A 72,089-nucleotide genomic window follows, 5' to 3' on the forward strand; every position below is an offset into this window, starting at 1 on the left:
ATGTGGAGAGCCCTGCAAATGAGAGGCTGTGCATTCATGATGATCATGGTCTGATGGTCTGTTAACACCCATATTCTGAATTCTGAACTAACCTTACAATAGCAGGCCTATTTTTCCCAGAGTCAAGCTTGTGCCAGCAACCATCATTCTTACTCACTAACCTAGTACCTCACTTCTCGAAACATCTATCTTATGTGATACAGGATATGTCTAGGATTTGCTCACAAGCTTCGATCATGCATATGTTGTAGGTGTCTATGAAAAGGCACTCTGGAAAAAATTCCAATGTTTATAGAAGAGAAAAGGTATTACTCATACATCCCTACATTTGTTTCTTTTTTTCAATATTTACTTATTTATTTTGGCTTCACTGGGTCTTAGTTGCAGCACGCAGGATCTTCATTGCAGCATAGGGATCTTTAGTTGCGGCATGCGGACTTCTTAGTTGTGGCATGCAGACTTAGATGCAGCATGCGGGTTTCTTAGTTATGGTATGCATGCAGGATCTATTTCCCCAACTGGGGATCGAACCCGGGCCCCCTGCATTGGGAGCACAGAGTGTTACCCACTCTACCACCAGGGAAGTTCCCCTACATTTGTTTCTTGAATAGTAAATGTTTCTTTTTCTCTCTCTCTCTTTTTTCTCTTTCTAGCCTACTTTGAATGGTAAATATTTCTTGAATGGTTTTTATATGCCATGTTGGTGACAAAACACATCCAGGCTTACAATTAACCTCGGGGAGAATAGGATAAACTAACAGACATTATGATGCTCAATTATATGCACTAACTAGGGAAAACTCAGGGTAATGTAAGTACAAAAAAAGATTCCCTAATAAAATCCTGAGAGATCAGGGCGTGTTACCTAGAGAAGAAGACATTTAGGTCAATGTGGACAAATAGCAACTATTTGATGAACACAGAGAGGAGAGAAAAGAATGTACCAGATTGGGGGGTGGGAGGCAGAATGTACAAAGGCCTAGAAGGAAGAGGGAACATTAAACAACTGGGGGAATCCCTGGCGGTACAGTGGTTAAGACTTCATGCTTTCACAGCCAAGGGTGCGGGTTCAAACCCTGGTCAGGGAACTAAGATCCTGCAAGCCACATGGCACAGCCAAAAAATAATAACAACAACTGGGAAGCTAAATGGAGTAATCTACTATGTCTACAGTATAGGAAGGGGTCACAGACAATGGGCACAAAGGATGAAATCAGAGGAGTAAGCAGGAGACACATCATGAAGAACCTCCCAAGCCATATTAATGAGTTTGGATATTGAATGCAATGGGAGTTGGAGCCTCAGACTAACTTCTTGGGTTTCTTTGGTTGCTGTTTGGGGAATATATTGGAGAAGGGTAGGACTAGAGGTAGGGAGACTAGATAAGAGACACACAGGTTCAGAGGTAAGGAGGGGCCCCTGACATCTGTCTGCAGAGCTCTACAGAAGGCTCAAGAGATAAGATCAGTAACAAGGAAATGAAGCAGAGATTCTGAAGCCCAGAGGGATCTGATTAGTTCATTCCATGAAGAGATCAGGCAAAGTCAGAATGGAAAGGGAGAAAGACCAACAATGAAGATGGTGAAGAAAAGGGAGAAGTTGGTGAAACAAGGCAACAGACACTAGCTGTTTTTTCAGGGCAATATGCACTTCTCCAGGCCACAGAAACCTTCCAAGAGGACAAAGAGGGATGAAGAGGGAGCCTAATCAATTTTTTAAAATACCACCTGTCATCACTACCAAAGGGTAATTTGAAGCATTTAGTAAAGTATACACACAAACACACTGCACTTTGGATGTAATACCAAAGCTGATGAAAATATGTTAATCTACTATGGATTAGTCTGTCATGGAACACATAGGCAAATACAAAGTATTGAATAGCCAAGGCTGAGGAAAGTTTCAGTTCCAAATATCCAAATATTTGAACCTTGCATCTTAATGGAAAGTGGAAAAAATCAAATCCAAGCAAATTCAGCATGTGGATGGACACATGTGATTTGTTAAGGTGCGCCTGATTTTCCACAGTAGAAGTTGTCTGTGAACTGAATTTAGGGCTATTGTCCAAATATTAAATACATCTTATTGGCATAAAAAACTTTGCTCATTTATTAACCCTTTGGTATTATGAATTCTCTCTAATCACACCCTCCCGCGCAGACTGGTCAGACCAACATATGTCGTGTGTGTGTGTGTGTATGTGCATGCACGCGCCCTGTTCTGTTTGTCTTTATAGAGCAGAGAATATATGCCTTGGAATAGTTCTTGTGATGGCAGGGAGGTAAGTAGTAACTTCCAAATCCAACATTCTATAACTCTAAATTAGTCACTATCTCCTTTGGTAACATAATAAAACCAAAATTTTTGTTCTATTGCCTTAAAATATTATGAAATATTTCAGTAAGGTTTGAGAGTTAAATCTCATCCATTTTGGCTTAGTACCACATAGACAAAAACCATACATTAGGTGTTTAACTGAGGAAACCACCATGAATTTGGATAATATTTTGAAGTTTCCTTAGGTGCCTTATCTTTCCAAACCTACAGTAAGAACCAAACATCACATCTGTACTGGGTTGAATAGGGTCCCCCAAAATTAATGCCCATCCAGAACCTCAGAATGTGACCTTATTTGGAAATAGGGACTTCACTTTGTCAAGTTAAAGTGAGGTCATACTGTAGTAGGGTAACCCCTAATCCAATGATGATGTCCTTACAAGAAGAAGGAAATTTGGACACAAACATAGAGAAAGGAGAATGCCATGTGAAGACATGCAGAACACCATGTGACAACGGGGACAGAGATGAAATGATAGGTCTATAAACCAAGGAATGACAAGGTTGCCGGCAACCCCCAGGAGCTAGGAAGACACAAGGAAACAAGCACCCTTAAACCCTTCAGAGAGAGCAATGTCCCTATTAACACCTTGACTTCAAACTCCTAGCCTCCAAAACCAGAATAAGACATAAATTTTTTTTTTTTTTTTTTTTCTGTACGCGGGCCTCTCACTGCTGTGGCCTCTCCCATTGCGGAGCACAGGCTCCGGACGCGCAGGCTCAGCGGCCATGGCTCACGGGCCCAGCCGCTCCGCGGCATGTGGGATCTTCCCGGACCGGGGCACGAACCCGTGCCCCCTGCCTCGGCAGGCAGACTCTCAACCACTGCGCCACCAGGGAAGCCCCAAGACATAAATTTTTGAGACAATAAATTTCTGTTGTTTTAACCACCCAGTTTGTGGTAATTTGTTACAGAAGCCCTAGGAAACTAACACACAGTCTTTTTACTATTGCACTGGATCCATCAAATAACAATTCTCTAGAGATTTCCTGAAGTACCCACTGTCCCGACTTTGAGAACTAACCTTTCAGAGTCTGCTGAGTGGAAAATAAGGTGGAGAGAAGAACCTCAGTCACGGTAAGTCCATCCAAATAAAACTCTGACTCAATGTGCATTTTATTACTCCCTCCACACTCAAACAAAATAATTGCGGCTCTTCATTGGAATCTCTGAAAAGTGATCCAAAAAGAGTGCCTCATCCTAAAACCTGAAAATGTCACAGAAAGTCCCCATCACAAGAGATTTGTATTAATTTTCTACTGCCACAAAACAAATTACCACAAATGTAGTAGCTTAAAACACCACCTATTTATTATATAATGGTTCTGTAGATCAGAAACCTGATGGGCTCAGCTCTGCTTGAAGTCTTGGAAGACTGGAATCAAGGTGTCAGCAGGGCTGTGTTCCTTTCTGGGGATTCTAGGGGAGACTTGGGTCTAGGCTCATTCAGTTATTGGCTGAATTTAGTTCCATACAGTTTTCTTGTTTTCTTGGTGGCGGTCAGCGGGGGACCACCCTTAGTTTGCAGAGGCCTTTCTCTAGTCCTTGCACATAGCCCCCTACATGTTAGAACCAGCAGTGGTAAGACAAATCCTTCTCACACTGCCCGTCTCTTCTGTCTCCTATTCATCTGCAGCATCTCTCTGACTGGCTCTTCTGCCTTCCTCTTCTGCTGGCTTTTATGGGCTCATGTGATTACACTGGACCCACCCTGATACCCCCATGATAATCTCCCTATTTTAAAGTCAGCTGATTAGTAATCTGAACTGCACCTGCAAAAAATCCTTCACAGCAGTACCTAGATTCATGTTTCATTAATAAACAGAGGACAGGAATCTTGGGAGACACCTTTAGAATTCTGCCTACCACAACATAATAAAATAACTCAGACAGCATGAACAGATTCTGGCACGATGAAAGCTGTGCTGTCTATCTTGTGGTTGGTCAGGTCGGTGAATTTGAATGCCCTTGGGAATCCTGGGTTCCAGTAGCATTAATGCCAATCACACCATAGACAGCTCCAGAATTCCCTGTTAAACACTCCAGGGCCCTATCTCAGTCCTTCTGACACACTGGAGCTTCACATAATCTAACTACCAGCTATAAAAATGCAATAAACTAAGAAAATAACCAAACAAAAAAGGGCGGGAGTAATTTTCTGCAAACCTAATATGATATAGTTAGGCAGTATGCTCTCATTCCTGGATCACAAGGGCCTAGGGTTCTGCTCTGGGCCTAGGGTTCTGCTTTTCTTTCTGATACACCAGGAAATCACCACCCAGGTGCTAAGAGAAGAAAACCCGATATGTGCGCTCAGGTTGTTATTACTTAACTGCAATTATGCTTTCAAGAGAGTGTTGCTTTAAGAACCGCCCATTTAATTTCTTAGACTTTGAAAACCTTCAGGTAGAGTAATTCCCTGACACAGAACACCCAGGAAGCAAACTGAAATAAAAAGCCTGTTACTGAGTGGCAAAAAGAAAGCATTAAATGCTTGATTAGAAGCTCTGTGTCGCTAATAGTGAATGCAAAAAAAAAAGCCAGGTGAATGCTCCTCTCTTACATCCCATCTTCCTAACCTGACTTTCTCTTCTCTGTCATTGTGGAATGTGCAAATTCCCATTCTACATTGGATAACCCAAACTGGCTTTGAAATTTTGTTTTCCTTACTGAAAAAAAGGCAATTCATTCAATTGGTCTGTTGAGTATTTTTCTCGCTGAAATCTCTTCCTTAAAAGATTGCTTTATAATGCTCCAGCTTCATTAATGTAAAGACTTTGAGCCTGACATACCTGGGTTCTGCCACTTTCTACCATTATGACCTTAAGAAAGTCATGGGGACTTCCGGAGCCTCAGATTTCTCAACGATGATATGGGAATAAAAACATGCATTTCTTGGATAGTTCAGAGAATTAAAACACAGAAAATTATTTGGTACCTATTTGATGCTCAAATGTTACATCTCTCTTCCCTGTTCTCCTGCATCCTTGTTTATGCTCTAATTAATCTCTGGCTTGTGCTTGCAGGAGTACTGCAAATAGATCATAAGTCCTCTAAAAGCAAGAACAATACCAATGGGATTCCATGAAGAGATTCTTTGATTGGCATTGAGGAGATTTAAGCCCAGGAGTGCAAACGCGACCTTGATTAAGCCAACTGCCCTCTCTATGTTACAATTTCCGCAGGTATAAAAGGCTATTTAACCAAATGGATTGCCCAGCTCTACAATGTCACGTTAACACCTATTTTTTTACCTCTTTAAAGACCCTCCTGAGCAGGCAGTGGGCATTCAATTAATGCTTGCTTACTGTTGCCGAATGAAAGTACTCAATATGTTAGGCTTAGTGGCAATAGATAGTGGGTAGTAATGGGAATAGATCCAAGGCAAATCACTCTTAATTTTAACTAAATATTTCTAAGAGAATCTGAAAACAAAACAAAATTTCGCTGTGGGAGTTAGAAGATAATGAATTGTAGCTAATGCACAATTTTCTCACAAACTGGGTTTGGATACAGCCCTGTATCTCCAGCTTCTTTTTGCTCCCAGTGATGTCATTGATCATTTCTCACTTCAGACATGAATTGCTATTCACCACAGAGAATTACACATAGAAAGAAACGATGAAGAATTCCTAAAGGTTATGAAATCTTATACAAAGTTTTTATAGATTGTGATCTCACATGAACTTCTGAGATAGTAAGGAGGAGACCTGGCGCATTTTCTTGGGAGTTATTTTTTACTGAATTTTAATTTACGTAAAATTAAATGCTCATTTTTTCAGTGTATATTTTGATGTGTTTTGACACTGTATACACTTTTGTAACTACCATTCCAATCAAGATCTAGAATATTTCCCATCACCCCAAAGTTCCCAGCGCACCTCTCCAGTGAACCCTCCCCCTAAGGCAACTACTGCTCCAATTTCTATTACATTAGCTTAGTTTTGTCAGTTTCAGAAATTCATTTACAGACTATACAATAAGCAACTTTTGTGTGTGGTTTCTTTTGCTCAACATAATGTTTTGAGATATATCCATGTTATTGTACACATCAGGAGTTCATTCCTTTTTATTACTGATTAATATCTTATTGTATGAAAATATCACAATTTGTATGTCCATTCACGTGTTGGTAGACATCTGAGTTGTTTCAAGTTTTAGGCTTTTATGAATAAAGCTGTGAGGAAAATTCTTGCCCATTTTGGACATATTTTGTATTTCTCATTGGTGAATGACCAGGACTAAAATTGCTAGGTCATAGGGTGGATATATGTCCCAACGCATTTTTGTTCTTTTATTCCTCAGAATGAAGTTCACAAAACATTTTTCCTTCTTCTGGCCTCCATCCCATTACAAGAAAGTTCATATTAATCTCCAAAAATAAGTAATACGTATTTAGTGTTCACTATGTGCTAGGACCAGGGATAAGCTTTCTGTATGCATTACCTCATTTAATCTTAACAAAACCCTTTAATGATCATCATTTACAAGGCCCTAGGAGGTTAATAAGGCTGTTAATAAGGCTGTTGATCTTATGTAAGAGTTGAGAGCCAATAGAAAATAAATCCAGGACCAGCATTCTCTCCCATTTTACTGTATTACCACCTGCTTTCTTCCACAAAGTATTTTCTTCTCAGCAAGAAGAACTATGGAGGGTTTTGGAGATCAAGATGGTGAAGTAGGAGGATACTGGGCCCACCTCCCCTCGTGTACACACCAAAACTACCCACAGAGAGATTCTCACTGAAATAGACCTGGGAACTGGCTAAACAGCTCTTCTACAACCAAGGCTGTAAAGAAAGATATACACAGATTCTGCTAGGAAGCAAGGAGAAAGAAACTGGTTGGGAGACAGAGAAGTGCAGGAGGATATCACAGGATCGGAGCTCTTCCCTGGGGAGCGAGGGGTTTGAGCCACATATTAGGCACCCCAGCCTTGGAGTCTGACACCAGGAAGATGAGACCCCTTATCTGGTTTGAAAACCAGTGGGGCTTACCAAAGGACTGTGCTCCTGAAGAGCACACGCACTGACTTACAGTCACAGTGTGGTGGCAGCAGACTGAAATCTGCCTGGGGCTCTGGCCAGCTTGCCAGAACCACCCCAGGACACATCCCAGGCTCCTGCCCCAGCCCCTCTTGCTCCAGCACTGCTCCCCACTAAGGTGGAGATTTCCGTTGCCAACAAGAGTGCGCAGAACTGGAGGAAACAAAGACAGCCCGAACCCCAGCCCTGACTCTGACCAGGACAGACACAAGCATTGCCAGCTCACATGTCCCTGCACACAACCTGAAGCTAGCTCCAGGGCAGAGACCACCTTTGCTGGAGAACCTGTTCCCATACACACTTGGGAAGGGGTACGGCCAGCCCAGTGATGTGGCACCAACCCCTCCAGCCCTGACCCAGCCTCTAACCAAGGCACACACACTGGGGAAAAAGTGAAACCAGCACAGAAGTGCAGCCCCAAGCCCTCAGGCTCTGCCACATACCCAGAAGAAACCCAACTCCCTCAAGGCTCCTGCTCCAGCCCCTCAGCCCCCAACCCCACCCCAACAGGGTGGTGGCAGCCACTGAACATAGGAGAAGCCCCAGCTTGCTCCTGGCTCTGGCTGTGGCCCCTCCATCTCCAGCCCTATCTCCCACCAAGATGGTGGCTGCAGCACTCCCTGGGGGAAGACACAGTCCATGCTCACTTCAGATCCAGCTCTCCCACCAAAGCCACTGGGTACATGCAGACTACATGGGACACTAGTTCACTGTTGGTGGGATGTAAATTGGTACAACCACTACGGAAAACAGTATGAAGGTTCCTCAAAATGTTAAAAATAGAACTACATATTATCCAGAACTCCACTCCTGGGTAGATATCCAAAGAAAACAAAAATACTAATTTGAAAAGATATATACACCCCTATGTTCATAGTAGCATTATTTACAATAGCCCAGATATGGAAACAATCTAAGTGTCCATCAACAGATGAATGGATAAAGAAGATGTGGTATAAAAGGGGAAATATGGGGGGGAGGGATAAACTAGGAGCTTGGGATTAACATACACACACTACCATATATAAGATAGATAACCAACAAGGACCTACTATATAGCACAGGGAACTGTACTCAATATTCTCTAATAACCTATATGGGAAATGAATCTGAAAAAGAATGAATATATGTATATGTATAACTAAATCACTATGGTGTATACCTGAAACAAACACAACATTGTAAATCAACTATACTCCAATAAAATTTTTTTAAAAAAGAAGGTGTGGTATATATATAATGGAATGTTGGAATATAATGGAATATTACTCAGCCATAATTTTGCCATTTGCAGTAACATAGATGGACCTAGAGGATATTATGCTTAGTGAAGTAAGTCAGAGAAATACAATACTATATATTATCACTTCTATGTGGAATCTAAAAAATAAAACAAACAAATGAATAAAACAAAAATAAAAAACAGACTCATAGACACAGAGAACAAATCAGTGGTTAGCAATGGGGAGAAGGGTGGGGAAGGGGCAAGATAGGGAAAAGGGATTAAGAGGTACAAACTACTAGGTATAAAATAAATAAGATAGAAGGATGTAATGTACAGAACGGAATATAACCAACATTTTTGTAATAACATTAAATGGAGTATAATTTATAAAAATATTGAATCACTGTATTATACTCCTGAAACTAATATAACATTGTAAATCAACTATACTTTAATTAAAAAAAAAACAAAAAAAACTACTGATTCTTTGAGGCAAAACAATTAGTGCCTTCTCACCAAGTGGGAATGTTTCATCTCCCAGAGCCTCCAAACTGAAAGGCACCAAGGTCCACAAGAAGTTGACCCACAAAGAGCCATTTACTCCCCCAGATATTATGGTTACCAAGTGAGAGAGTATTGATAGCTCAGTGGGATACCCAATTCCTCTAACAAGAGTAAAATTTACAATGAAATACTCTGGTTCTAAATCAAGAGCATCATCTCTGTGGGACAGATTAGTACTAATACCCAATCTTTAGAGTGTATCAGAATCACCTGGAGAACTTGCTAAACTACATGTATGTGGGCCCCTCCATCAGAATATCTAACTCAGTAGGTCTGGGGTGGAGCCTGAGATCTTGCATTTTTAATAAGCTCCTAAGTGATGTTGATGTTGCTGGTCCTCAGACCTTTGTGTAGCACTGGGCCGGACTATCCACATCACTGTATTAAATCTCTGGTGAGAAACTGAGTTTTAGTTAGAGAAAATGACTAAGAAGGTTATCTAGCCAATTAACAGTAGGCCTGGAGCTGCAAGGTAATCTTTGAAGTCTTGACTCTACATCACTGGTATATAGAATTAGAGTTTCAAGGACCAGTTAAATTGCAAAGTTAAATGAGAATGATCTAGACTTGTCTCTGCATTTTGAGATAAACAGCTAGATGATGATGATGATGATGAAGATACATAGGTAGTGATGAAATAAAATTCATATTTTATTAGCAAGACAAGACAAATTTAAACATAAAATTTTTCTCTGCCTGTTTGGGTCTCCTCCCTCCCCTTTACTGTGTATTGTGAATCTGCATTAACCAGAACTCCTTAGAAGGTAACATTCCTTCTTAATCTTGTAAGGAATCAGGTTGACCCACTACTTGCTTTGTACATGAGGATCTGGATTGTGTAAAGTATCAATATGTCATCTGACATATAACCCTTTGTCTCAAAAACTTATATAACTGTACTTTGACCTCTAATAGGTGGAACAGTCCTCAGAGCTTTCTGGAAGACTGTCTCCTAGGTTATAATCCTCAGGTTGGCTCAAATAAAATTTTCCATATCTTTCTTAGATCAACCACTGATTTTTTTTTTCACTTATAGTAGATAGATGATAGACGGACAGATACATATAGAATGTTATAATTTCAGAATGTGTGCCTTTGAAATAAATCAAAAATCGTTTTCAGAAAAAGTCACTACCCTGCTCTAATTTTTATGCTTTTACCACAAAACAGGGAAACCTCTAAGGGGATTCAGCGTTCTATGGGACCATACATCAATATTCCTTTCTGAAATGCTTTTTCAGTAGCCACATAGACCCAGCTCTACATGAACCCTTAATCTGATTTCCAGATTGAATATTTAATTTCTTTACCAAAGCAAAAGTTGGCAATTGCTTGATTAATTTAACCTCATTCTTTGTCATTAGAACAAATCTAAACGTCTCAGCTGACAACACCACTTTAGAAACATCCTGATTCTGATAAATGGCTTCCTTAAATGCCTTAAAAGTATTATTAGCGTAGATGCTTGTTTGATTCTGAACTCCTGCTCTCCTGAGAGCCATGGGGTGGGAACTGAATTCAGATTGGGAGGGGATTGCCGTGCCCTCAGGCAGAGTTTTAGATTAGTATGCAGAACCTGTATGCGTGACTGTGTGAATTTTTTAAGTCTTTTTTTTTTTCCCTACTTTTCCATTTTCAGGTTCCAAAAGGGGAGCTCAATTATTCACTGTTTAAAAATGGCCATTGAGGGCTTCCCTGGTGGCGCAGTGGTTGAGAGTCCGCCTGCCGATGCAGGGGACACGGGTTCGTGCCCCGGTCCGGGACAGTTCCGCATGCCGCAGAGTGTGGCCTCTGAGCCGTGGCCTCTTGGCCTGCACGTCCGGAGCCTGTGCTCCACAAAGGGAAAAGCCGCAGCATTGAGAGGCCCGCGTACCGCAAAAAAAAAAAAAAAAAAGGCCATTGATTATCTTGAAAATACAGGCCAAGTAAAGGTAAAGATACTGATGCTCCGCTGCTTAAGTAGTCAGTTTTTGTTAATAGATATAATTATTTTTCACACCTTACTAAAGAACATGAAGAGCAGTAAAGAAACAGTATTATTGGTAATTTTTAATCAGGTTTCTATAAGACCCAGTCAGAAAGTAATTATTCAAACAAATGAAGACAGCATAATCCATCACTGTACTAAATATCTATTAAATTAATAACGTCTCATTTTAAGATAAAGTATATAAGTGATATACAATTCAAGTAAAGCTTTTTTTTTTTTTTTTTTTTGTGGTACGCCTGCCTCTCACTGTTGTGGCCTCCCCCGTTGCGGAGCACGGGCTCCGGACGCGCAGGCTCAGCAGCCATGGCTCACGGGCCTAGTCACTCCACGGCATGCGGTATCTTCCCGGACCGGGGCACAAACCCGTGTCCCCTGCATCGGCAGGCAGACTCTCAACCACTGCGCCACCAGGGAAGCCCCAAGTAAAGCATCTTTGTTATGCACTTTACCACTTCATAAAAAGCAAATTACAAGTAATTCTATTTAATGATTACATGTTATGTATAAAATAATGCACCATTACTACTTCTAATATCTTTATCATTACAAAGATATTAGAAATATTTTTAATCATTACAAATTATTATTGTTAACATTAATAATATTATTATTAACTATAACTATAGCTCATTTTATAAAGCACCTTTTTCTGTGTAAAGCGTTTTGCAGCATTACTGAAGTTAGTCCACAAAACACTAGAGTTAGATATTCTTCATTTCTTATTGAAGAAACTGAAACCAAGCAGGACCCTGAGTCCCAAAGGGCAGATTTGAACAGTTCCTAATCAGGGAAGGGAGGGGATGCAGAGACAAGGGAGGAGCAGTCAAGAAACAATAGTGCAGCTTTGGCGGGGGGGTGGGGCGGCAGGTCCTGGTTCCACCTCAAGGGATACACATAACAATATCTTTGAGCTCTTTACAAAACTAAAACCCCAAAAATGGAGGATGTTAGCATTCTTCATTCCAAATTAAAGGATCCAGAGAAGCTCTTCAAGAGACCACCTGAGGCCAAATTAAAGGAACCACAGAAACTCATCAGGCCACCTGAGGCCAGATTAAAGGAGTGCTGGCCCTACACACACCTTGATCCTTATCAGCAACCCCACCCTTGAACTATTGTTATAAAACTCTTCATCAAATCCCCCTGGGTTGGGACACACAGTTTTGAGAGGCACGAGCCCACTGTGTCCCCTTTTGCCTGGCAAAGCAATAAAGCTATTCTTTTCTACTTCACCCAAAACTCTGACATTTGATTTGGCACTGGTACACAGAGGCTGAGTTTTCGGCATCAAAACTGAGGCTAAGAGAGTTTAAAGGCCAAAGCATCAATCAGCTAGTAACTAGAAGACCTGCCTAGGCAATCAATTTGTGTCTGCCTGTCTCCAAAGCCCATGATTCTGGTCCCTCCCACACTACCACCAGCTATAAGGGTCAAAGATAACACACTTGATATAATAGGGTTCACTGCTCAATACAATGATAGAGGTGTTTCTCTACATGTGCTAGCCCAAAATGGCATTTGAGAGCAGAACAATTTTGCATTCAGTGTCCTCTACAATCAGTTTCTTATTTTCCTTTTTCATTTACTAGAAGTAGTATGTTCCTATTTCTATATCCTAATTCCTGTTTCTCTTATTTTACTGGAAGAGAAAAGTATACTTTTGCTTTGTCTAGGGTAACTTATTTACTACTAAAATACCATTCAACCTCTTGTTCTCTCAAGAGTCTATCAAAATAGATTTTGTCCACAATAGCCAGAGCTAATACAATTATCGTAGGACTAGCAATGGGATGCACTAAAGGAAAGAAACTCATGACCTCCACCTTGTGCAAACATCCTTCTTAACCACTTCTAAAGTCAGTCCCTATTCCTTCACCTCTTCCCTTCCATAAGAAATGTTTCTGATTATTTCATCAATACAGGTCACTCTGGTACAATAGAAAGAAGACAGCCTCTGGAATCAGATAGACCTGGGTTGCAATGCTGGTTCTATGTTTTAATACTTTTGACTACACCATTAACTTCTCTGACCTCAAAGTTCATGTCTGTAAACTGCTATGAAGAGATGTTTTGAGGATTTAAGGGGCAATTATGTAAGAACCTGGTACGTCAGAAATGGAAGCTAAATTTTTGGTGGTGAGCATGCTATAGGGTATACAGAAGTCAAAATATAATGCTGTACACATGAAGCTTATATAATGTTATAAACCAAATAATTATGATGTGTTCATTTTCCCTCTCCATCTTCTGGAGATGTAATGGAAAAAAAGGCACATGCTTAACATCAATAATATCTCGAAGAACAGTAGGGGAGGGAGACGTCTATGCAAATCAGTATAAAAATTATGCTAAATAGGCCAGTAACTCATGTGCCTCTGTTTCTTTCCTTTATTCAGAAAGTATTTATTGGTTGTCTACTATACTCCAGGTACAAAGGATGACAGTAATCCAAACATTTAAAGAAGAAAGTTCCAGAAAGTAGGGGCAGAGATAGGTAGGAGGACCCAGAGAGGGAAATATTTGATAAATTCAAAGATCAGGAATCAAATTAACACAATTGCAGTATGGTGAACCTGGGGAGTGGTAAGAAATGGCACTGAAGCCAGGCAAATCCTAGGCTATGGGAAATCTAATACAGTCCCTTCACTCACACTCAACTTGTCATTTTCTTAAATTAACACGACTTTACTTTTTACAGAACTACATGATATGAATCTTGCTTTACTTCCAGATGATCCTGCATCTATTGGCTACTTGTTACAGAGGTTATTTGCTTTTTTTTTCCTACTGTTGCTACAGAGATTCTGACTTAAGTGCGTATCATAAACAAAATGTATGACTAAAGCATTTTAGACTTTTCAGATGACCAAATCTGGCAGGGTTGCAGAATGGTTAGAAGCATAGCTTTCAGAATAGCAGCAGCCAAGTTTAGATCCCCAGCTGAGGCATGTACTGGCTCTGGGGCAGACAGCAAGCCCCTTCACTTTTCTAACCCTGTCTCCCCTTCTATAATGGAAGCAGATGGTTCTAAGAATTAAATTCTGCTCCAGTGCACCTAGCACCGCACCTAACACATAAGGGCCTAACACAAGACACTGATATTATTAACATGTAGTATCACATTTCAAATTAACATATCACTTGACTCTTTCTCTCCAAAACCAGAAGGTAAAGAACAGACTGTTTTATTAAGTTTAGTTTGTAACTGCCAACATGTTTACCTGTGCCTTCTCTAAATTAGGTAAAATAATGACTTAATCAAATTTAATGAATGAAGAGTTTCTGTCTTCATAAAGACTCATCTTACAGTAACAGGCATGATTCTAAAGAAAGTCATGCAGAAGATGGTGGAGGAGTAAGACGTGGATATCACCTTCCTCCCCCAAAATACATCAAAACTACATCTACATGTGGAACAACTCTTACAGAGCACCTACTGAAGACTGGCAGAAGACCTCAGACCTCCCAAAAGGCAAGAAACTCCTCACGTACCTGGGTAGGGCAAAAGAAAAAAGAAAAAACAGAGACAAAAGAATAGGGATGTGACCTGCAGCTCGGGGAGGGACCTGTGAAGGAAGAAAAGTTTCCACACACTAAGAAGCCCCTACACTGGTGGAGACAGGTTGTGGGGGGAGCATTGGAGCCACGGAGGACAGCACAGCAACAGGGGTGCAGAGGGAAAAGCAGAGAGATTCCCACACAGAGGATTGGTGCCGACCAGCACTAACCAGCCAGAGAGGCTTGTCTGCTCACCCGCCGGGGCAAGTGGGGGCTGGGAGCTGAGGCTCGGGCTTTAGAGTTGCTATGAGACTAGATATCAATTACAGGAAAAAAACTGTAAAAAATACAAACACAAGGAGGCTAAACAATACACTACTAAATAACCAAGAGATCATTGAAGAAATCAAAGAAGAAATCAAAAAATACCTAGAAACAAACATCAATGAAAACACAACAACCCAAAACCTATGGGATGCAGCAAAAGCACATCTAAGAGGGAAGTTTATAGCAATACAATCTTACCTCAAGAAATAAGAAACATCTCAAATAAACAACCTAACCTTACACCTAAAGCATTCAGAGAAAGAAGAACAAAAAAAACCCAGAGTTAGCAGAAGGAAAGAAATCGTAACCATCAGATCAGAAATAAATGAAAAAGAAATGAAGGAAACAATAGCAAAGACCAATAAAACTAAAAGCTGGTTCTTTGAGAAGATAAACAAAATTGATAAAACCATTAGCCAGACTCATCAAGAAAAAAAAAGGGAGAAGACTCAAATCAATAGAATTAGAAATGAAAAAGGAGAAGTAACAAACTGACACTGCAGAAATACAAAGGATCATGAGAGCTTACTACAAGCAACTATATGCCAATAAAATGGACAACTTGGAAGAAATGGACAAATTCTTAGAAAAGCACAACCTTCCAAGTCTGAACCAGGAAAAAATAGAAAATATGAACAGATCAATCACAAGCACTGAAATTGAAACTGTGATTAAAAATCTTCCAACAAACAAAAGCCCAGGACCAGATAGATTCACAGGAGAATTCTATCAAACATTTAGAGAGGAGCTAACAACAAACAACCCAGTCAAGAAATGGGCAGAAGACCTAAACAGACATTTCTCTAAGAAGACATACAGATGGCCAAGAAGCACATGAAAAGCTGCTCAACATCACTAATTATTAGAGAAATGCAAATCAAAACTACAATGGGGTATCACCTCACACCAGTTAGAATGGGCATCATCAGAAAATCTACAAAAAACAAATGCTGGAGAGGGTGTGCAGAAAAAGGAACTCTCCTGCACTGTTGGTGGGAATGTACATTGATACAGCCACTATGGAGAACAGTATGGAGGTTTCTTAAAAAACTAAAAATAGAATTACCATATGACCCAGCAATCCACTACTGGGCATATACCCAGAGAAAACCATAATTCAAAAAGACACGTGAACCCCAATGTTCACTGCAGCACTATTTACAATAGCCAGGTCAAGGAAGTAACCTAAATGCTTACCGACAGACGAATGGATAAAGAAGATGTGGTACATATATACAATGGAATATCACTCAGCCATAAAAAGGAACGAAATTGGGTCATTTGTAGAGATGTGGATGAACCTAGAGACGGTCATACAGAGTGAAGTAAGTCAGTAAGAGAAAAACAAATATCGAATATTAACGCATACACGTGGAACCTAGAAAAATGGTGCAGATGAACTGGTTTGCATGGCAGAAACTGAAACACAGATGTAGAGAACAAACATATGGACACCAAGGGGGGAAAGCAGCGGGAGGGGTGGTGGTGGTGGATGAATTGGGAGATTGGGATTGACATGTATACACTGATGTATATAAAGTGGATGGCTAATAAGAACCTGCTCTATAAAAAATAAATAACATTCAAAAAAAAAAAAGAGGGCACAACCTTCTGAGACTGAACCAGGAAGAAATAGAAAATATAACCAGACCAATCACAAGCACTGAAATTGAGACTGTGACTAAAAATCTTCCAACAAACAAAGCCCAGGACCAGATGGCTTCACAGATGAATTCTATCAAACATTTAGAGAAGAGCTAAAACCTACCCTTCTCAAACTCTTCCAAAATATAGCAGAGGGAGGAACACTCCCAACTCATTCTACAAGGCCACCATCATCCTGATACCAAAGCCAGACAAAGATGTCACAAAGAAAGAAAACTACAGGCCAATAGCACTGATGAACATAGATGCAAAAATCCACAGCAAAATACTAGCAAACAGAATCCAACAGCACATTAAAGGATCATACACCATGAACAAGTGGGGTTTATCCCAGGAATGCAAGGATTCTTCAGTATATGTAAATCTATCAATGTGATAAACCATATCAAAAAATTGAAGGACAAAAACCATATAATTATCTCAATAGATGCAGAAAAAGCTTTTGACAAAATTCAACACCCAATTATGATAAAAAACCCTCCAGAAAGTACGCATAGAGGGAACTTACCTCAACATAATAAAGGCCGTATATGACAAATCCACAGCCAACATCGTTCTCAATGGTGAAAAACTGAAACCATTTCCTCTCAGATCGGGAACAAGACAAGGTTGCCCACTCTCACCACTATTATTCAACAGAATTTTGGAAGTTTTAGCCACAGCAATCAGAGAAGAAAAAGAAATAAAAGGAATCCAAATTGGAAAAGGAAACGTAAAACTGTCACTGTTTGCAGATGACATGATACTATACATAGAGAATCCTAAAGATGGTACCAGAAAACTACTAGAGCTAATCAATGAATTTCGTAAAGTAGCAGGATAAAAAATTAATGCACAGAAATCTCTTGCATTCCTATACACTAATGAGGAAAAATCTGAAACAGAAATTAAGGAAACACTCCCATTTACTATTGCAACAAAAAGAATAAAATACCTAGGAAAAAACCTACCTAAAGAGACAAAAGACCTGTATGCAGAAAACTATAAGACACTGATGAAAGAAGTTAAAGATGATACAAACAGATGGAGAGATATACCATGTTCTTGGATTGGAAGAATCAACATTGTGAAAATGACTATACTACCCAAAGCAATCTACAGATTCAATGCAGTCCCTATCAAACTACCACTGGCATTTTTCACAGAACTAGAACAAAAAATTTCACAATTTATAAGGAAACACAAAAGACCCTGAATAGCAAAAGCAATCTTGAGAAAGAAAAACAGAGCTGGAGGAATCTGGCTTCCTGACTTCAGACCATACTAAAAAACCTCAGTAATCAAGACAGTATGGTACTGACATAAAAACAGAAACATTGTACAATAGCACAGGATAGAAACCCAGAGATAAACCCACGCACCTATGGTCACCTTATTTTTGATAAAGGAAGCAAGAATATACAATGGAGAAAAGACAGTCTCTTCAATAAGTGGTGCTGGGAAAACTGGACAGCTACAAGTAAAAGAATGAAATTAGAACACTCCCTAACACCATACACAAAAATAAACTCAAAATGGATTAAAGACCTAAATGACACTATAAAAACTCTTAGAGGAAAACATAGGCAGAACACTCTGTGACATAAATCACACCAAAATCCTTTTTGATCCACCTCCTAGAGAAATGGAAATAAAAACAAAAATAAACAAATGGGACCTAATGAAACTTAAAAGCTTTTGCACAGCAAAGGAAACCATAAGCAAGATGAAAAGACAATCCTCGGAATGGGAGAAAATATTTGCAAATGAAGCAACTGACAAAGGATTAATTTCCAAAATATAGAAGCAACTCATGCAGCTCAATATCAAAAAGCAAACAATCCAATCCAAAAATGGGCAGAAGACCTAAATAGAGATTTCTCCAAAGAAGATATACAGGGGCTTCCCTGGTGGCGCAGTGGTTGAGAGTCCGCCTGCCAATGCAGGGGACACGGGTTTGTGCCCTGGTCCGGGAGGATCCCACATGCCGCGGAGCGGCTGGGCCTGTGAGCCATGGCCACTGAGCCTGTGCGTCCGGAGCAACTTTAAACGGAGTATAGTAAATAAAAATTAAAAAAAAAAAAGAAGATATACAGATTGTCAACAAACACATGAAAGGATGTTCAATATCACTAATCATTAGAGAAATGCAAATCAAAACTACAATGAAGTATCACCTCACACCAGTCAGAATGGCCATCATCAAAATATCTACAAACAATAAATGCTGGAGATGGTGTGGAGAAAGGGGAACCCTCTGGCACTGTTGGTGGGAATGTAATTGATACAGCCACTATGGAGAACAGTATGGATGTCCCTCAAAAAACTAAAAATAGAACTACCATACGACCCAGCCATCCCACTACTGGGCATATACCCTGAGAAAACCATAATTCAAAAAGAGTCATGTACCACAATGTTCACTGCAGCTCTATTTACAATAGCCAGGACATGGAAGCAACCTAAGTGTCCATCGACAGATGGATGGATAAAGAAGATGTGGCACACATATACAATGGAATATTACTCAGCCATAAAAAGAAATGAAATTGAGTTATTTGTAGCGAAGTGGATGGACCTAGAGTCTGTCATACAGAGTGAAGTAAATCAGAATGAGAAAAACAAATACCATATGCTAACACATATATATGGAATCTAAAAAAAAAAAAATGGTACTGATGAACCTAGGGGCAGGACAGGAATAAACACACAGACATAGAGAATGGATTTGAGGACACGGGGAGGGGGAAGGGTAAGCTTGGACAAAGTGAGAGAGTGGCATGCACATATATACACTACCAAATGTAAAACAGATAGCTAGTGGGAAGCAGCCACATAGCACAGGGAGATCAGCTCTGTGCTTTGTGTCCACCTAGAGGGGTGGGATAGGGAGGGTGGGAGGGACACACAAGAGAGAGGAGATATGGGGATGTATGTATATGTATAGCTGATTCACTTTGTTATACAGCAGAAACTAACACACCATTGTAAAGAAATTATACTCCAATAAAGATGTTTAAAAAAAAAAAGTCATGCAGTTATCTTTCAGCAGAACAGCCTTGGGCTGGAATAGCTCTTGTGTGTTCATTTACTCATTCCTTCATTCACATATTTATTATCATGTGCAGGACCCTATGTCATGTACTGGGCATAATATGGAAAGGTATAAGTCACACTTCTTATCCTCACAGTCTTACAGGTTTAAAAAACAGTAAACAAACACTTCTATTAAATTGGTTATGATACAAAAAAAGCACAAAATGCCAAAAGAAGCATTTTAGAAGTGAAGACGGAGGTCATGACTTACATCACAGTAGGCTTTGGGAAAACCTTCCTGAAGGAAATCACACATGCACCAAACTTTCAAGGGTAATTATGAATTTATAAGATAATGAAAGGAGAAAGTGTATTCTAGGTGGCCCTGGTTGGAGACCTATTTAGCGGATGAGTGGTGATCAAAGGGGTTCTTAGGGTTGTGCTCAGAAGGCTTAGCCTGAGTATAGCACTCACAGGCGGCATGCGAGGGGCAGTTCAGAACAGAGAACTAATGTTTCCCATGGTGGTGGTAGTCTTCTCGTCTGCTGGGCTCAGATGTGGGTCCAGCAACTGAAGAGCTTCATGTGGTACCCATATGAAGACCAATCAATTGGCAAAATTCTGGAGAATCCAGCAATGCGGGATCATTCTAGCTCCCACCATACTTAATTCTCTCCTTTTTTATTTTGGAGGGTCCAGAATATAAGGCTGTCTCCTCTCCACTCAGTCCAAATATGAAGCAGAACCAAAATACTGGGAAGCCCCATTCTCTGGTTTTCTTTCTCCTTTTCATGCTGGGCTCGCTTTGAGGGACATTGTGAAGTCTCAGTGTAGATCACTCATCCTCTCTTCTTATAAGTCATGAAACTGTGCCTCGTGATAAACTCAGGAGTATCTAGTTGAGCCAAGAGGTCTATGCCCTCAAGGAACATGTACTCCGTGTGGTTATGACTACACCCTGAAAGAGGCAACTGCTTCAGAGTCTCTGTTCTCATTGAGGGGGATCCTGCAACATTTCTCTTAGATTCTCAGATTATATTGTGTATCTGGTAGGCTGTCTTGTCCCTCAGGCATTCAGGAAAACAAAACAAGAAGCACCTCAAATTGCACAGTTGCCCCTTCTAGCTTTAAAATTCAAGGAACCAAGATGGACCTCATTTCCCTAATCTTTACAAACAAATTCACAGAAGCCCTCTCTCCTGAAGACTTGTATAAGGCTGGTCTCTTAGTCATAAACCTGAGCATATGGCTTGTTAATATTAAAAAGAAGGGGAAAATAAAGTTATAACTAGCATTGGAAAGAGGACTAGCCTTGTTATTTCTTGGTTTATACCCGCATCTCACATCAATATGATGTGTCCTAGTCTACAGAATATACATACAATAGTTCGCCTTCAGGCAGTACTTTTAGAGAACTTTTAAAAAAACAAGACAAGCCATCTGTTTCAAATGGGTTTCTTTCAAAAGAAACCCTAAATCATATTCTTAATTAACCCACATGACTCTATCATCCATTAATGTACCTAATTGCATTTTCCCAAAATGCAGGTTAATTGCAGAAAAGAAAATAAAGTTATACAAAATTAGTTGATGTCTCACTCTGCTGAGCATTTCTTTCTTTTTTTTTTTTGCGGTACGCGGGCCTCTCACCGCTGTGGCCTCTCCCGTTGTGGAGCACAGGCTCCAGACACGCAGGCCCAGCGGCCATGGCTCACGGGCCCAGCCACTGCGCAGCATGAGGGATCCTCCCGGACCGGGGCACGAACCCGTGTCCCCTGCATCAGCAGGCAGACTCTCAACCACTGCGCCACCAGGGAAGCCCTGCTGAGCATTTCTGATAACAGTATTTCTGATTCTTTTTCTAAATTCTTTATATTAACTACCTGAACTAGCTCATCAGATAATGTGGTAGAGAGAATAATGGCTCCTCAAAGATGTCCACATCCTAATCTCTGAAACCTGCAAACGTAAAAGAACTTTGTAGACATAATTAAGGATCTTGAGGTGAGAATATCATCCTAGATTATCTAGGTGGGCCCAATATAATCACAAGGACTTAAACCAAGCAGGACCCTGTGGGGCTCCTGGACACGGAAGCCTTTCTGTCCCCGGTTACTAGACTCCAGCCTCTATGACCTTCCCTGAGCTCCAAAGGGCAGAATCAAACAGTTGCTAATCCAGGAAGGGAAGGGGATGTAAAGACAAGGGATGGGCAGCCAGGAAACAATAGGGAAGCCTTGGGGCACAGTCCTGGCTCCACCTCAAGGGATACAGTAACAATGTCTTTAAGTTCTTTACAATATCAGCATTCTTCATACCAGAGAAAGATCACCTGAGGCTACATTAAAGGAACCAGAGAAGCTCATCAAGAAGATTACCTGAGACCAGATTAGAGGATTGGAGGCCCTGCACACACCCTAATCTTATCAGCAACCCCACCCTTGAACCGTTGCTATAAAATCCCTCATCAAATCCTCCTGGGTTGGGACACATAGTTTTTTGGGGCTGGAGCCCACTGTGTCCCCGTTTGCCTGGCAAAGCAATAAAGCTATTCTTTTCTACTTCACCCAATGTCTCCAAGATTTGAGTCGGCACCAGTGCACAGAGGCCAAACTTTCAGCATCAGGATCATTATAAGACTGAGGCAGGAGGGAGGGGGAGAAGAGGAGTTGTTATTCAATGGGTATAGAGTTTCAGTGTTCCAAGATGAAAAAGTTCTAGAGTTCTGTTGCAAAACAAATGTACATATAGTTAACACTACTGTACACTTAAAAATAGTTAAGACGGTAAATTGTATGTTGTGTGTTTTTTACATAATAAAAAAAAGGGAGTGGAGAGACACGAGTGTTAAGAGAAGGCAATGAGACAACAGAGGCAGAGGTTGGAGTGATGTGGGGTTAGAAGCCAGGGAATACGGGCAGCCTCTCTAAGTTACAATGGGCAAGGAACGGATTCTCTCCTAGAGCCTCCAAAAGATACATAGCCCTGCCTACATGTTAATTTTAGCCTTGAAGACTCATTGTGGACTTCTGACCTCCAGAATATAAGATAATAAATTTGTATTGTTTTAAGCTAATAAGTTTGTAGTAATTTGTTTTTGAGGCAACAATAGGAAACTAATACAATAATTCCTCCCATTTGCCCATTGGTTGACACCACTTTTATATACATTACACAATTTACTTTTATGATTTCCATCTTTCAGATAAGGAAACTGAGCTGTAGAGCACTGAATAGATGTGTCCAAGAACAAATGATGAGTTAAGGCTATAAGGCAAATCTGATTCCTTGTCCTTTCTCTTCAGTGTGGCGGCTGTCTGTGATAACAGGTCCCATTTGCATCAATTTTTGTATCGATACTTCTTTTTATTGCCATGTAACTCTCACAAGCTATAAAATGGTAGTAAGAGACATCTTGGCTCCTCTTTGTATACTTGTCATGATTTATAGGCTTTAAGGATATGCCCTCATAGCCCTTGTTATAGACTGACTGTTCACAGGCTGAAGACCTAACTCCCATTATGATGATTTTAAAAGGTAGGGCCTTTGAGAGATAATTAGATTTAGATGAAGTCATGAGGATGGGGCCCTTATGATGGGATTTGTGTCCTTATAAAAAGAGGAAGTGACACCAGAGCTCAGCCTTCTTTGATTGGCAACAATCTCCCCAGAGGATAGAGAGGTTCTTCACTGGATGCCTTTATCCTAAGCAGACAAAGGTCAATTGACTGACTACCACACAACTAACTCTGGGTCAACACCTTAAATGATACTTTCCAGACAGAACAAACACAAGATTCGGTTTTTTTCCATACTTCATTTCATCTACTTTTCACAACCATCTGGTGAGGCAGGTACTCCAGGAACGCTGGATTGATTGATCAAGTAATCAATTGATTTTACAATTTTCACCACTTTAAGACAAACTGCTTTTTGAGAACATCAGATTCTTAGCTGCCTTCATATATCTATGGCTTATCCATCAGCATTAGCCACTTTTGTAAGTTTGAGGCCTTACCTGCTTCAGCCTTTACAGTTAAGAGTTGGAGGAATGGAAGATATGTCTTGCAATTAGATTTTTACATCAGAATGGATTTGATTTTTGACATCACAAACAAATTCATTTGTCTATCTCTGCACTGCAGGACTAGAAATCCATCATGATTATCTGCCAGCTGTTGGTTCACCCCAGTCATGGTTTCTTATTCAAAAATACTTCCTTACCTCCAGAAAGTCCTCACTGAATTTGTAGTTTGCAGGTATCTAAAAGCCTTGCATTTTTAATGAATTCCTAATGTACTCACTCAAGGAAACAAGGAAATTATAACCATGGAACATTACATTTCAGACATTAATCATAATTGCTTAATAATACCAAACAAGGAGATTTTATTACAAACTGAGACTTCTTATTTAACTTCAGAATCAGAATAATTGTCACATTCGCACATATTCTAAATGATACCACATATTCCATATGCCTACACTGTAAAGAGTTTAGTCATAAAGAAATATTTTGTCAGTTAATTTAATTTAATTGCATGGCATAATCATTTCACCTATTTCTCTAAAAGCAGATATTTTAATAAGATAACTACAAGGAGGTTATAAAAATCTCACTTTCTCAATTGCTAGTAAAGGTTTCCACTGAAAGTTGCCAGACAATTACACATTCGGGGGGTTTCTATAGTTCCTCAATTTATTTGTTATATATCATTAGTCACCAGTGAAGCCCTTCACTAATAGCAATACCCTTCAACAATAACCCCAGAGAATTTAACACCTGCCTGAACTGGCTGGCAGAATTTCCAATTTTCTGTTGGGAAATTGCTTATTTCTCCAAGTCTAGTCCCATTTTTACAAGTGGACAGCGAGCTGAGATTATACATTATTATATGTCTAAATATAAATTGTGATGGATGGTGTCACACATTTAAAAGAGTTAAGCATTGAATTTAAGATTTAAAAAGTTTAAAGAAGTTTAAAATGTATTTTTAAATCTTTCTCAGAAGTTCACGGGCTGATCTATATTGGGGGAAATACTAAGAGATTGCCTAAGGACTGTCATTTATATGGAGCATTATTATCATAAAATTACCCTTTTAGACTCTCATAGCAGTAGCACCATAACTTTCTTGTAAATACTGTCTCTAAGGATCTCAGGCTTATCAAAAGACTGAAGGGATAAATAGGTTCTTTTTGTAACAGTAGTAACATTAAATTTGCCAGAGAAAAGAGGAAAGTAAGCAACCAAAACTCAAAAGCCACATTAAAAACAGAAGACAAAGTTTGCTATTTACATTAAACTATCATTTGTTTAAAAATGTATAGTAGGGGTTGATTTTAAAAGTGTGTATTTAGGATGCTAAAATATCACTGCAATATATTACTGTATACCTTTGCACATAGAAACTCTACCAAATTCTTGAATTAAGCATTAAGTCACTGGCTGCTTATATAAAGATATTAGAGGCAACAGGTAACAATCCAATGACAACTTTGAAATTTAGTCAATATGGGTCACTCCGGAGAGACAAACTAGCAAATCCCCCAAAATCTGCAATGCTCAACACAAGTGCTTCATCTATTTGAGGATTAAAAATGCCTTTATTACTTTGGATTTTCTGTACACACACACACACCCAAAAACTTGTTAAAAAATAGAAACAGAAAGAACAAATTTTAAAAATGCATAGAAAATTCAAAGAACAAATTAAACTGATTTCTCTCCACTCAGAAATAATTAACATTAACATTTTGTTTCTTTTTTCATATGCACATAAAAACACACAAAGATGCTACGTATATGCAGAAAGAGAGAGAGAGGAAGAGAGAGAATAATACTGGACAGTGAAAGGCCTGCTTTGCAAACTATACATTTTCTTACACTCTATTATGAACATTTTACCACATTAAAAAATACATATACATATATTTTTTTCTAAAAATGCCATTTTAAAGGCTGCATAGAGTTTCAGTATATGGCTACCTAATGCACTGGTGAATAACCTACTGATGGACATTGAACTTGTTTTGTTTATGTTATTTATTTGTTAAAGGATTATTTACGGAATATGTGTTCACTGCTTATATCTACCTTGTCCCAGATTGGGAATACAAAGCCTCTGTTCTCACAGAGCTTACATTTCTGGGACTGAGGGATAAAGACAGACAAGAAAAACAATGCACACAAATAAATATAACAGCTGGTGATTAAGTCTTACAATAAAACTATAATAATCATAATAAAGCAGGTTAAGAAGACAAAGAGTGACAAGAAGTAGTAGATGGTCTCTATGATAGGAAGACCTTTGAACAGGGATCTGAATGACGGTATGGCATTGGCCCAGTGGAAATCTGGGCGACAAGCCTTCCAGATTCAGTAAAACAAGAGGTAGAAAAGGGAGTATGCTTGGCATGTTGATATAATAAAAAGGAGAGAAGCATAAAAAAAACCCAAAAAACTTTTGTGTCTGAACCTTTACACATATATCTTCAGAAAATATTCCCAGAAGTATATTTGTAAGGTCAAAAATATGTTCATTTTTTAATCAGCATTTTCTCAATATCTTATGAAAGGAAATTTTTTTATTGAAATAGTTCTTTTAAAACCCCTCTATGTTAGATCTCATTACTTAGTGAAGTATTAAGAATCTCTAAGAATTAGTACACTCCCAAGAATCTGCTAATGTTAACAGCTGAGAACAAACCTCCCACACAGAGCAAGTTGACCTCCATGGAGTAAATCCCAAGGTATGAGCCTAGGGATGGGTAGGACAAGCTGTAGGAGCCAGTCCCATGATAGTTCATCAAAAACCAGGACACACATGACCCAACAGAAAACAGTACCCTATCGATCAGGAGGCCTTCTGGACATTGCCCCTGTTATACAGGGCCTAAATGACCAGGACCTAATTAGACCATGCTAATAAGCCTGTCATACCACCCATTCTCCCTGTAAGGAAACCCAACGGGGAGTATCAGATGGTGTAGGACCTCAGGGCAGTCAATGAAGCCCCCAAGGATATACATCCAGTCCTCCCTAACCCTTACACCCTGCAGGCCACTCTATTTCCCCCAAGTCCTGGTATTCTGTATTCGATTTAAAAGATGACTTCTTCTGTATTCCATTAGCCCCAGACTCACAAGAAAGTTTTGCTTTTCAGTGGCAGGACCCAAACACGTAAAAAAAAAAAAATACTGCTGGACAGTCCTGCCCCAAAGGTTCAAAAATTCCCCCACCATCTTTGGAGAAACTTTAGCTAAAGACCTGAAAGATCGACATCTGGAGGAGGGAAACTTCCTCCACTATGTAGACAACATTCTGATCGCTAGGCTTATTAAGGAAGGCTCTGAACCATCCTGAAACACCTAGCCAATAAAGGATATGAGGTGTCCAAGAAAAAGGCTCAAATAGCACAAACTAGGGTGACCCACTCAGGCTTCATTCTCACAGAAGGTCAGAGAAGCCTACCCCAGGAAAGGAAAGAAGCCATTTGCAGCCTCACCTTCTCCTAAAACTAGAAGACAACTTAAGGGTTTCCCAGGGATGGCCAGGTTTTGCCACATCTGGATCCCTAACTATGGTCCATTAGCTAGGCCTCTATATGAAAAGTTCAAAGGAAAGGATGCTGATCGTTTTGAATGGAATTCAGAAAGTGAAGGGGCCTTTCAAGAATTGAAAAAGCAATTACTTCAGGCCCCTGCCCTAGCCCCCCCACCAGATTTAGTTAAACCCTTTGACCTTTACATTCATGAGAGAAGGAGGATCTCCTTGGGGTATTAGGTCAAAACATGGGACCCTTACTCGGGTGGTTGCTTATTTCTCTAAACAATTAGGTCAAGCCACAAAGGGATGGCCTCCTTGCCTTTGGGCTGAGGAAGCTACTGCAGCCCTGATAAAGGAGGCTGAAAAGTTAATGTTTGGTCAGCCACTCACTATATGGACTCCACAGTAGCTTCACATTTTAGTAAGTTCTAAGGGAACAGAATGGCTATCCCCTGGAAGGTCGACTCAAGTTCAGACTATGCTTTTAGACAATCCAGTGGCTATCGTAATAACCTGCCACGCACTAAATCCTGCCACCCTGATACCCACAGAAATGGGGTCCCTGGAGCATGACTGTATAGAAACCACAGACGCCATCTATTCCAGTTGCCCCAAGCTAGGAAGTGAGCCTCTTCCAAATGCCAAAAAGGAATGGTTCACAAACAGGAGCAGTTTTATGAGAGGGGGAAAAGTCTGACAGGATACACTGTAACCTCCTGGATCCAAGTCACAGAAGCAAGAGGGCTACCCTCCAGGGACTTCTGTCCAAAAGCCTTAGAGTTCAGGACTGGGAGGATCTTCAATGTTTACACAGATTCCCAGTACGCATATGCCATCCTCCATGCACATGGGGCTATTTGGAAGGAAAGAGGTATGCTTACTGAGGAGAACAAACAGCTGGAACGTGGCTTAAGCATACTGAAGCTCTTAGAAGTAGTACAGCTTCCCAGAGGTCTCTCTGAGTGGGCTGGAGCGTGGCCGCGGCTGCTCGCTCCAGACGGCCACACCGTGGCAGAGGAGGAGCTTGAGGCGCTGAGGAAGCACAGGCGGGCCGAGCTGCAGGCGAAGCACGGGGACCCTGGCGATGTAGCACAACAGGAAGCAAAGCATAGGGAAGCAGAAATGAGAAACAGTATCTTAGCCCAAGTTCTGGATCCGTCAGCCCGGGCCCGATTAAGTAACTTAGCACTTGTAAAGCCTGAGAAAACTAAAACAGTAGAGAATTACCTTATACAGAAGGCACGGTATGGACAACTAAGTGGGAAGGTATCAGAACAAGGTTTAATAGAAATCCTCGAAAAAGTAAACCAACAAACAGAAAAGAAAACAACAGTTAAATTCAACAGAAGAAAAGTAATGGACTCTGATGAAGATGACGATTATTGAATTTAAGACGTCTAGACACTGGGACTTAATGGAGCAATTCTAGGACAGATAACACTTGGCAGAAGTTAAGATCTTGATGGGATGTTTACTTTGTTTATTGTCTATATGCCTTTTAGAAATAAACTTGTTATGCAAAACTAAAAAAATAATAATGAAAGAAGTAGTACAGCTTCCAAAAAAGGTGGTAGTAACTCATCGTAGGGGTCGGCAAAAGGGGGATGCAGAGGGAAACAACAAGGCAGATATGATTGCCAAAAGGGTGGCCAGGGAACCAGTAACTTGGCAACTACCCCTCATACCTCGAAGGCTAGATCCATCCAATTATTTCCCAATCTGCATAAAGGAAGAATTAGACAAAGTGCAAAAACGGGGCTTCATTAGAGATGTAGGAGGCCATGGGTAGCTAGTTAATGAACAAGACCCATACTTCTTTCCCCAACTGCAGCTTGTCAAGCTATCAGGGAGACTCATCAAGAAACTCACTATGGGAGGGAAGCCCTATATAATTGGTTAGTTGAGGTCATGGTAACTCCTGGCATGAAAAGTATAATCAGTCAGATAGTTGAGACATGCTGCTCTTGCTAACATGTTGGCCATGTACCTTGACTTGACTGGTGTCCTTGTCACCCATGCCATGTGGCCCAGGCCCTGGGTGCAGAAACTGCTTTTAACTATAGAAGCTAGTTGTGTTCTATCAACAGGATGCCACAAAAGCCCACAACAAAACCAGACCAAACTGGCTAGATCCAAGATAGCAGGCAAAATAAAGGTCACCACTTTCCTTCCCCTCATTTATCTCTGTGTTTCCATACCAACTCCTGAGAGCTGAACAACACTTGCCCAGATTCATTTCTGTGTTTGTTTCAAAAGCACCTGGTGTTTGGCAGAGATGTTTTGCAGCTGTGCTTTGAGAGGTATATGTTTTGAGAGATATACAGTGGTCAACTGCCCCAAACCGGCTCTGAATTGACCACAGGAACACACCTGCGCAGATGAAATCTGGAGGTGTCTGAAAGTTACCTTTACTTCATTACCACACTACGATCTCCACCGAAAGGGGCATTTGTACTCTGCTAGACACAGTTTGTGCATGTGCAAGAGGGCCTTGCGTGTGCAAGAGGGCCTGAGGGACTGCGCATACCCGGGCTGTTCCTGGAAATCTCTATCCTTTTCCCCAATTTCTGATGACGCACTTGCCTCTTACCCCTTAAAAGTCCCCCACTTTCCTCCTTTCAGGAATAATGTGCCTTTAGAGCATGAGCTACCCTTCTCCATTCCCTGGCCATTGAATAAAACCCGGTCTTGCTTGAGCCAAACTCAGTTTCATTATTGGCAGCACGAACCTGAGGGGGAAAGAACACCCTGACCGAGCCGGGGGACTTCGGTTCAGCTAGGACCCCAAGAGGGGGGCCTCACGTCTAAGTCGGTAACATCCTCTGTCGCCAAAAGTTTAAATTGTCTCACTCAGGGATACGAACAGTTAGAGCCAAAGCCTGGTGACATACATAGCTAAAGGGAGCTGCGACGTTCTGCTCCTCTACCCCGGGTTATGACGACGCCCGAAATCAGGAGGCAGTAGTTACAGAAAATGAACTTGCGCCCTTCAGCGCCCCTCGAGAATGAAGAGCAGGACAAAAGGCAGAGGAGGGATTTGCCACCGGTAAAGCCCATTAACAATTCCCAGGAAGTAAAAATAGAAGCTGGGTAATAGTGTCTAACCTTTTTTTTTCTTCTCCTTTGTGCTTATTCTAGTTTCACCTGCCCATAGGCTGCCACACGCAGAGGCCCTGTACCCAGCCCTTTGGACCAGAGCTCCTAGAGCCACACAGCCGCGCCTGACACCACAGCCCCACGCAGAGGCTCGACGCACTGCACTGCGATTCAAGACCGGGGCGGCGGGCCCGCGTGCGGAGACGCTGTGCGTGACACCGTGACCTGGAGTGTGAGCAATACGCCTGCGCCAGACCCGCGAGAACTCGGCGCCCCTCCCCGCTAGGAGAGCCCTAGCAGCCCTGCCCACTGCCTATGGGGAGAGTGCGAGCTCGCACCTCTCCATTTTTTGATCAAAGAATAAAACTTTCCTTTGCTTCTGAACCGAACTCAGTATATCATTCTATTTGGCTCCAATGACACTGGGCTGGAGGACCCTGCTGGGGCCGAATCGAAAGGGTTGTTAACATTTTTGTTGATCAGTTTCTTGTTTACTTGTTGTCAGGTTCCCCCACTAGAATGTGCGCTCCAGTTACCACGTCTCTCCTGCTCAATTCAGTGCCCCAAACCGCACCTGCCCGATAAGGCACTCAGTAAATGTGAGAATAAAGATAAAACTAAAGGAATGAGAGAATGCATGAGCAGCCTTTGATTACAGACATCCCACGACAGACTAGTCTCCAAGGGTGACCTACAGCATGTAACTCGAAGTACATTCCATAGAAAGAAGCATGCCCTGGGAATTCCCTGCCGGTCCGGTGGTTAGGACTCCACGCTTTCACTACCGAGGGCAGGTCGGGGAACTAAGATCTGGCAAGTCGAGCAGTGGCAAAAAAAAAAAAAAAAAAAAAAAAAAAAAAGCATGTCCTGAAGAAGTTCTTAATCCCTGATCTAGAGTTATCACATATTTGAGCACACACTCAGCCTACTAAAATGAATGATACAGAATATGTGATGATATGCTTTTAATCTTTTATGCAAAGTTAAATATAGGATAGTATACACAACCATTTTCTTCCTTTCAAAACATCACAATTCATCATTCTAATCAGGGCAGGCATGCACCAAGCCCTGCTGGCAATGTGTTGCCAATTTCTTTATCCACCGCTCCTTTGCTGTACCGCCATCCACCTGCTAACTACACAGTCCTCAGTATCATATTTAGGAGTTTAATTCTGGTAAGAAGTGGATGTTTACTTTTTCTTTGGCAATTATGGCAAGTTGCTGGTGCTCTGAGTAACTATTAGCATTGTAATTAGTCACGTAGATGTCTATTTTATTCAACGTATTCATTATCATTTGAAATTATTTATTTTGTCTCTCCAATAACATGCCAACTGCATGACAACAGAAATCTTGTCATAATTGTTCTCCTTATATCCCTCTCCCCACCCCATCCCCAGTGCACAAAACACTACTAAACTCAACACTGGCACTTAGTAAATATTTGGATGAAAGTACAAATGATTGAATAAATGAATGAACCAATGAACTGTGTCTCACTGTTAGCTATGGATTTCATGTGTAAGATGTCTTTCTATTCTTGTCTGTTTCATCAGCTTTAGCTGCACTGAGTTACCCATGTAAACACAGGCAGAATATAGAAACCTAGCTTCAGTCAATGGTCATTATTTCTAGAATAAATCCAAACTGAATGATGTTAATTTTGTGTCCCATGTTCCTCATATGCAAACTCAGTGAAGCAGATGCTGTCATTGCTCTGACACCATCTGCAGCTCCTTATATATCAAAGACTGCTTCTCTTCCTGATGATGTCTTGGAATATGATAACATGACAGTGCCTAGGAATTAATGCCTCAGAAGCAATCCTCAACTAATGAAGGGTAGGAGCTGGCGGATAAAATCTTACGCTTCCCTGTCCCTCAGTGGAACAATGCTGAGGCATATTCTATACAGCATTTCCATTGGCATTTGGAGCCCTGGTTGCCCATGGCAGACACCACTAATTAACAGAACTTATTTGGTTTTCCTCCCTTCCTTGACTGACTTCTCCACTCTCTCATAGAAGACAGAGCACCTGATATCATTGCCCGGGGATTGAAATCCAAATCCTTGTCCCCAGGTCTCCTTTTGGGATGATACGAGGTAAGACATTGGGGAATAATGTAAGTACCTATCACATAAAGTTGTTGAAAGGATTCACTGAGTTAATACAAGTAAAGTGATTAGAAGAGTGCCTGGGATGTAGTCTATGGTTCATAAATGTTATTTGTGCGTTGTTATCTCGCATTATTTGTCTCCTCTGACCTACTTCCCCTTAATTTTGCCAGTATTGGTTCTCTATTTGGGTCCACACCTTTCCTCTTGATAGCTGTCTCAATCCCCAATCAATCTCTGAAATTTCTAGATGAAGTTCATCTACCTCCTTTTGAACCCACTTTTCTTTATTGCTCTATGCATTTATTAGCTGATATTAATGCAGCAGAGGGGACAAAAGCTCACAAACACTACACACATTCCACAAGATGCACTGCAGGAAAAATGTGACTAAGAAGGATCAATAGTATCCTAGGGTCTTGTGGCCACATTCATGGTGGAGGTGGACCTCTTATTCCTGGAGAAGGGGGTCTGATTCCTGGAGGGGGCATGCCTATTGGAGTCCCTCAAGTAGGGGAAGCCTAATTGGTGGGCCCATGGGTGGTCCCGTGCCAGGTGCAGGAGCCATAATTCCTGGAGGTAGGGTTGCTCAACCAACAGGTGTGGGGACAGTCCCCTGTCCTGGTGGTTACTGAGCTGGGGCTCCAGCAGTGCTGGCAGTAGCAGCACCTGCAGCAGCTGCTACAGTGCTTCTTCCCTGTAGGGTCATTACCTGTTGGGATGCCTCACCCCCAACCCCTCAGACAGGGCAGGAGCCTGGGGAATTGGAACACCAGGTGGAACACCTCTGCCAGCTGCTCTGCTGACCTCAGGGCCTCCTCCACCTCCAGCAAGTGATATCCAAGCAATGCCAGTATCTTTGGGGGGTGGTCCCTCCACAGTCATGGAAACCAAGTTCTCCTGGCACAGCAACACCAGATCCAAAGCCCGCTTTTCTTCACGCTCTGGCTGCTTGGAATTCTTTGGCTTGATCTTCCTGAACTCATCACAGTCACAGAGCATCAAGTTCGTATGCTTGTCAAAAGCCTTAAAGGTGCCAGTGAAGATCCAATCATCTTGCAGGACACATCTCATCCTATAGTCAATGTGCTGCAGCATCTTGCTGCTCTTCCCCACAGTGATGATTGCTGCTCCACCAAATCCAATGTCCACAGGAAAGTTTCAGGATCCTTAAGACCTAAGGGAAGGCTACAGATTAAGGTAAGTCGAAGGTTCTCCACCAAACAATGCAAGCTGGGGCAGAAGCTTCAAACAGCAGATAGAGCCTGTTTTTATTTTGTTTGTTTGTTTTCTCTTGAAATCAGCTACCTGGGTGTTCCAATACTGCTTTAACCACCTCTTGGTATCTCAGCTTAGAATGCCTGTCTCAATTCTGCATGGAAATCCACCACAGGGACTTGCTGCTGCTGCTGAGATCGCCTCGGGTACAGGTGACACTCTTGGTTGCTCAGTGAGGCTATCCTTCTATGTTTGACTGGGACTTCTACCTCTGGTACGTGCTGTTCCACAGTCTATCTCAGGTGTATATGGTCCCTGGCCCGCTCCATCACACCGCTGGCCTCAGAACAGAACAGAACAGGTCAGGCACCTTCAGCGGCCACCCCACTCTGCACTGCTCCTGCCACGGCAGCACCATCCAATCACCCGGCTCAGGTTGCACATGTGTGGCCACCCCCCTGAACCCACTTTCGATAGCTGCCTTTCAACTTGCCTTTCTCTAGGCCATCCCCAACAGCTTCAGAGGTAGGAACGTGAAACTCGACAGATCTGATTTAAAAGACTTACATCACTGCTGAGAAATAGCTGAGGACACTCAGGTTTTCCTGCTTGGCCATTTTTCCCCTGGAGAAGTATATTGCTAAAGCAACTGCTAGGTGAGCATTTAAGAACAATTATAGTAGATCCAACTGACCTAGTATGTTGCTGGAAAGCTCATTCTCCTTTCTTACTGGTGTCAGTGCTCTGAATTTCTTGAGTTAATTTTCAGCTAAGATTTATTCTAGAACAATTCCAGAATGTCTGACTTTACAAAGCAACTGTGTCAATTCCCTTAATGTGTTATGAGCTATGACTTCACTATATAAAAACCCTTAGAATACAGTCAGGTAGTCACCTTTTTGATATTCATTTTTATCCTTTCTCCCAATGACTAAAGGTTATGAAACGCTGTGAATATGCAATAAATTCATCTTATTGGATTGGCATTAAAATTATAAAACAGTAAATTCTCTTTTGCATGTGGATATCTCTGCAACAACAGGATAATCTCTATTTAAACTAGCTGCCCCAAGAACCCTCCTACACTGTTGGTGGGAATGTATGTTGGTGTAGCTACTATGGAAAACAGTATGGAGGTTCCTCAGAAAACTAAAAGTAAAACTACCATATGATCCAGCAATTCTACTCCTGGGCATATACCCAGACAAAACTATAATTCAAAAAGATACATGCACCCCTATGTTTATAGCAGCACTATTCACAATAGCCAAAACATGGAAGCAACCTACGTGACCATCGACCGATAAATGGATAAAGAAGATGTGGTACATATATACAATGGAATAAGACTCAGCCATAAAAAAATAAGGAAATAATACCATTTGCAGCAACATGGATGCAACTAGAAATTATCATGCTAAGTGAAGCAAGTCAGAAAGAGAAAGACAAATAACATGTGATATCACTTATATGTGGAATGTAAAATATGGCAAAAATGAACCTATCTACAAAACAGACTCACAGTAAAAGGGAACACACTTGTGGTTGCCAAGGGGGTGGGGGGAGAGAGAGAGGGATGGACTGGGAGTTCTGGGTTAGTAGATGCAAACTATTATATTCAGAATGGATAAAAAAGAAGGTCCTACTGTATAGCACAGGAAACTATATCTAATCGCCTGGGATAAAGGCTAATGGAACAGAATATAAAAAGAGAATGTATATATGTGTATAACTGAGTCACTTCACTGTACAGCAGAAATTAGCACAACATGGTATATCAACTATACTTAAAAAATTAAAAGTATTCTATCAAATATTTAGGGAAGAGCTAACACCTATCCTTATCAAACTTCCAAAATATAACAAAGGGAGGAACACTCCCAAACTCATTCTACAAGGCCATCATCACCCTGATACCAAAACTAGACAAAGATGTCACAAAAAAAGAAAACTACAGGCCAATATCACCGATGAACATAGATGCAAAAATCCTCAACAAAAGACTAGGAAACAGAATCCAGCAGCACATTAAAAGGATCATACACCATGATCAAGTGGGGTTTATCCCAGGAATGCAAGGATTCTTCAATATATGCAAATCAATCAATGTGATAAACCATATTAAAACATTGAAGGAGAAAAACCATATGATCATCTCAATAGATGCAGGAAAAACTTTCGACAAAATTTAACACCCATTTATGATAAAAACCCTCCAGAAAATAGGCATAGAGGGAACTTACATCAACATAATACAGGCCATATATGACAAACCCACAGCCAACATCATTCTCAATGATGAAAAACTGAAAACATTCCCTCTCAGATCAGGAACAACACAAGGTTGCCCACTCTCAGCACTGTTATTCAAAACAGTTTTGGAAGTCCTAGCCACTGCAATCAGAGAAGAAAAAGAAATAAAAGGAATCCAAATTGGAAAAGAAGAAGTAAAACTGTCACTGTTGGCAGATGACATGATACTATACATAGGTAATCCTAAAGATGCTACCAGAAAACTACTAGAGCTAATCAATGAATTCAGTAAAGTAGCAGGATACAAAATTAATGCACAGAAATCTCTTGCATTCCTATACACTAATGATGAAAAATTGGAAAGAGAAATTAAGGAAACACTCCCTTTAACATTGCAACAAAAAGAATAAAATACCTAAGAATAAACCTCCTAAAGAGGCACAAGACTTGTATGCAGAAAACTATAAGACACTGATGGAAGGAATTAAAGATTATATAAACAGATGGAGAGATATACCATGTTCTTGGATTGGAAGAATCAATATTGTAAAAATGACTATACTACCCAAAGCAATCTACAGATTCAATGCAAGCCCTATCAAACTACCACTGGCATTTTTCACAGAACTAGAACAAAAAAACTCACAATTTGTATGGAAACACAACAGACCCCGAAAAGCCAAAGCAATCTTGAGAAAGAAAAACAGAGCCAAGGAATCAGACTCTCTGACTTCAGACTATACGACAAAGCTACAGTAATCAAGATAGTATGGTACTGGCACAAAAACAGACATATAGATCAAAGGAACAGGATAGAAATCTCAGAGATAAATCCACACACATATGGTCATCTTATTTTTGATAAAGGAGGCAAGAATACACAATGGAGAAAAGACAGCCTCTTCAATAAGTGGTGCTAGGAAAACTGGACAGCTACATGTACAAGAATGAAATTATAACACTCCCTAACACCATACACAAAAATAAACTCAAAATGGATTAAAGACCTAAATGTAAGGCCAGACACTATAAAACTCTAAGAGGAAAACATAGGGAGAACACTCTGTGACATAAATCACTGCAAGATCCTTTTTGACCCATCTCCTAGAGAAATGGAAATAAAAACAAAAATAAACAAATGGGACTTCATGAAACTTAAATGCTTTTACACAGCAAAGCAAACCATAAACAAGACGAAAACATAAACATTCTCCATCAGAATGGGAGAAAATATTTGCAGATGAAGCAACTGACATAGGATTAATCTCCAAAATATACAAGCAACTCATGCAGCTCAATATCAAAAAACTCAATCCAAAAATGGGCAGAAGACATAAATAGACATTTCTCCAAAGAAGATATACAGATTGCCAACAAACACATGAAAGGATGCTCAACATCACTAATCATTAGTGAAATGCAAATCAAAAGTACAATGAGGTATCACCTCACACAAGTCAGATTGGCCATCATCAAAAACTCTACAAACAATAAATTCTGGAGAGGGTGTGGAGAAAAGGGAACCCTCCTGCACTGTTAGTGGGAATGTAAATTGATACAGCCGCTATGGAATACAGTATGGAGGTTCCTTAAAAAATTAAAAACAGAGCTACCATATGACCCAGCAATCCCACTACTGGGCATATACCCTGAGAAAACCATACTTAAAAAAGAGTCACGTACCACGATATTCATTGCAGCACTACTTACAAAAGCCAGAACATGGAAGCAACCTAAGTGTCCATCGACAGATGAATGGATAAAGAAGATGTGGCACATATATACAATGGAATATAATCCAGCCATAAAAAGAAACGAAATTGAGTTTTTTGTAGTGAGGTGGATGGACCTAGAGTCTGTCATACAGAGTGAAGTAAGTCAGAAAGAGAAAAAACAATACCATATGCTAACACATATATATGGAATCTAAAAAGAAAAACAGGTTCTGGTGAACTTAGGGTCAGGACAGGAATAAAGACCCAGACGTAGAGAATGGACTTGAGGACATGGAGAGGGGGAAGGGTAAGCTGGGACGAAGTGAGAGAGTGGCATGGACATATATACACCACCAAATGTAAAATAGATAGCTAGTGGGAAGCAGCCACATAGCACAGGGAGATCAGCTTGGTGCTTTGTGTCCACCTAGAGGGGTGGGATAGGGAGGGTGGGAGGGAGATGCAAGAGAGAGGAGATATGGGGATATATGTATATGTATAGCTGATTCACTTGGTTATAAAGCAGAAACTAACACACCATTGTAAAGAAATTATACTCCAATAAAGATGTTAAAAAAAATTAAAAATAAAATAAAAATAAACTCGCTACCCCGAAATTTATAACCAAAATTATAGATATTAAAATACCTTTGTGATGAATTAGTCTGACATAATTGTGATATATATAATGAGGATGATTTCTCTTTATCAGTTATTTTAAAGTGTGGTGAAATATACATAAGATAAAATTTACCATCTTTACCATTTTGAGGTTAATACAGTTCAGTAGTGTTAAGTACACTCACATTTTGGGACAAGCAATCTCAAAATTTCTATTCATCTTGCAAAACTGAAATGCTACACCCATTAAACAACTCATTTCCCCTTCCCCTGAGTCACTGGCAACTAACCTCCTTTCTTTCTCTATGAATTTTTTTACTCTAGGTACTTCATAGAAATGGAATCACACAGCATTTGTCTTTTTGCATCTGTCTTATTTCACTTAGCAGAATGTCCTCAAGGTTCATCCATGTTGTAGCGTGCATTAGAATTCCCCTCTTTTTTAAGGCTGAATAATACGCCATTGTATGTACACACCACATTTTGTTTATTCATTCATCCATCAACGGACACCTTGATTGTGCCAACTTTTTGGCAATTATGTATAACGCTGCTATGAACATGTTGTGCAAACACCTCTTTGAGACCCTGCTTTCAATCCTGTTAGGTATATACGCAGAAGTGGGATTGCTGAATCATATAGTAATTACATTCTTAATTTGGGGTGAACTGTTATACTGTTTTCCATGGCAGCTGCACCATTTTATATTTCCACAAACAGTGCACAAGGACCACAATTTCTCTACAAGGTGACTCCATTTCTTCAACTATCTCTGAATGTTACCACATCTTGGTCTCCATTTTCTTTTAGCCTTTCTTAGAAATTGTAAATATCCTATTAACATACTCTTATTTACCTTTGAACAATTTTTTAAACAGAAAAGCCCAACTGAGATTTACTACATCAGAGTTTTTACACATATTTTAACCAGGTCCTCAAGGTGATTCTAATGCACACCTGGGCTAGATAATGGTAAATATTTTCTCCTGGATTTAAAAAGCATATGCATTATATCCAGACAAAACTATAATTTGTAAAGATACATGCGCCCCTATGTTCATAGCAGCACTATTTACAATAGCCAAGACACAGAGACAACCTAAATGTACATCAACAGATGAATGGATAAAGAAGATACACACACACACACACACACACACACACACACACAATGGAGTATTACTCTGCCATAAAGAAGACTGAAATAATGCCATTTGCAGCTACATGGATGGACCTAGAGATTATCATACCAAGTGACGTTAAGCCAGAAAGAGACAAATTCCATATGACATCACTTATATGTGGAATCTAAAATATGACACAAATGAACTTATCTACGAAAGAGAAAAAGACTCACAGACATAGAGAGAACAGACTTGTGGTTGCCAAGGAGGAGGGGGCCAGGGAGGGGTTGGATTGGGAGTTTGGGTCTAGCAGATGGAAACTAATATATATAGAATGCATAAACAGCAAGGTCCTATTGTATAGCACAGGGAACTGTATTCAACATCCTATAATAAACCATAATGGGAAAAAAATAAATAAAAAGCATATGCATCAATGTTCCCTAGGTTTAAGGTGATTCTTTTCCTTTGAGGGAAAAATGTTTATTTCCTCCAAGATAGACTAGTCTGTGCTCCATCCCAGCATCCTGCCTCAGTCAGTGAGTCCTACCTAGTACGGGGAGAATACAGGAGAATCTAGGCAGGGTGGACTGTCCCCTAATAAAGTAAGTTTTGCCTTCAGTTCTTGATCAGTTACGAGGGAGAAAGAAGAGAAGGGTAATTTGTCAAGAAAAAATGGTAGAACACAGGAAAAGTGCTAAAACTCCTGACATCCTAATTTTTGTCACATGATAGGCACTCTAGAGACATGGTCTCTTTAACTTTATTTCTATAAGAGGTAATATTTACCTATTTAAAGATAATGAAACTAAGAGCATAAATTTTAACATTTTCAGATGAGAGGATTCGATCTAATGTCTGCCTGTCTTCTTGTACTATTTATTATTTTACCCACTCCAATACAGATAGTAAGATTTTTGAGAAAAAGGACCACATGTGTCCATTTAACCCAAGTGCTTGACAGACACAAGGTACACAATAAATATTTATGAAATATGTCTTAAATGAATAATTGTTCACAGGAGTGTGCTGCCTCCTTTTGCTAGATTAACTCCAGTAGAAAGTGGAGAAACAGTTAATATTCCTGATATTTTTATGCAATTCACTTTTTGACATTTTTTTTACACCTTTATTGGAGTATAATTGCTTTACAATGGTGTGTTAGTTTCTGCTTTATAACAAAGTGAATCAGTTATACATATACATGTGTTCCCATATCTCTTCCCTCCTGCGTCTCCCTCCCTCCCACCCTCCCTATCCCACCCCTCTAGGTGGACACAAAGCACCGAGCTGATCTCCCTGTGCTATGCGGCTGCTTCCCACTAGCTGTCTATTTTACGTTTGGTAGTGTATATATATATGTCCATGCCTCTCTCGCTTTGTCACATCTTACCCTTCTCCTTCCCCATATCCTCAAGTCCATTCTCTAGTAGGTCTGTGTCTTTATTCCTGTCTTACCCCTAGGTTCTTCATGACATTTTTTCCCTTAAATTCCATATATATGTGTTAGCATACGGTATTTGTCTTTCTCTTTCTGACTTACTTCACTCTGTATGACAGACTCTAGGTCTATCCACCTCATTACAAATAGCTCAATTTCGTTTCTTTTTATTGACATTTTTTGATAGCACAAGCCTCAGACTGAGATATCTCTTAAAGCTGTAGATGATTCAGGAAAGCCTGTTAAACCTCAGATTCATAATCACAGTAGGCAATGGTGGTTCATTTCCTAAGCTCAACTTGTCACACCTTTTGATCAAGGAGAGCCAGGCTAATGGTGACTATGATTTATCACCCTTCCAGAAGAACCACAGATCCTATTCTACTGTGCCTTGAACACATTTATAGCTTCTTTAGACTAAGCATCAATTACCTCAATGTTAAAAAAAAAAACAGTCAACAATGAATAAAAAAAGTGGGTTTGCTTCTAAGTACATAAAATGTGTTTCTTTATAAATCCTCTCCAAGGGCTCTTAATGACATATAGCTCATATTGTAGTCATAGAATAAGCTGTTTTTGTCCCTGGACCTTCTCAGGCTAGTAACACATTAGACAGTTGTGATGTGCATTAATTCTCTCGTACCATTCACTGCCTTATATTTCCAAAGAGCTAGTAGCTCAGTGCTAATGAGTTGTGAGAGAGATGAAAAATGACATGTAACACTAACTGTGTGTGTTTCCTCCAAGGGGCTTTTTTCGATTTCTGCTGCGTAAGAGAAGCTCAGGGGAAAGTGAGAGTCAGGTAAATTTGAGGAGGATAAAGTACTGTGGCCAGAGAAAGCAGGGTAGATGCAGAATTAATATTTCCCTTTCTGTGTTCTAGGAGGGCTTTTTCGGGAGAAGGCGGCCACTTTGACTTAGGAATACGTATAGGCCTCTCAACGCCACATGCAAGGAAAACATGGCACAAAAGCTACACGACAGGGAGTCTTCTGATGAGGATGAGATATTCTATAAGGATGCAGGGTAAATGATAGGGGACAGTATAAAATTCTCATCTAAAATGAGGAAATAATGAAAACTATAATTGTTCCTTTCAAAAGTAAAAGCCTTGGCATTATTCGTCTTACCCCAGGGAAGTCATCAAAGCCCCAGCAGAGAAGCTTCTGGCTGCATATTGGATTGATGAAGAGGCGGGTAAGGAAAGTGAGACAGCAGATGAGACGGCCACAGAGTGAGCGCTGTTCTGCCTCAAGCCACCTGCAGATTTTATTTTTTAATATTGGCTTTCAGCATTGCTTGTAAAATACTTATTTTTCTCATATTAAAATGTATAAATTCATAACCAAGTCTAACCATGTGGTAAGGAATTAAAATGTAAATAGTTGAATATTTATATACCAATAACAAGGGCCTGCAAGAAGAAGCAGAGCTGAAACTAGAATCCTTCATGGTAGCCAGTACTTCCACAAGAGGAAATGTGGGCAAAGGAGGATGAGTAGAAGGATGAAGAGGGGCTTCCCTGCGTTGTTTCCCCAGTATCATCTGTCCCTGGGAACTGGAAAACATACCATCCTCAAGGGGCGTAGATCATTAAATCAAATAACAATTTATTCTGGTTCTCTGTCTCCTGGTTCATCAAGTACCAGTTATTTACAACATGCTCGACCTCCTGCCCATAGAGGATCATCTACTTCTGGCCCCTCTCGTACGGTCATTGTGGTTGCCAGAATATTTGGATCACTGGGCCTCCCTCCACTGTGGAGCCAAGGCCTGACTTTTCTTCCAGGTTCTCAAACTCATGACAAATGTGTACCCTGTCTTGGTAGGGGGTTCTCCACCATTTCAAGCTGATGGAAAATTCCCGTTAGGTTGTTTTTTTTCTTTAAAAAAAATCCCAACCCTTGGATAACTAGCAGGGAGGTGCCAGAAAGACAGGGTAAAGAAGAACGTGTGAGAGCAGCCATTGCCCAAGACGGCCCTCCTCAGGCCCTGGCCTCTCCTGACCCCACTGCGGGTCAGCTGTGTGCTGCTCGGCTCCCTACAGCTCAGCCCAGCACCAAACCTACCCACCTCCTGCCTCACCCAGCACAGGCCCCGGGCTGCATGATTCCAAGTGATTATATAAAGACAGTGCCACCTGAGGAAGGTGCAAAGGCTCTTCCGCTCCTGCCAAGAAAGTCATTAATCACATTTATTAAGTCAGTGAGAGTTAAATACATTAATGAGTAAAAGAAATTCGGGATGAACACGATTTGATAATGTACCTAAATGACCACAGAGAGTGCTGGCGGTTTAGTAATGTGAGGTGAAGGACGGTGCAAGCCATGGGGTGATAGCACACGGTCCCCCAGAGGATCAGTGGGCCTGGGAGACAGCCCAGAAGGTTCTGCCGGTTGGGTGGGGTTCCGAGAAAAGTGAATGGCCGATCAGTTCTTCTGATTTATTAGTTTGCTGATGCTTCATGAGAGACATCTGTTCTCTCAGTGCCTGCCCAAGTCACCTCCCAAAGTTTCTTACTGAGAATGAAAAACAAGTGTTTTTCTCTGGGTGGTGACTTCAGTGAGGCAACAAGTATTTATTGTGTTTAAGGCGCATGACTAATACTACTAACAATAGGAAGCAGCAGCAGCTAACATTTACCACTTGCTTGCTTGGTGCCAAGACCTGGGTTAGGCATCTTATGGTCTTATTTAGCCCAACAATCCGTGGAAGCATATCTTGTTATCCTCGTTTGACAGATAGGAAACAGGGTTTAAAGAATGTAGGTAATCTGCTCAAGGGCCCAAGGCCCCATGTCCAAAAGTGTGAGTTAAGGTTGGAGCCCAGAACTGTTAGCCTCCAACAGGGATGCAGAGAAGTATAAGCTGTGTTTGCCACCAAAGAGTTGATAACAATGATAATAATGAGGAGAAGGAGGCAGCTGCTGTGTATTGAGCACCTGCTATGGACCAGGTACAGTACTAGGCACTTTGGTTACACTATTAGGTCACAAGAGCGGAAGGTCCCCATGCCCGCTCAAACTCTGTAATGAGTGGGGGTCCGATTTCAATAAGAGAGGTGATCACAAAGACAGGGAGCTGACGAGAAACCAGGGGTAGAGATCCTTGTACTGCTGGGCTTCCCAGCGTGCCGACCAGGATTCTGGGTACCTCCAGGTTCCTATTTTGGGAGATTTCCATTATTTCAAAGTCGGTACATAAATGAGGCTTAGATAATATTTTTCGTATCATACTACCACAGATTTGTACAATTTTTTATTAGTCTCAAATGCTACCCTACCGTATTTGTAAATTGAAATTCCCAAGAGTAAGATTCTGCTTTGCCCAGCTTGACCTAGATTGGGCAGTGTTTTTGCCAGAGCCAGAGACTTCACCTGGGCAGCCTGTGAGTGAGCTGTCTCTCCTTGCATCAGGGACTCATCCCTGGCCGTGGCCCAGAAGCAGGCCCAGGGTCAGGTGGTACAAAACATGGCCGCCTGGGGCTGCCTCTGTCACCATCTTATGATGGACAAACTAGCTCAGAGTCCAACTCCTTACTGAGACCTGAGAGATAGAAGGGGAGAGGGAGATACAAGGCCAACAGCTACTAAATGAATGAAAATTTTGATTCCGATGAAATCTGTCAGAGAAATGAGTCACTTTTTAAAAGATAATAAATGAGACCATATATGATTAGGGCAAAAGTGATACAGAGAAGAAAATTGTAGGATTTAGAGGAGGGAAGGTTAGGAAACTGGGGAGGGTCCATGAAAAAGGTAGAACTTGTTCTGGGCCTGGATTATATGCCAGACACTGTGCCTGGTGCTGGGGAAAGAGTTGGTTAGGACAAAGTCCCTGCTCTTGTGGGGCCCTAAGACTGAGAGAAGGCACAGACACCTGAAGACATATTATACATAGAAGACAGTGTGTTGACATGACAATGGCAGTGTACCAAGAAGTGGTTCACTTCTTGGTTGGCTGGAAAGGAGTAAATGTGAGGGATGTCTTAGAGGAGGGGAAGAAGAAGGAAGCCAAACAGAAGTTTCTTGGGAGGATGAAATGAAGGAAAGGCATTCTAGACGGAGGACAGTACAGAGGCAAGAGGCATGAAATCCTGGGTGGGCTTGAAGCGTGTGCAGTCTGGTGTTCCCAAGCATGAAGCACAAGGAGGAAAGGGCAGTAGGTGAGGCTGTGCGGGCGAGCAGAGAACAAATCCCAAAGGGCCTGGTCAAGGCACATGGCCTTGAGCGAACAGAGCACAAACTACAATGTTTTAAAGAGAGAAGAGACATGACCAAGCTCGAGTTTTATAAAGAGTACTTTGATGGTGGCCTAAAAGTAGAGAGGCCGAGAGGTCAACTTGGGTGTTTAGACCAAGTAGGAACTGGGAGAAAATGGGGCACCAGACCAGAGGTTTTGATGCAACTGAAGACCATGTATCGTGGATACACATGAGTGAGAACTGAAAGGACAAGAGCTTATGTTCAGAGAATGAAAGATTGTACTTTTAAGATATTTTATGACAAATTCCAGATGATGATAAGGTCCAAATGTAACCTGGGAATGGAGATCAGTGAGGTGTTGGGAATCCAGAAGGTGATGAGAAATAATTCGGGTAGTCCTGGACACTCATTCCTTTCCCCTTTCAGTAGCTCAGCAAAAAGCTAGCTCAGCAGGTACCAGCGAGAGCAATGGAGAAATAGGCTCCCCCTCCTACTGTGACCATTTCTGTCACCAAGCAGTTGCCATTGTTAGTAGTACAGACGTTCCCTGCCTCACCATCCCTGTAACTGTGATGCACTCCTGGCTGTCTCCTCCTCTATGGGAACTCAACACGTCATGGGATACACAATCCAGGTAAGTCTGGTCTAATCCCCTTCTCTGAAAGCTTGGGGGATTGAGTGCACTCTGTTACTCTTCTGCTTATAAGTTCCCCCACGAACAATAAAACCCTACTGTATATTTGCACAGTAGGGGGTTGAGGAATTTCGTGTCCAGGAAAATCTGTGGGTTGTTGGCATGGCAAGTATTGTGGTAGAGGATAAGACTTGGAGCCAAGGACCGAAGTCCCCAATCGTTACGAGGGCATCATTCATTAATATGCCAGTTCAGTATATTGAGGGTCTCAAGTCTGTCTGTTTCAACCCCTGAATCAGACAGTGTATTGATTATCTGGTGGTATGTAACAGATCACACCAAAATAGTGGCTCAAAACAACAATAAACATTTATTGCTCACAGTTTCTGTGTCAAACCTTTAGGAATATCTTGGGCAGTTCTGGCTCTGGGTCTCTCATGAGGTCCTCAAGATATCGGCCAGGGCTGCAGTCATCTGACGGCTGGACTGAGGCTGCAGGGCCCACTTCCAAGATGGTTCACTCCCTTACCTGGCTGCCAGGGTGGTGCTGGTTGTTAGAGGGAGGCCTCATTTCCTCCCTGCATGGGGCTGTCTGTCCACCTGCTACTTGATTGATTGTCCTCACTACATGATGGCTGGCTTCCTCCAGAGGGAGCTGTCCAAGAGAGAGACAGAGGTTATTATTCCTCTTATGGCCTGGCCTCAGAAGGCACATAGCACCACTTCTGCCACATAGCATGGTTAGAAGTCAGTCACTCGTTCCAGCTCACATTCAAGATGAGGGGATTTGGACGCCACCTTTTGAGGAAAGAAGAGTCAAAGAATTTGCGGATATATTTTAAAACTACCATAGACAAGAAAATAGAAAGCACTCTAGATATTTCAAGCAAAAAAAAAAAGCCAGAAAGAGAGAAAGATTATATCCAAACAGTTGGTGCTTAGCATTGAAGGGGCTAATGGTGGTGAAAGTTGGGGATGGGGGCATTGTAGCACTAGCCTTCAGGTTACTTCATCGCAGCTGCTTTCCATAGACTCAAAACTGCTGCTGCCACTCAGAAGTCAGGAAACTTTGGGAAACCACTGATGAGGTCATTGCAGCCCCAAAGCCCCAAGGGTGGTGACTAGATGGGGAATATGGAGTCTGCTGCAGAGGAGGAAAGAATGATTTCCATCTGCTTTCCACCTTCCAAATTTCACACAAGTACATTTTATTGGCAGAACCCTGCTGTCGAGGGGATCTGTGAAATATGGTTCCCAGGCTTCCAGCACCTGCAGAGAAGGGGGTAGAAATGGGTGTCAAGAGCCAACCAACACTATCCAACATGCGTCCATATACAGGTATGGTGAGGAGGCACCGCCTGTACTTGGAGAATTCCTGGAGCCCTACTCCTTTGTTTTTATAGGCTTATGGGTGTCCAAGTCTTTGTAAAAGGCGGGTGGTGTCTACATAGAATAACATGGTGGAGAGCTAGCTGAGTCACAAATCTGGAAGGTGTCACTGTAGTTGGGCAGCAGGTGAGGTACTGGTTGCATGCAGTCAGCCCCAGAGGTGACTGGAGAAACACCTGGAGTTCATCCTTTGTTGGTCTCTGGAATGTTCTCACTGCAATGAAAGCTGAGAGCTGGGTAGACTGCAGGCAGTGCAGCATCGGAGAGAACATAGCTGCCATTTAAAAGGGCTGCCAGAGGAAAGGTGTCCATAGGGAAATATCATTTCTCAAAATATGGTCTGTGGCCCTCTACACTCAAACATTTCTGGGATGCTTCTTTAAAACGCTGATCCTGGGACTTCCTTGATGGTCCAGTGGTAAAGAATCCGCCTTCCAGACTTCCCTCGTGGAGCAGTAGTTACGAATCCGCCTGCCAATGCAGGGGACATGAGTTCGAGCCCTGGCCCGGGAAGATCCCACATGCCGCGGAGCAATTAAGCCTGTGTGCCACAAATACTGAGCCTGTGCTCTAGAGTCTGCGAGCCACAGCTACTGAGCCCTCGTGCTGCAACTACTGAAGCCCTCTTGCCTAGAGCCCATGCTCCGCAACGGATTAATCCCAAGTATACTTGAGTACCTAATAGAGTATGAGTGTAATAGGTACCAGAAAAAGGATGATAAATCTGTAAATATTGTTCATGAGGTGTTCATAATCTATCTGGAGAAGATTATGGAGATAATCTCCATACACAGATAATGGATACAATGAATAAATGGATACATACAATGAATGCAATGGATGATATGGATAATAAATCTATAGTTATTGGTTTAAAACAGTATCAAGATCCAAGTAATTCCTCCAAAGTCAACAATTTTTGAAGTAAAAGAGCTCAGAAGTGGGTAATGGGTGGGGATAAGGGTCTGATATATTGAGGTGGAGAAAGTCGTGGGGATGGAGAAATGTGCTCGGTGATTTGGGGGTACTTTAGGAAAATGAGCTAGAAAATAGCTTTTTAAGAATTTCATACTAGACTGTTGATGGCTTTAATGTTATACCTTGATTTGCATATTCAAGACTCATGAAAACACTCAAGTTGAAGGATTGCATCTTTGGTGGTCATTTCTCACACACAGTCGGGAAATCTAAATTTTTAAAGTTCAGTGGATAGTTAGCGCTAACTACTTGGTACTCTAGTCTTCTCTGGGAGTTTGAAGATGAAGCCAGCTGCTATAAAGATGTCCGCACCATTCGATCCCGTAAACTCACACTTTGGACTCTACGCTAAAAATACACTTGAATAAAAGCGCTAAACTCCAAGACTTCTGGCCACCTGGGTTGCAGAAGCAGACCTAGAGAAAGAGACAAGCCCGGAGTGGGAGGGTCGAGGGAGAGGTCCGAGCACCGCCCTCGTCCCACTCCCACCAAGCTGGATCCGCCCCTCAGGCTCCCGGTTCTAAAAACGCGCGACGCGCGTGCGCAGGCGCAGTCCGTTTGCGCCTCGAGCCGCGCACGCGCAGTGGCGGTAGGCTGGTGGAGTTGGTACCTTTTCCGGTTCTCACAGTGGGTGAGAAAACCTTGCTGGTGTGGGAGCTGCGCTCTGGACCCACGGCTGAGGCCTTGCAAGTGAGCCGAGCCGGGGCGGAGGGAGGGGTGGAGGAAACTGCCCCGCGCCCCAGTAACTGGGCGCCCCGGGGTACTGCTTCAGTACCTAATTTGCCTGTGGTCTCCGCTGAGAGGAATCGTAGTTCTAGAGCCGACCTGAGCAGTCAGCTCTTCCCCATAGATTTTCGAGAGACAGTTCCCAACAGACGGCATTGCCTCTTTTTTTTTTTTTCTGCGGTACGCGGGCCTCTCACTGTTGTGGCCTCTCCCGTTGCGGAGCGCAGGCTCAGCGGCCACGGCTCACGGGCCTAACCGCTCCGCGGCATGTGGGATCTTCCCGGACCGGGGCACGAACCCGTATACCCTGTATCGGCAGGCGGACTCTCAACCACTGCACCACCAGGGAAGTGGTGGTGCATTGCCTCTTAATGCTTCTCGAAGCTTAGGATTTCAGAGGGAACCTTGTTCATGAAATGAGAAGTGTTTGGAGTTGCAAACTCACCACAGTTGCCTGTGGCGAAAGGCTGGGGGAGTATAAGGGAATGGGCGGTTTGGTTTCCTGGGCCTGAAATTTACTGCACTTATTTAGCGTGGGACCACCCTACAGCATTCTCTGTTCACAGTGTTCTCCCAGTTTGGCCTTCTGTATTCGGTCCGAGTCTTCCCAAACACAGCAGTGGCTGGTCCTGGGTTCTATGCCATCATCAAGTTTTATTCAGCAAGGGATGCCCACAGCGCCCAAAAGGCGTGCGACCAGAAGCAGCTTTTTCACACATCTCCAGTGAAGGTGGGTCCAAATGTGGAATTCCTCGCTCTACTGGGATGAAGTGCTGAATTTAAAACTAATAGGCCATCGGGAATTCCCTTGCGGTCCAGTGGTTAGGACTCTGCACTTCCACTGCTGAGGGCCTGGGTTCAATCCCTGGTCGGGGAACTAAGATCCCGGGGGGCGGGGGGGGGGAAGGCCAGCGTTTGTACAGCACTGTGGTGTACAGAATGCTCTCAAATGCACTGCTCCACTGATCCCCCAGTTCCCCAGTTCTTTCTTTTTTTTAGATGAAGAAACTTGAACTCAGGATGGTTAAGTGACTTACGTAAGGTTCATGACAGTAAATGTGGAAACTAGAGGGCAAACCCAAACTTAACTGATGTTAAACCGAATGTCATTTTATGCTGCCCCTTAATTTAAGAAATCTTCACAAGAGTTTTCCTTATATTTACTTTTATGTGGATTTTAAATATGTGAGGTTGACAAAATTTTTTTTGGTTAATTAATTAATTTATTTATTTTTGGCTGCGTTGGGTCTTGTTGCTGAGCGCTGGCTTTCTCTAGTTGTGGAGAGCGGGGGTTCCTCTTCCTTGTGGTGCGTGGGCTTCTCATCGCAATGGCTTCTCTTGTTGCGGAGCACGGGTTCTAGGCACGCGGGCTTCAGTAGTTGTGGCACACGGGCTTAGTTGCTCTGCGGCATGTGGGATCTTCCCGGACAAGGGATCGAACCCGTGTGCCCTGCATTGGCAGGCGGACTCTTAACCACTGTGCCACCAGGGATGTACGGAGCTTGACGAACTTTTGTCAGATGTAAGATAAAGGAGGCTTCATCATCATCATCACTCTCAAACTGCCTAATCAGAACTCCCTTCAGATTCCAGAAAATGGTTAAAATATTCTTTAATGCATTGTAGGAACCTTATTCCATATCAACATGCCATCCAATTTTACTTCCCCAGAATTAACATTTCATTATATGCCTCCATTCAGCCACCATTCCTTTTTCAAGGACCTTTCCAATTCCTCTGAATACGTGAGTGAGGCTTAGATTTCCCAGACCTTTCCCTTTATAATTGTGTGTCTTCTCTGATTGGCTTCTTGCTCTGGCTACTTCCTACTGACCTTGCTGCCTCTTCTCACCCATATTTCTTTACTCACTGATTTCACCTTTATTGAATCTGAGAACTCTCCTCAGATGGGACTCCATGTACACTGCCTCCCACTTCTGTACCCTGTTTAACACCCTCTTCAATCCTGGCTGTACTCCCTGGGATTGAAATGATTTTGTTTCAGGCATTCTTGTTTTTGCAGACCCTGCGACCATTTCACATAACCACTCAGATATTACAGATGGTCCTGGAAAGATTATGAAACAGTTACTTGGTATCAGTTGTGAGTAATGGGTTCTTTTCTTATATTGGACATTAAGACCATTCCATAAGCGTAGGTTGTGAGATTTTCACAGCATAAAGCCCGTCACTGATAGAGTAATGAAGAAAATGTTCTCCAAGTCACTATAGAGTTGAGAGGAAAGGGCATTCATATTAGATTTCTTTATTTAATGCAGAGCCTTAGTTTACTACCCACAACGCCGAAATTTTTCCCTACTTTACTTATGCGTTCTTTTTCAATTTTATTTATTTATTTGCTTGCACCGGGTCTCAGTTGCAGCAGGTGGGCTACTTAGTTGCGGCTCAAGGGCTCCCCAGTTGTGGCACGTGGGCTTCCCACTTGCAGTAGGCAGGCTCCTTTTTCTGTGGCTTACAGGCTCCTGAAATGTGGCGTGCAAACTCTTCGTTGCAGTATACATGTGAGACCTAGTTCACTTACCAGGAATTGAACCCAGGCCCCCTGCATTGGGAGCACGGAGTCTTAACCACTGCAGCAGCACGGAAGTTCCAATTATGTGTTCTTTTATTCATTGGCAGGTATACATACTTCTTATCTTACTTCCCCTGTGCTTTTTATAAATACAGAAAAGAGAATAACATCTTAAAATAAAATGAAGGAAAGGGCTAATGCATCTGAGTTTTTCTCAGTAGCACGAAGGGAAAGGATTGCCAGCAAGAGCTGTGGCAAGGTTATCCCAGATGTCAGCTGTCTCTACTACCTAGGGGCTCAGAGCCTTTCTGAAGATACCTAATTGTCCAGGACAGCTCCATCAGACTCACCGTACAGGGCCTAGCATCCCATGCGACACTCAACATTTAAAAATTAATCTTCATTTCTCCTTCCCCGCAGGCAGCTTCAGTTGGAGAAAGTAATTTCATTTTCTCATATACTCATTCATTCACTCAGTCAACAGACCATCACTCCTCTATTGTATGCCATGATCTATGCTTATTTCTGGTAACAAGGAAAGAATAATATATGGTTCCTTCAAGCACTTAAGGAGCTCATAAACTAGTGACAGAAGAAGATGCACAAACAAATCAATAAAGAATTAACAATGCTTTGACTTTATTTGTATTATTTGAATTTTTATGACTATATTTATATACCATACCCTGTTCAAAATGGAAATGGACATTTAAGAAAGAACTAGTGATATAAAAACTCCGCAGTAATATGTAAGTTCTTTAGAGAGTTAAGACTGGAAATATTTGCACTCTCAAAGAAGCCTGTTAATGCAGATGAACCTCTAATTCTTTTGGTTCCTTTATTTACATTCATAGAGGTATATGTATTCCCTCTTCTAACAGGGGTTAGTAACGTGGGGAGGGGGTGCTACAGATTAAGCTCCTAATTCGGTGGCAGGTCCATCTTATCTCCTCTTCAGGTCATATTCTCAAGCAGGAGCTACATGATGAGATGAGTAAAATAGTTCACTTCTTTTCCTTACCCCCAGCCCCATAATAGGCTTCTGCTGGGCTTCCTTGGTTCTCTCATCATTACTTTCACCACCAGAGGTCAGGGAACCTTCTGGATAATCAGGAGTCCTGGAAATGATGCAGAAAAGTACTGACCTAAAAATAATAAATAACATTTATTTAGGGATCATTGTGAACTCATTGCTTAAAATTTCCTTACTTAATCTTCACAACCACTCTATAAAATTGGTATTGATAAATCTCAGTTATATCCAAAATGAGTCTCTATGTAGGGTTGTGATATTTTTAGGTCTTTTATGTCTTTAGGTTCATCTCTGCACCAGACCTAAGGCGGTTCAAAATAATACACTTGCCCTAAAGAGCTCCAGATGCCAAGAATTGGCAAATTACTACTTTGGGTGGGTGGTCAAAAAGGATCATCAAGGTAAACTCTTTAGATTTTCTTTGACTAACCAGACTCCTTTCAACATTGAACTCCTAGACTTTAGATAGAAGAATAGAACAGGGCTATGGGGAGGAGATGTGAGATACTTCCACATGGAAGTATCTGAGCATTGGCCTGCCACCTAGAATTAGTGATAATCTCAATGACTTGGATGGTCGTGTCCATAATTTTCTCCAGTATTTGTATGGTATATCATAAAAAAAATAGTTGTCTGTATCTAGTCATTCATTTGCAAGTCTCAGTTGATTTTGAAGGGATAGCATACCTGAACTATTACCTGGGATTGCTGGAGTTTAGTATTTATTTCTAACAACAGAATATGTTGAAGTCTAGCCTTTACTTCAAAATCCTAACAGCTTCAGGATCTTTCTAACCTTGAAGAACGGGAAAATACAGATATTGTGACACCACTTCAGAAGCAAAGCCTGAAGTTCTTCTGTGCTTTAGAGGTGGTGTTGACCTCCCACGAGTGCAGGAGTCCTGGAGTTGTCATGGCTGAGGAACCTTTGGATAAGTTGGAAGAAGGTCTGTTTTCCAGTATGTGAGTGTGTGGGGTGGTGAGCAAGTGGGATTTCTCTTTTTTCCTTTCTTTCTGAAACTCAACTTTTCAGATACATCATCACCTTTTCTAAGCAACTCAAGCCCTGGGCAGAATTTTTCTGCCCGACAGTATAGGTTTTTATCTTAGGCGATACCTGAGAGCACCTTAAACTTTAGAATTTTAGAAATGACTACATGCCAAGAAGCTTAGGAGGAGGGAAAATTAGTTAGGAATTTTTTTTTTTGGTTTATAATTATTTTTGTGCTAAAATAGTCCTTCAAATACAGATGTCTTCTGGCCTTCAGTTATCCCAACAAAATCATTGTCTGAAGATTGAAATAAACTCATGTGTAAATGTTCAGTCCTTTGCCTCCTACAAAAGGGCCTGAGCAGAATATGTAAATGTAGATCCCTAGAAAGGGGATTCCGATTGGTACTGAGTTTTTTCCTAGAATTCAAGGCACTTGGCCTTAGGATTTTAAGTCAGAGGCAGGGCTGTTAGCGAATGGGGTTGAGGAGGCTCCACCATTCGCCTGAGCGGGTGATGCTTGAGGAGAGGCCAGATCATCTGCACTACCACCAAATCTATCTCACTGTATGAATCCAGCCCTTTACGCACACGAGAGCAGGGTCTGTAGCAGTGTAGCCTCAGCTTGTGTATTGTATCTGTGAGTAATATGAGATTTGTGCCACGTTTGGTTTGCATTTGCCATGGAGTATTTTAGGAACTTCCAGAATAGATCTGAGCAGTAAAAATGTGCCATGCCAGGGTATACCTGCAACAGAGACATTCACCCGTACCCCAGTGTTGTGCCTGCCTTTAATCACTGAGGTTATGATCTAAGAATCACAGATGCATTTTTAGTTTTAAACATATAACCTAGAAATCAGTTATTCATATGGGCATTTTAAATTCATCTGTTTTGGTTGGATTTAGGGTCATTATCATTCCGTATAGGAAGGAAGGTAACCCAGAAGCTTGCTATTCAGAAGATATGACAGATGCATTCCCGAAATTGCTGATTGTGGTTTTAGGTAAGACCTTTTTGATTGTCCTTGAAGTACTTCAGTTTCAGTGAGCAAATAAACTTACTTGAAAAGTTAATTGGATGAAAATAATGGTTATCTAAAACATTACATATTCTTTCATTCACCAGATGCTTTCACAGCAGGAGTCTTACATTTGTTCTTTGTGGCATTTATGAGAAAAACGACAGCAAATATTATTGTCCCCTGTGTTTAGATGTAGAATGACTTGTCTCAGTTCATACAGAAAGTGTTTGATCCACTTCTTCCTCAGTTGCTTGCTTATCGTACAGAATAGTGTAGTGATTATAAGCCTTGGACACCTGTGTTTGAGTCCTAACCTTGTCTCTTAGATTTTGTTGTTGTTGTTGTTGCAATTTTAGATTTTTGTAGTCAGAGACATTTGTAGGTATTTAATATCTCTAAGCTGCAATTTCTTTATCTGCAAATAGGGTTAGTAATTCAGCTTACCACCAAATGGGGGATATTGTAAGAGTAAATGGGATGATGAATCTAAAAAGCTTAGAACTATGCCTGAAACATAGTAAGCAGACAAAACATATTGACTGTTATTATTATTGCTGTTTTCTTGTTGAAGAGGTTATTAGACTATGTTTTTGGAATCAGTTTAATTTCAGTTTTCATTTCTGATATATTGGGTGAGTATGATTCTTATATAATAATCGGCTACGTTTTTGTGAGCCTTGAAACTGGTCATGCTATTGAATAGCGTTGATTGTGTTCCCTATCGAGTTATACAGCAGTGAGAATGTCACAGGCTGTGCCCAAAGGAAACTTTATGATTAGTAGATTCCCGGAACAGAATTGCTCCCCTGATTCACAGCCCTGCAGGCTTAGAGACTGAGAAATCCTAGCTAAGTTGTCAGAGACCTTATTTGCTTGTAAGAGTTGACCCTGGATTGGTCTTGGCCTTCCAGCTTGTGCTATCCTTCCAGTGAAGTTTGATTTCCCTAGTCATCAGTCAGAATCTCCATCAGCTGTCAACTCTGGGTAACAACCTTTAAGAACCAAACTAAATGACTGGGTTGTTTGTGCCTAATATGCCAAGGTACTCCTTATATGTACCAAAAACTCCTTAGACTAAAAAGCCTGGTGGCCCTTGCTTGCCTTGAGGAAAGCTGTATTGTCCAAAATGTACAGGGGCCAGTTTCTGCCAGTAGAGTGTTCAAATGCTCTCTCTCTCTGTCTCTAAAGCTTTGTTCATTGTATCTGGTAGAAGTTTGGTCCCAAGGAGTAGGCACTTTTCTTGCTTCTAATAGGAAGTATCTATTATAGTCCAGTGGTATCTATCCCAGGTTTGAGCTCACTTTGACCCCCACCTAATGCCTTCCTATTTAATTGTATTGTGGTTGAACATTTTTGTTTCCACAGCTTTTTATTTCTATGTCCTTATTCCTTAGTTCTTATTTCTAAGTTTGTAAAGTTTATGAACCAACGTTGATACTTCTTATATATGTTTTCATAAATAGTTATGATAAAAACTGAAGTGTCAGATGAGGGAACTTCTAGGAAAATGCTCTTATTTTCTGCTTTTAGAAGTCAAAAGAATATCTAATTATTGGGTGCTACCATTGTATACAGGAAGTTTTAGAACAAGAAAGCTTCTGGATTGATCCTTGTTAACTTGATTTCAGAAAGTGGTAAAAGAGGTGTGGCATCTAGACCCTGTGAAGAGGTCACAGATGCTGGAACCGAAGAGGAACGACAGGGTTTAATTCAAGTATGTGGAGATAAAAGCTCAAGGGGTACACAGCCAGTGGAGCCATAATTCAAAACAACCAGCAGGATTTGGAAGACTTCGTCCTGTCCACTCATCTCTGTCTTCCTTAGGAAAGGTGAAACTCTGAAACTGATTTTGAGGCAGGAAATTTCTAGGACTTTCCCAAGTTCCGAGCCTTGTCTCTGGCGCCTTATTTGAAGTTTGGAGAACAGGATTGAGGGCCATCAGTGTACGTCTACAGTTGTGGACACAGGAGAAGACACAGACCCTTTAGAACTCCCCTCAAATAGAATAGCAGGGATTTGGGAACAAAGTAACTGTGGTCTTAAGTGTGATTATGCTACACTGTTTAAAAACTATTCATGCCTTTCAAGTAAGGTGTATTACTCAGATCTCATATATATCTTGTGTTAAATATTTTGCCAAAGAACCTTTCTGTAAACCAGTTATATGGTATACCTCGAATTAGGGATTAAGTTGTCAATGTAATTTATAAAAGAAAACATTAATGTACTGCATATAGGATTTTTATTTAAAATGAGCAAAAAATGTGTTTCATACCATTAACAGCTTAATTTGGGGCAAGATTTCTGATTATTTAAGTCACCCCAATGTTGCAAAGTTTGTTTTGAAGGGAAGAAAGTAGAGAAAAGGTGGTTATGTTCTGAAAAATGAAAAATTTTTGAAAGTTTTTCCTGTACAAAATAATTATTTCATTTCAATTTAAATCAGTCAAGGAAACTTCAAACGTATCCATGTTTGGGCTTTAAGAAGTCTAGCTTCCTGTGAAATGTGAGAGGAAAGGATTCCGTATTGATACTAAAGATTTTGGAAACCTGATTATAACAACAGATCCACTCCTAAATGAGGCCAATCTTGGAATCAGTTCCGTTTCGAAACCATTATGTGCTAGGCACTGGAAATAGGATGAAGCTCCTTCTCTCTTGGAGTTTAGGTGTTAAAGGTGTACCAGACAATTAAAAAGGAGTAAAATTAATAGATTATAAAAAGAACTGTGAAGAAAGTAAACTGGGTGCTAGTTACAGTATTTCAAGAAAATTACTTAATATGCTGACTTTAACATTCTAAGTGTCTTCTCCATGTGTGCACACAGGGTAGACCTGTGGAAAGTGACACTGTAGTTTTTTCTAGATTAATGGCTCTGTTGAGGCAATTTGGGATGGGGAAAGTTTTCCCATGGTAATGTAAAGAGCCATTCACTTGGTTTTAGACTCTCTTTCCCAGAATGAATTGCTCACCTGCACCAAATCCCTCCTACAGAAGTTCTGGAGTCATCTCTGATTCAGTGGTGACCCCCTTAAAATAGAGTGGTGAATGAATCATGAGACGTGAATACTGAGAGTTTGCAGGAAATGGCAACATTTTAGCATAATTGTAAGGAGTGTCCCCCTCCTGCCACCCTAACTGGTGATCATTTTGCAGGTCAGCTACTTTTCATGTCAGCCGTGTGGCCAAGGGAGGAAGAATGTCTCTCAGATTTCAGCTTTGAGGAGGAAAAGTTCAGATTGCCAGAAATGGACTAGCACTTTTGAATTTCCCAGAATGCCAGGTCCTTTGGTTTCCTCGGGAAGCTCTGCATCCTTCCCACCCCCCTCCACCCCTGGGCTGCTGGAGTTTGTTGCACTCGGGTCTGCAGCCCAAATCCCGCCTCATTGTTTGGGGCCAGGGTGGGCAGGGAGGGGTTTGGAAGAGGGCCCGGCAGGAGGTAATTGTCACCTTTGCAAGGGGAAGGATGGCTTGCGCCCTGGGGAGTCTGGGAAAAAGGCCCACTCTGGTGGCGCGGATTGGATCTCTGCACGAGCCTAATAATGGTGGCATAACTAAAGACTTCATAAATAAAGGGTGGGACGTTAGGCGGGGTCGGGGCAGGCAGTTGCTAACCTGAGCCCTCGCATCGCGGCGCTGGCATAGCGGTTCGGTTTGGCTCTGAAGGCGGATGTGGCCCCGGCTCCTCACTGGCCTGGGTCGCTGCGCCTGGGAGCCGCCGCATGTTATGTCGCAGCTGCGCCTCTGTGTCGTGGCTGCGCCCCACGTCTCTTTCTCACATGGTAACGACGGTGGCTTCTAGTCCAGGCAGTTCAGCCTCTGGAGTGGGCCCTGGGCCCTGTCCAGGTGACCCCCCAACCCCGCACGGCTGAACGAGGCTTTGTCTTTACACGCCTCAGAACCCCTCCCAAATTGCCCCATGCCCTTACATCCCTGGCAGAAGCTGGGGGGTTAATTACTTGACGTCCTCGTCTCCAGTGCAGATGTTGGCCCCGCCTCATCAGGAGTTGACTGAGACTGAGGTTCCATACCCGGACACGGATTCGGTTGGAGAGCTGCCTACAGGGCCAGATCAGTTTGCTGTTCCACATCAGGATCTGAATAACAAGCAAACCCAACATCAAAAGCTCCCAGAGGCAGTTCCAGTGCAAAAGCTCCCAGAGGCAGTTCCAGTTCTAGACTGGGATCAGAATTAGCCCTTGGTTCTGCCTTCTGGACACAAAAATAAGACTAAAAACATAGGTCTAGATCAGGCTGAAGGTCACCAATCATTTGAAATACTTGTTCCACCTCTAGGTAGTAAGAGCTCAAAACCAATGATGTTTATTGGTTCACCCCAAACCTGAAGAAAGATGTAGTTCAGCATCAACAGCTTGCCAAAATTGTTGTTGGAACTACAGGCCAATTTCAAAAAATACACTCAGGGTCTAGAACAACATTTGCAGGGTGATTATTTAGATCCCAGTATGGATGCCATTTACCCTGAGGAGAGCCTACCTAGGGATTTTTTTGGGAGCCCAGATAAAACTATGGAGCCCCCAGAGGAGGCTGAAATTTCTCCATCCCAGCAGGAGGCCAAAATCCTCATTCAGAGCTCACTGAGGAGGCTGAATCTTTACCCCAGCACGAGCCTCCTGCTCAGCATCCACAAACCCCTGAGGAGGTTGAATCTTTTCCAATCTTTCAATCTTTTGAAGTTCTGCTGCTTTTCCTACTTTAAAGGAGATTCCAATCTACCTCTTGAAACCTGTTTCCTGCAATTCTGCGTTGGTTTCAAATCCTCTTCTTTGCCTTACCTCAATATATTTTTCGACAATAGTTGTCCTTTGTAACTCTGCAGGTTTGTGAATTGCAGTGCCCCTGAGCTCCATTTTTCAACTCGCTTTTTTTGAGAGCTGGCCTGAAAACCTCAGGATTGCTTCAGGCCCTATTCTGGTTCCGGCGCGGCATGCTGAGCCGTTGATTAATTCTTCCTCCTGATGGGAAATTAGAGTAACATGTTCCCGTCCGAACACCTACAGCTATTCTCTATTTGGTTCCCCCTCATCTCGTTCATCCTCCGCCCAAATTGCAGACTGTGCGAAACAGGAGGTTAAAGGCGCTGAGTCTCCAAATGGGGAGATTGTCAGTAAAGCGGCTGGAATGGCGATCGCAAGCACCAGGAAAGGAAAAATGAGGCGCGTTTTAGAAACCTTTCCAGATCACACGGTATACCATCCTCCGGGTTTCATATGCATGTTTTAGTTGTAGGAAGATTCCCTTAAACCTGGACTGTTGGGACCCATGGAATGGGTAGCACGCAGTGTTGCTTTAAAACGTCTCCATTTGCTCACCCAACCTCACCAATCCTCTCAGCCCAAAGTGTCCACCCTTATGTCTCATCCAGCTGTGGGTGTAGATAAGGTGAAATAAGCGTGCATCACAGACCCTGAACGAATTTTGTAGGAATTTCTCTTTCACTCTCTTTGTGTTTTTTTGTTTTTTGAAATTTATATTTATAATGGGGTTTAGCTGATTTTCACTGCAGTGTTTATGCCGCTCTACACACACTTGATTCCCTTACGGAGACATACCAATACATAGGTTTTAAGATTCTTACTAGTCACATATATTCCTCTGTGGTGCATAGGGGGTGTTGAGTCCATTTCATTGAGCAAAGAGTAGGTCTTATCTATTACATATTTGGTTTATGGAACGGTATCTGTGCTAACTTCAAACTCTGGTTTTATGCATCACCCCACCTCACCTTTCCCATTAAGCAGGCATAAGTGCGTTTTATAAATGTGTGACTCTGTTCTGTTTTGTAATTCAGCTTATGTGTAGCCATGTTTACATTCCCTCTCTAAGTGATATCTTATGATAAGTTTCTTTTTCTGTGTGACTTCTTTCATTTAGAATCCTCCTGCCTAAATCCACTCGTTATGCTGCTGCTGGCCTTATGACATTGATTTCATGGCTGAGTGATATTCCATTGTACATAAGTACCACAACTTCTTTATCCATTTTTCTCTTTCCTGGGATATTTAAGGTTTACGAAGTCGAGGTTTTTGTAAGCAGAACATCCCTAAATTTTGGGGTGGCTGTGTCTTGTTGATTTTTAGTCTTCCCAAGATATATGCCCATGAGTGGAAGTGCACTATGCTCTGTTGCTTTGTTTTTTAGATGTTTCAGGAAAGACCATACACTTCTCCTCAGTGGCTGCTGGCAGTTTACAACCCGCCCATCCGTGTAACAAGGCTCCCAGTTCTCCATGGCCTGTCCTGCCTCTCTGGTTTTTACACATTTTTCGGATGGCCCTTTGGATTGGTGGGAAGAGAGACTTCTTTGTTGTGCGGATTTGCATTGCCCGCTTGCTTGGTAGCCCAAAAAGGGCGTATGCATTTTTTTTTCTAGGAAAAAATGCATACACCCTTTTTGGCCAACTGCATCATTGTCGAAGTTCTGCCGCTTTTCATTTCTGTCCTGCATTTCTGGTAAACTCCAATATACCTGTTGAAATGTGTTTCCTGCAATTCTGCCTTGTTTTCACATCCTCTTCTTTGCCTTACCTCAATATATTTTTCGCCGAAAGTTGTCCTTTTTAGCTCCAGGTTTGTGAATTGCAGTGCCCCTGAGCTTCGTTTTTCAACTCGCTTTTTTGTGAGCTGTCCGCACAACCGCAGGATTTCTTCAGGCCGTATTCTGGTTCCGGGGCAGCAGGCTGAGCCTTTGGTTAATTCTTCTTCCTGATGGGAAATTAGAGTGACATGTGCCCATCCAAACACCTACAGCTATTCTTTCATTGGGTCCCCTTCATCCCGTTCATCCTCCGCACTATTTGCAGACTGTGCGAAACAGGAGGTTAAAGGCGCTGAGTCTCCAAATGGGGAGATTGTCAGTAAAGCGGCTGGAATGGCGAACCCGAGCACAAGGAGAGGAAAAATGAGGTGCGGTTTAGAAACCTTTCCTGATCACACGGTGTACCATCCTCTAGATTTCCCATGCCTGTTTTAGCTGTAGGAAGATTCTCTTAAACCTGGAGAGTTGGGACCCATGGAATGGGTAACACGAAGTATTGCTTTAAAGGGTCTGCATTTGCTCACCCAACCTCACCAATCCTCTCAGCCCCAAGTGTCCAACCTTATGCCTCATCCAGCTGTGGGTGTAGATAAGGTCAATTCAGCGTACATCACATCCCCTGAAAGAATTTTGTAAGAATTTCTGTCTCGTTCACTCTCTTTGTGATTTTTTGTTGTTTGAAATTTATTTTTATAATGGGGTTTAGCTGATTTTCACTGCAGTGTTTACGCCGTTCTACACACACTTGTCTCCCTTACGGAGACATATCAATAGATAGGTTTTAAGATTCTTACTAGTCACATATATTCCTCTGCAGTGCATAGGGGATGTTGAGTCCAGTTCACTGAACAAAGTGTAGGTCTTGTCTATTACATATTTGGTTTATGGAATGGTATATGTGCTAACTTCAAACTCTGGTTTTATGCATCACCCCACCTCACCTTTCCCATTAAGCAGGCATAAGTGCTTTTTCTAAATGTGTGACTCTGTTCTGTTTTGTAATTCAGCTCATGTGTAGCCATGTTTACATTCCCTCTATAAGTGATATCTTATGATAAGTTTCTTTTTCTGTGTGACTTCTTTCACTTAGAATCCTCATGCCTAAATCCACTCATTATGCTGCTGCTGGCCTTATGACATTGATTTCATGGCTGAGTGATATTCCATTGTACATAAGTACCACAACTTCTTTATCCATTGTTCTCTTTCTTGGGATATTTAAGGTGAACTGAAATCTAGGTTCCTGTACACAGAGCAACCCTATACTTTGGGGTGCCTTTGTCTTGTTTATTTTTAATCTTTCCAAGATATTCGCCCGTGAGTGGAAGTGCCCTATGCTCTGTCGCTCTGTTTTTTAAATGTTTTTGGAAACACCATCCACTTCTCTAGAGTGGCTCTCGGCAATTTACCCCGCGCACATCCCAGTAATAAGGCTCCCTGTTCTCTGTGGCCTGTCCTGCATTTCTGGTTTTTACACATTTTTCGGAAGGCCCTCTTGAGTGGTGGGAAGTGAGACTTCTTTGTTGTGCAGATTTGCATTGCCTGCTTGCTTGGTTGGCCAAAAAAAGGGCGTACGCGTTTTTTCCTGAATATATTCAGGAAAAAACGCGTACGCCCTTTTTTTGGCCAACTGCATCATTGTTGAAGTTCTGACGCTTTTCATGTGCTTTAAAGGCTAGACCAATCTACCTCTTGAAATCTCTTTCCTGCAATTCTGCCTTGCATTCAGAGCGTCTTTGTTACCTTACCTCAATATATTTTTGGACGTTAGGTGTCATTTATAACTCTGCAGCTTTTTGAATTGCACTGCCCCTGAGCTCCATTTTCCAACTCGCTTTTTTGTGAGCTGGCCGCAAAACCGCAGGATTGCTTCAGGCCCTATTCTGGTTCCGGGCCGGCAGGCTGAGCCTTTGGTTAATTCTTCTTCCCGATGGTGAATCAGACTGACATGTGCCTGTCGAAACACCCACAGCTAGTGTCTCTTTGGTTCTCTCTCTTCCCGTTCATCCTCTGCACAAATTGCAAATTGTGCGAAACAGGAGGTTAAAGGCTCTGATTCTCCAAGTGGGGAGCTTTTTAGTAAAGTGGCTGGAATGACGAACCCAAACACAAGGAGATGAAAAATGAGGTGCATTGTAGACACGTTTCCCATTCACATGGTGTACAGTCCTCTGGGTTTCCCATGCATGTTTTACCTGTAGGCAGTTCCCTTGAACCTGCAGATTTGGGACCCATGGAATGGGTACCAGGCAGTATTACTTTAAAGGGTCTCCATTTGCTCACCCAACCTCACTAATTCTCTTAGCGCGAATGGTTTCCAGCCTTATGTCTCATCCTGCTGTGGGTCTGTATGTGTTCAATCCATGTTGATTAACAGCCCCTGAGCAAAAGTTGTAAGAATTTTTATGTCTATCTTTTTAAAAAATTTATTATTATATTGGTTACAGCTGATTTTCAGTGCTCTGTTTCTTGCTGCTGTATTTCCACTTCATTGATGTGCAGAGAGACATCAATAAATTCTTCTTCAGATTCTTACCAGTCGTATATATTCTTTTCCGGTGACTTGAGTGTGCTGAGCGCCGTTCTTTGAGGTACCGTGTAGGCCTTTTCGATTATCAATTTGGTATTAGGAACGGTATCTTCGCTAATTTCAACCTCCTGGATAATGCCTCACCCCTCCCCACCTTTCCCCTTTAGCAGCCTTGTTTTCTACATATTTCACTATGTTTATCTTTTGTAATTTATTTCATGTGTAGCCATTTTTGATTCCACCTTTAAGTGATATCTTATGATATGTATCTTTTTCTTTTTGAATTACGTCACTTAGAATGATCATCTGTAACTCCTCCCGAGTTGTTGCAACTGGCTTTATTTCAGTGATTTCCTGACTGAGTAATATTCCACTCTACATAAGTGCCACATCTCTTTTATCCATTTTTTCCTTCCAGGGACATTTAGGTTGTATCCAAGTTGAGGCTCTTTTAAACAGAGAGGCGGTAAATGTTGGGGTGCCTGTGTCCTGTCGATTTTTGTTTTTCCTGACATATACACCCATGAGTGCAAGTGCCCTATGCTCTGTAGCTCATTTTTTAGATGTTTTAGTAAAGACAATACCTTTTTCCAGAGTGGCCTTTGGCAATTTGCATTTCCACTATCAGCCTCACAGGGCTCCCTTTTCTCCTCGCCCTATCCTGCATTTCTGGTGTTTACACTTTATGAGGATGGCTTCTCTGACTGATGCGAATTGATACACTTTGTAGTATTGATTTCCAGTGCCCACCTGTTTGGTTGGCTAAAAAGGGTGTATGCCCTTTTCTTGAATATATTCAGAAAAAACGTATACGCCCTTTTTGGCCAACTGCATCGTTGGTGATGTTCAGCCCCTTTTCTTGTGCTTTAATGGCGAATCCTTTCTACCTCTTCAAATCCCTTTCCTGCCATTCCCCCTTGCTTACAAGTCCTTTTCAGTGACTTACCTCAAGACATTTTTCGACGATCGATATTTTCAGCTCTTCAGTTTCGTGAATTTTAGTGCCCCTGAGTTCCATTTTTCAACTTGCGTTTTTGGAAACGTGCCACAAAACAGCGGGATTTCCTCAAGCCCTATTCTGTTTCCGTGGGTAATCTTAGTCTTTGGTCAGTACGTCTTCCGGATTGGAAATTAGAGCGACTTGTGCCTGTCCAAACACCTAGGACTTGTGTCTCATTGTTCCTCATCCTTCCACTTCATCCTCTGGACAAATTCCAAACTGTACGCAACAGGATGTTGACAGTGCTGACATCTCCAAGTGGGGAGACTGTTAGTAAAGACGCTGGAGGGGTGAACCCGAGCACCAGGAGATGAGGAGATGAGATGCCTTTTCCAAACTCTTCCCGATCAGACGGTATACCATCCTCTGGGTGTGACAGACATGTTTTAGCAGTAGGAAGAGTCCCATTCATGTAAGGAGAACACCAGGGCTTTTTCAAAATCAGTGTCTCCCCGAAACCCAAACTGGGGAAGTTTTTAAGCTACGGCTACACATATGTTCATTAAGGGCCTTGGGAAGTAGGCAGAGTCCAAACTTTAGATGATTGAAGTCTTCAGGGTCAGAAGCACTCACCACCAGCTTCCCTTAGGTTACACTTTAACTGTCATTGATAGATGATGTCAATAAAAATATCTATTCTTTTTCAGATTATTTCCCCTTATAGGTTATTGCAAAATGTTGAGTGTAGTTCCCTGTGCTATACAGTAGTTCCTTGTTGATGATCTATTTTACACATAGCAGTGTGTATGTGTTAATTCCAAACTGTTAATTTATCCCTCCTCCCACCTTTCCCCTTTGGTAATAATAAATTATAAGATTTTATACTTCTCAGAAATGGGGGAGCTGAAAGAGAGGTATCATTTTCAATGGAAAAGCATTTAAAACAAGATTGAAGGTTTAACCAAGATTATTAGATGTACATCCTTGGAAAGAAATCACTTCGTTTCTCTAATATTGACCTGACAAATAAGACAAACCTTTTCACTGAACTTGCTTATAATAAAGTGATGGAAATATCAAATGGAAGTGTTAGAAACATCTTATTTTACCCGAGCCTTATACACTGTTCTATGTTAACTACAGTTTGGCTCACACATCTGTTCATTGAGGTTACAATAGTCTCAATTTCTGTTACTGATCCTCCAGAGTGGACCCCAACAAGTGTCCCCCTGCCCAGTGTCATTGGGGCCAACAGATCGAGACTGAGTTTGGTTCACAAGCAAAGGAAACTTTATATTTTGATCAGAGAATGGAGAGGTGAGAGCATGCACTACCCCGTGGGCTGTGGGCTGGGCTGCTGTGTAGAGATCCTGTCAGAGTCAGTGGGAGGGAGGGGGCGGAGCTCTCGAGGGCCGGGTTGGCTGCAGCTCAGGCTCTATATCGCGGAGTCTGCACTGGGCCCCAGGAGCTGAGGTGTCGACCCAGCCATTCTGCACTAGGAAATCTGGTCTGAAGTGCCGGGTGTGGAACCTCTGCATGCGGGACCCTAGGAGCACGTGAAATTAGACAAAGCACAAAGGATTAAAAAAGGTTAGACTTGACTTTATTGCCCAGATTCTATTTTTATCTCCCAGGGATTTTTAATGGGCTTTGCTGGGGACAAACCCCTCCTCTGCCTTTTGTCCCGTTCCTCATTCTTGGAGTGCTGAGGGTGCAGACCCTTCTTCTGTAACTGCTGAGTGCTGAGTTGGGAGCCCTCATACCCGGGGGCGAGGGTCAGAGCTTCTCCCCAGCAGCCTCCAGGTGACGTTGATTGTCCGCAGGCCCCCTGCCTCCCTGCTCGTCCACCTGAGCACCAGCATTGGAAGTGTTATAGATTCTAATGACCTTTAAGGGTCCAGGAAAGAGATGTGCAGAGATGCTGTGGGGGCCGGTTTCACCCCGCCGCACATTTGTTCGGCCACCTTAGGCTGACCGTTTCTGCCAGCCTAGATGCTCTGACCAGTAGTCTGCGCTTTCTTCAATTAGGCCCCTGAATTAACGTACAAACAACACCAGGTGTCAGAGCCCTGCCCGCTCAACTCCCAGACAGTCCAGGGTCAGTGGTGATCAAGGACCATGATAGCCACTGAGTCAACAGCCTTTTGAAGTAAACAGGAGTCCAGCCGGTCTTATTGGCCACCATCAGCACGGTGTCTGTAGGCTTTTCTATGGTGACAGTGTGATATACGGTTCCCCTGCCAAGATTATTAGCTCCCCTCTGGGTGCAGTAAGTCCTGCAAGCAGTAGTCTACTCTTTTGGGACACACTCTTGTTGTTTTATGAGAGAAACTCCAGGTCAAGTGATGTTCACACGAGTCGTCATGGTGCCCTGTTGCCCCCGGTTATCTCTCTGGATGTTGGAGTTGGAGGGCCTCCTCACTCGAGGTCGGTGTGCCCACGGAGCAAACCCTGCAACTTCAGGGCATCGTTGGTGGTTAGGATCACCACGTGGGGTCCTTTTCCCTTAGGAGGGAGGTGGCCTTTTGGGCTGCTGATTTCCAGGTTTTTAGATACCGCCAGTATCTTGGCCAGATGTGGCAGTGGGCCAAGCCCCTTGGTGACCGTAGTTTATCCTACCTGGATGGCATTCTTGCATTGTTCCATTTCAAGTGGTCCCAGTTTTTGCACTAATTCTCCAATGGCGATTCACCTTTCACCGGGAACGTAAAGGTCAAAGGGTTTAGCTAAATTAGGGAGTTCCAGGGCAAGGGTCTGAATTGACTGCTCTTTCCATTCTTGAAAGGCCACTTCTGGATTCTATTCAAAGGATCATCATCTTTTCCTTTCAGTGTTTCATATAGAGGCCCAGCTAGTAGACTGTAGCTAGGGATCCAGAAGCAGCAAACCCTGGCCTCCCCAGGAACCCCTAAGCTGTCTTCTAGTTTTAGAAAGGGGTAAGGCTGAAAATGGTTTCTTCCCTTTCCTGGGATGAGCTTCTCTGACCTTCTGTGAGAATGAAGCCCAGGCAGGTCACTGCAGTCTGTGATATTTGAGCTTTTTCTTGGACAACTTCTATCCTTTATTGGCTTGGTAGTTCAGAGGCCTCCTTAGTAGGGCTGGCGATCAGAATGTCGTCTGCGTACTGAAGGAGGGTTTCCTTTTCCAGAGGTAGAACTTTTAGGTCTTTAGCTAAGCTTTCCCCAAAGATGGTGTGGGAATTTTTGCACCCTTGGGGCCAGACGGCCCGGAAGTATTGTTTTAGTTGTATGTTGAGTCCTGCCACTCACAAGCCAAAATTTCTTGTGACTCTGGGACTAATGGAATACAAAAGAAGGCATCATTGAAGACTAATACAGAATACCATGTCCTGGTGGTTGGTAGAATGACCAGCAGGGTGTAGGAATTAGGAGCAACTGGAGGTATATCCTCGGTGGCTTCACTGACTGTCCTGACATCCTTTACCAGGTCCCCAGCAGCCCATGGGGCTCTCGTGGTCAGACCAATCCCAGAATATGGAGCTCACCTGGGCAGGTACCCCACCCCCACCCCAGCCCACGGGGCTCTCGTGGTCAGGCCCCTCCCAGGATACAGAGCTACCCTTGCAGGTACCGTGGCAGGGCTGGGCACACAGGAACCGTGCACATAGCCCTCATTGCAGAGCACCCCCAGCTCACCTGTCGCTCAGAGCTGACACAGAGCACCTCAGAGCAGGACTTGAACTAACAAACAGCAGCTGTGAGAGGTCTGTGACCCTGGGCATCACTCCGTGAGGCCTCCCTCCACCTGGTCTTCCAGAGACTTCCACTGCACCCGGGGCACCAGGCCTCTGTCTCCAACCACCACCCACCCCTCCTCTCCCTGACTCCTGGGTTCCTCTCATTAGGAGAGGGTTTTCTTGAAGTTGTCTCCCACTCATGGGCCAGATAAAATGATTAGAAAACAAGCCAAAGCTGCAGCCCCTTGTCTATCCTGACTCTCAGGAGCCCACACCTGTTCCTTGGACCTGGCCGGTTCAGCAAGTTCCATTTTCTGCAACTGTGAGCCCCTGAGGGGTGATGATTGGCTGACCTGGGCAGCCTTACCGTGCCGGCCAGCCCTCCCCAGGTGTGCCTGGGTTGAGATCAATATAAATACCACTCCAGGCAGCAAGAGCCCCTGCAGCCGTGCCTGACGCCATTTTCTCTGCCCTGTCAGCAGTCTCGGGGCTGGGCTGGTGGGAGGGAGTGAGAGGCCACGGCTTTGTGGGTGGCCCAGTGTGAGTGGGGCTCTGCTGAACTTTCTGCAGCAGTTGCCAGGCTGCCACCTGCTAAAGAGGAGGATGTGTCACCCATACCTGCTGCTGGAATTTCTCCCTGGGCAGAGGTGAGGAAGGAAAAAAGCAGTGGGGGCAGGGACAGGACGGGTATCTCAGGCAGGGAAATGGAAATCTTCCAGAAGAGCACCCAGGGCCAGGACCATCCTGGCTGGCCTGCAGGCACCAAGTCGGCCGGCATGCTGTCACTCGTGTGGCTCTATGGCCCTTCCTCTAGGCTTTCAAGTCCTTGTATATATTCAGGTGTTTTACCTGGGACGGGTGGGAATAGTTCAGCAGCAACTGGCCTGGGGCTCAGCTCACGTTTACTCACAGATGCCTCGGCACGGTGCCCGAGCTTTGCAATGAGGACGCTTGTTGCGTGGGGGCTGCTGGCTGAATGGGAGACGATTCCCCACCACTGACCAACTTCAGAATTGTTTACAACTGGAGCAAGTGCCCTGATATGGTTTTCCTCTGTGTAACTGGTGGGTTCTGTGTTTTTTTTCTCTTTTTCATTTTTGGTTCAAGGTAGATTTTATTCCTCTTTTTTGTATTTACAGATATAAGCATGGAAATAATTTATTCATATGAATACATGTATGTGCAGGGAATAATTGTTTTTTCTGTTTTATTTTTTAAATTTTATTTCTTTTTAATTTTGAATTTTATTTTATATTTTTATACAGCAGGTTCTTATTGGTTATCTATTTTATACATATAAATGTATACATGCCAATCCCAGTCTCTCAACTCCTCCCACCACCAGCCCCCCAACAGCTTTCCCCCCTTGTTGTCCATACGTTTGTTGTCTACATCTGTTGCTCTATTTATGCCTTGCAAAATGGTTAATCTGTACAGTTTTTCTAGGTTCCACATATATGCATGAATATACAAGATTTGTTTTTCTCTTTCTGACTTACTTCACTCTGTATGACAGTCTCTAGATCCATCGACGTCTCTACAAATGACCCAATTTCATTCCTTTTCATGGCTTAGTAATATTCCATTTTATATATGTACCACAGCTTTATGCATTCGTCTGTCTGTGGGCATTTAGGTTGCTTCCATTACCTCGATATTGTAAATAGTGATGCAATGAACATTGCGGTGAATGACTCTTTTTGATTTATGGTTTTGTCTGGGTATATGTCCAGTACTGGGATTGCTGTATCATATGGTAATTCTATTGTTAGTTTCTTAAGAAATTCCATATTGTTCTCCATAATGACTGTATCAATTTATATTCCCAACAATAGTGGAAGAGGGTTCCTTTTCTCCACACCCTTTCCAGCATTTTTTGTTTGTAGTTTTTCTATGATGCCTATTCTACCAGGTGTGAGGTGATACCTCATTGTTGAATCCATTTCGTTGAGCAAGGGGTAGGTCTTGTCTATTACATATTTGGCTTATGGAACGGTATCTGTGCTAATTTCAAACTCTGCTTTTATGCAGCACCCCAACTCACCTTCCCCCTTAAGCAGACATAAGTTGGTTTTCTACACTTGAGACCCTGTTCTGTTTTGTAATTCAGTTCATGTGTAGCCAAGTTCACATTCCGTGCATTAGTGATACCTTATGATGTTTCTTTTTCTGTGTGACTTATTTCACTTAGAATCATTGTGCCTCAATCCACTCATTATGCTGGTACAGGCCTGGTGACATAGATTTCATTGCTGAGTGGTATTCTGTTGTACATAAGTACCGCAACTTCTTTATCCATTATTTGCTCTCTGGGATATTTAACTTGTGCCGTATAAGAGATTTCTGTAAAAAGAGCCGTCCCAAATTTTGGGGTTGCTGTGTCTTTTTGATTTTAATTTCCCTAAGCTATAGGACCATAAGTGGAAGTGCCCTAGGCTCTGTTGCTTTGTTTTTTAGATGTTTCAGGAAACACCATACACTTCTCCCGAGTGTCTGTTGGCAATTTACATCCCGCCCATCAGCATAACAAGGCTCCCAGTTCTCCATGGCCTGTCCTGCCTTTCTGGGTTTTACACTTTTTTCAGATGGCCCTTTTGACCGGGGGGAAGTCAGACTTCATTGTAGTGCAGATTTCCTTTGCAAGTTTGCTTGGTTGGCCAAAAAGGGCGTATGCGTTTTTTCCTGAATATATTCAGGAAAAAACGCATACGCCCTTTTTGGCCAAGTGCATCATTGTGGACGTTCTGCCTCTTTTCCTATGCTTTCAATGCAATTCCAGTCTACCTCCTGAAATCGGTTTCCTGCAATTCTGCCCCGCTTTCAAGTCCTCTTGGCAGCCTTACTTCAGTATATTTTTGGACGATAGCTGTCATTTATAACTCTGCAGGTTTGTGAATTACAGTGCCCCTGAGCTCCTTTCTTCAACTCGCTTTCTTTTGAGCTGGCCGCAACACCGCAGGATGGCTTCAGGCCCTAATCTGGTTCCGGCACGGCACGCTGAGCCTTTGGTTATTTCCTCTTCCTGGTGGGAAATGAGAGTTAAATTTGCCCGTCCAGACACCTCCAGCTAGTCTCTCATTGGTTCTCGCTATTCCTGTTCATCTTCCGCAGAAATTGCAAACTGGGCCAAACAGGAGGTTAAAGGCGCTGACTCTCCAAGTGGGGAGAGTGTTAGTAAAGCGTCTGGAATGTTGCACCCGAGTACCAGGGTACGAAAACTGAGACATATTTGAACACGTCTACCGATCACACGGTTGATCATACTCTAGGTTCCACATGCATGTTTTAGCTGAAGGAAGAATACCTTAAACCTGGGTAGTTGAAACCCGTGGAATGGGTACCATGCAATATGACTTCAAAGGGTCTTCATTTGCTCACCGAACCTCTCCAATCCTATCACTGCTGGGTTTATGCCCCTGTACACATGCTTGATTCTCTTTCGGAGACATAGCAATCCATAAGTTTTAAGATACTCACTAGTCAGGTACATTCTTAGGCGTTTAATATGCGGTGTTGAGTCCATTTTGTTGAGCAAGGAGTAGCTCTTGTCTATTCCATATTTGGCTGAAGGAACTTTATCTGTGCTCATTTCAATCTCTGGTTTTATGCAGCACCCCAACTCACCTTTCCCCTTAAGCAAGCATAAGTTGGTTTTCTAAATTTGAGACCCTGTTCTGTTCTGTAATTCAGTTCCTGTGTAGCCAAGTTTACATTCCGTGTATTACTGATATCTTATGATGTTTCTTTTTCTGTGTGACTTATTTCAGTTAGAATCATCATACCTGAATCCACTCATTGTGCTGCTAAGGGCCTGATGACATAGATTTCATTGCTGAGTGATATTGCTTTGTAAGTAAATACCACAACTTCTTTATCCATTTTTCACTTTCTGTGATATTGAACTTGTACGGTAAACGAGGTTCTTGTAAACAGAGGCGTCCCAAACTTTGGGGTGGCTGTGTCTTTTTGATTTTAATTTCCCTAAGCTATAGGACCATAAGTGGAAGTGCCCTAGGCTCTGTTGCTTTGTTTTTTAGATGTTTCAGG

The 72,089-nt window shown here is 42.2% G+C and overlaps 1 protein-coding gene and 3 pseudogenes across 4 annotated transcripts; 2 read left to right on the forward strand and 2 right to left on the reverse strand.

The window, feature by feature from the left end:
* Positions 1–25,468: 25,468 nt before the first annotated feature.
* On the forward strand, positions 25,469–30,467 carry LOC307188191 (programmed cell death protein 5-like). Its single transcript, XM_079924956.1, has one exon. The coding sequence runs from the start codon at positions 27,868–27,870 to the stop codon at positions 28,600–28,602; it is 735 nt and encodes a 244-aa protein (XP_079781082.1). The 5' UTR covers positions 25,469–27,867; the 3' UTR covers positions 28,603–30,467.
* Positions 30,468–32,861: 2,394 nt separating this feature from the next.
* On the reverse strand, positions 32,862–33,543 carry LOC307187905 (small nuclear ribonucleoprotein-associated protein B-like; annotated as a pseudogene). Its single transcript has one exon. The product of its transcript is annotated as a small nuclear ribonucleoprotein-associated protein B-like (transcript).
* Positions 33,544–33,758: 215 nt separating this feature from the next.
* Positions 33,759–33,977, reverse strand: LOC307187906 (SNRPN upstream reading frame protein-like; annotated as a pseudogene). The gene has a single exon. The product of its transcript is annotated as an SNRPN upstream reading frame protein-like (transcript).
* A 14,618-nt stretch (positions 33,978–48,595) lies between these two features.
* LOC307188064 (RAD52 motif-containing protein 1-like) lies at positions 48,596–56,321 on the forward strand (annotated as a pseudogene). Its single transcript, XR_013831746.1, has 6 exons — positions 48,596–48,698; positions 49,301–49,464; positions 52,584–52,701; positions 53,079–53,247; positions 54,201–54,298; positions 55,945–56,321. The product of XR_013831746.1 is annotated as an RAD52 motif-containing protein 1-like (transcript).
* The last annotated feature ends 15,768 nt before the right edge of the window (positions 56,322–72,089 follow it).

Source organism: Stenella coeruleoalba (genome assembly GCF_951394435.1).
Source record: "Stenella coeruleoalba genome assembly, chromosome: 6".
Classification (NCBI taxonomy): domain Eukaryota; kingdom Metazoa; phylum Chordata; class Mammalia; order Artiodactyla; family Delphinidae; genus Stenella; species Stenella coeruleoalba.

Coding starts and splice junctions, on each gene's coding strand:
- LOC307188191 (XM_079924956.1), top strand. CDS start 27,868: ATGGTTCACAAACAGGAGCAGTTTTATGAGAGGGGGAAAAGTCTGACA.